This window comes from Mangifera indica, chromosome 11 (genome assembly GCF_011075055.1).
Source record: "Mangifera indica cultivar Alphonso chromosome 11, CATAS_Mindica_2.1, whole genome shotgun sequence".
NCBI lineage: Eukaryota > Viridiplantae > Streptophyta > Magnoliopsida > Sapindales > Anacardiaceae > Mangifera > Mangifera indica.
This window is the reverse complement of record NC_058147.1, coordinates 11,592,658-11,664,647: the sequence shown is the minus strand read 5'-3', so window position 1 is coordinate 11,664,647 and position 71,990 is coordinate 11,592,658. Positions and strand designations below refer to the sequence as shown.

Genomic DNA, 71,990 nt, shown 5'->3' with positions numbered 1-71,990 from the left:
GGCAACAACCCAGCTGAAATGAATCTCGTGTACATCACAAGAAGTTGATCAAAATGTTTTTTCTTAACAAGTGCAGAAAACAAAATACTGAAGGAAGACATAGCAGGAGTTGGGTGCATATGAATCATATAATTGAAGGAATCAAAAGCTTCATCAAGAGAAAAGTTACCTGACCTGCAGTTTACACGAAGGAAATTATAAAGTTGAGAATGGTGCTTAAGAGTGGAGATGTGTTTGGGTGGTGATTTGGTGTGTTGATTTTGGGAAACTGAAGAAAGAATAGATGAAGATGAAAATCTAACATTGAAAGATGATTTTGAAGAAACAAGTGAAGTTTTAAGAAACATTTTCAGAGGACATTTGAAAAAAAAAACCCTAAATTTTTTTTTGAAACAAATCAGGTCGATTCGGGTTTATCAAAGCATGAACTACATCTGTAAGACATTTTACGGTCAAACATTTCTTTTTCAATATATAGTTTCTCTTCAAATTTCCCTTTGAGCAGCTCTACAAATTTGCATATTTAAAAACAGAAGAACTAACTGATTAAAAGTTAAAAATTATAAGGGAAATTATTAAAAATGGCCAAAATACCCTCCCACTAAGCAAAAATGCCCAAAATCACTATTTTCAAGCAAAAATACCCAAAATCACTATTCCTAAGCAAAAATGCCCATGACTTTTTCTAAAATACCAAAATTACCCTTCCTCTCATTTATATAAACCCTCCTCACTCAATATGAGGGGTTAAATGAAATTTTATTACAATTAGGGGGGCATTTTAATATTAGGGGTTAAATATTAGATTTCCAAAGAATTTTTCGATTGTTGTCATTCTAGGGTATTTCAACTTTTAGAATTCGAATTTCAGTTCCGTTTTTTCTAATTTCACCGTTTTATAATATATCGACTCGTATTTTTCAGATTTCCAAAGAATTTTTTGATTGTTGCCATTCTAAGGTATTTCAACTTTTAGAATTCGAATTTTAGTTTCGTTTTTTCTAATTTCACCGTTTTACGATATATCGATTTGTATTTTCTAAATTTTCGAAGAATTTTTCGATTGTTACATTCTAGGGTATTTCAACTTTTAGAATTCGAATTTCAGTTCTGTTTTTTTGAATTTCACCGTTTTACGATATATCGACTCATATTTTTCAGATTTTCGAAGAATTTTTCGATTGTTGCCATTCTAGGGTATTTCAACTTTTAGAATTTGAATTTCAGTTTCGTTTTTTCGAATTTCACGATTTTAGGATATATCGATTCGTATTTTCTGAATTTTTGAAGAATTTTTCGATTGTTACTGGATAGTAACATCACTCAAATCACATATAAAATGAAATCAAATACATATCTATATATAATCATAGATAAAATACATCGTACACATACACACATATAATAAATATATACATACGAACATATGAAGAATGATAAATAAACAATGAGCTAACTAAATATACATCCGTGAGCTACTCGATATAGTGAAAATACAACTACGACACTAAACGACGACGCATAGAGGTAGACGACTCTTGGGGAAAATCGACGCTCCGTGACAATGCCAAACACTCAAAAAAACGTAACATAAACACGCCACAGTCACCGGATCCTAGTCTCTACTGAGGGACATTCGCTCCATATAAAGCGAGGGAATCACGTCGTGGAGTCTGTCCAGAAGCAGTCTAAAAACTCGTCGCCTCTAATAACGCGGGTATGAATGTCAGATACGGTCGTATCCGTTGCTCAAGAGACCCCATATTCCCCGAATATGATACCTCTGAATCGTATACCGTAATCGACCACTCACGAAAATCTATAACTCTGATGACCCAATGTGCGTTCTCGAAGTTTATAGGGATGTAAACCTATAAACAGTGACAAATTTTAGTTAATTATCGTTGTCATAAACCAATTCAATGTAATAGAAATATATATATACTATACCTGATCGACCATCCCCCATGGTTTGTACAACAATCCCGAGGTGTACGCTGCCTTAACCATCCTTGTGAAGAGCTTCGAAAACTCAAACTCCTCAAACGGTGTGGTCTGCCAACTCTTCCAAGCCATCTCAATATGGCCTCCGAAGAATGTGTGGACAGTCATCCAACGGTGTGAAACAATTGCACGGTGGTCGTCCCGGTGCTAACGTAATAAAGCCAAAAAAAAATCCACGTACTAAAATGGTATAAACAAGTTCACATGTGTTAGTTATTAATAAATATATCAAACTTTTTCCCGACTTATATAGTATAGACAACTTACATCGTCGGTCAGCCATTGGCGCAACTCTACCATAAGCCACCAAAAACTGTCCTTTAACTTCGACCCGATGAAGTAGACATCATATGTGTCGGAAGCCGCAGCTGTGGTGTACCACATGAGGAAAGATTCCTCACACTCTGAGGCAAAGGATGGAATGGTCCTAAGTTGCCGTTTCGCCCTCTCTTTGAGTGGATTTGTATATGGGGTGCGAACCAGCGGACCCTTCCGGACGATCCGACCACGTGCTGTACGAATCAGCTGCATGATCCCAAAAAACAATTAAGTCATCATTCCATCTTACATAACAATTAGCATTAATCAATTTATTTTACCTTTTTCATATATGTGGGAGGAGGTTTAGCTGGAGAATCTTGAATCACGGTCAAGTCCACCACGCGTGCTCCCTCGACGGGCTAAAAAATTGTAATTTTGAACTTCTTAGTGACCAATATATATGAATATTTATAGGCCAAACGACTATTTCCCACCCAAGGTTTAGCGTTTTTTCAAATGTCCCCCCTTTAACTATGGAAACACCAAACACCCACCCATGACCGATTAGATTTAACCAAACCCTAACGCCTAAAATTTTTATCTCTTTTTGCCCCCCTAAACTTTAAAAACTAACATTTTTCCTCAGCCTAAGTTTTAAAAAACCGCAGTTTCACCCTAGGGTTTGGTTTTGAAATCTCCGGCGACCTCTCTGGCTCTGTTGCCGACGGCCTCTCCCTCCCGAAGCAACCTCTCCTTTCGGCGATATCTTTCCTCCCATTTGAAGGTCCGATGGGCGCCCGGAGACGCTGTGGGAGACGAAGAACTTCATCGGGAAGACGAAGTTCTTCGTCTTCCCAGACGAAGACGAAGCCGTCGTCTTCATCTGGGAAGACGACTGGGAAGACCGTCGTCTTCCCAGAGGTCTTCTTTTGGGATATCAGCAAGTAACCATAATCGCTCATCCTAAAAAAGAGTCAAAACATCATTAAATAAACAATATAATTGAAAAGACAACTCGATCAATGTCATTTTTTAAAAAAAGTTAACCTCAACTTCCGGAGAAGGTGTTCGGGGAGAACCCTCAATCGATAATATATCAATGTCGGTTCCCTATATGCATGAAAAGGACAAAATGGTAAATTACATTTCATATAAAATATAATATCTATAATAATTATCATACCTCAAGTAGAGGATCTAAAGCAACTAGAGATCCGACCGGATGGCCTTCATGAGGAAGACCCTATACGAATATATATACTCTATATTAATCAATAACTAAACAATCATAAAAATAAAGTTTCATTGATAAGTGACATACCTCATCTCGGATAGGTGATGCAGCAACAAAAGGGCTAACCGGTGCTTCCTCCTAGCGACTACCCTAAGATAATAGTAATAATAACTTAATCAGTGACATTTCATATATAACAAATACTATAATATAATAACGACATTTAACCTTAAATATAAATTTGAAATGTCATACGGATCTCGTGTGACTGATGGGATGGTATTGTGATATCAATGGGGGATATCGGTCGGATATCGTCATCCCTCTCTTGTACGAATGTAATAATAGTTGTCAAAATAATAACACTGCTATCATTTTTTATAAGTAATAAATTAGAAGTGGTTTAACAACCTGAGCGACGGGGGCTGGATATGTACGCGTGACAATGTCTTCTAGACGAGCATACGATCCTATAATCGAGTCATATCATTGCGTAATTGAGTCATCTGGGAAGAGATGTCGTCACGAAAACTCGATATCTCAAGTAAAATCGTAGCACCCCAGTGCGCTAATGTAACATCTAATGTAAAAATACTGGGTGATACGAATAGGGGACACTGCTCGGTGGCATGATGGGTAGATCGGTCTTCTACTCCAGGATGGTCTATCATCCGTGGGCTCTGAACTACAAGGGAACATATAGGCTGCTCCATAACAAGAGGCTGAATGGGCTCCTTATGTGTCTCAAAAGTCTGGACAGGTACATCTGAAGGTCCAGAGTCTGGAAAGCCCCATCTCTGATTGCAAAAGGAACCGAAAAAGATGAGGAGGAATCAGCATCGGGTAAACCGGTGTACTCGCAAACCTCAACGTACCATGGTAAACCTGACTTGATTGATGATAGACGAAGAGGGAATGTGACATCCTCCTAATGATGAAGAAATATAAGTCAAAATAATTGCAACATATAATGAATTAATCGACTTATTAATTAACGAGTACATACCGGATCACCAGTGAAAATACGACCTATATGAGTCTAACTAGGGACATCTCGTGTAAGCCACCTAAACATCTGTGGGGACGTATAGGGATCAACAAGGTCAATCCAATCATATAACGTGTCCATGGTCTCATATATCCAACACTGCAATATAATCATTTACGATTTAAATAATCTAATTCATATTTTTTTCCAATTAATATATATAATCAATAAATTTAAACTAACCTGAAATGCGAAAAGAAATCTGTAGAGGTCGTATCTACGCATCTCAGGCATCTCAGGCATCCGTCCGGAGCACACTCTGTCACTCGCCTGTGACATAGACTTGTATGTCATCTGCCACACGGGGACACCCTAGGGGTAAGAATTAAACCCATCCAGATGATCGACCAACTATAAATAGTCTGAAGACACCTTCTTTCGTCGATCATTCCCTAACAAAACCATGTGGAGAACATACAATAAGGCCATCTTGATGGCATCAATATCGTCATTCCCCCATGGCCTCGACAAGAAAACACGCTCTAGGTCATGATACTGCACCTTTAGACAACCTCGAAAATACGTATCTCTGATCCTATGTCTAGAAGAGCAAGGAATATATGAAGAGATATCAATGCATCGGCTAAACGAAAGACCTATCACCAAAGCAAACTCAAACGGGCTAAAATGAACATCAACGCTACTAATCCGAAACCAAAACTCGAAACATGTCTTCTCAAATAGTCGTAGCTGTTCCGGGGTCAAAGTAGACGTAATCTTAGATAATGCAGTGCGTTGTGCACGACATATCAGATCTATCCGAAAGTGTCTGGACTCATCGAAGATTCGTAGCTCGCTTTCAACACGTCTTCTTTTGCGAGAAATATCCTACGAAAATTTACAAAATTCATTAGTCATTCATAAACAGTTAAAAGGAAAAAAAGGAACTGAAATTTGAATTCTAAAGGTTGAAAAACCCTAGAATGACAACAATCGAAAAATTCTTCAAAAATCTAAAAAATACGAGTCGATATATCATAAAATGATGAAATTCAAAAAAACAGAATTGAAATTCGAATTCTAAAGGTTGAAAAATCGTAGAATGACAACAATCGAAAAATTCTTCGAAAATCTAAAAAATACAAGTCGATATATCATAAAATAATGAAATTCAAAAAAATGGAATTGAAATTCGAATTCTAAAAGTTGAAATACCCTAGAATGGCAAAAATCAAACAATTCTTTGGCAATCTGAAAAATACGAGTCGATATATCGTAAAATGGTGAAATTCGAAAAAATGGAACTGAAATTCGAATTCTAAAAGTTGAAATACCCTAGAATGGTAACAATTAAACAATTCTTCGACAATCTGAAAAATACGAGTCGATATATCATAAAACGGTGAAATTCAAAAAAACAGAACTGAAATTCGAATTCTAAAAGTTGAAATCCCCTAGAATGGGAATAATAAAAAAATTCTCTGGAAATCTGAAAAAAACGAGGTCATTACATCGTAAAATATGTCCGAAAGACACAAAAATCAAAAAACTTAATCTCAAATTCGAAAACTACATATTGAAAAATCTTAAAATAGAAAAAACGGATATAAAATTCGAAAACTACACGTCGAGAAACCCTAGATGTGTGAAATATCAATTTACCCCCTGAGAAAATTTCTATTACAAACAGGTCCAAGTTTATCCCTTGCCCCCTCAGTAACTTTTGAATCTTTACCGCCCCTACAGTTTTAAAATAGTTAATTTTCACCCCAACCCACTGTTATTCGCCAGCAGCCCACTGTTACATGGAAAATTTTAGAAAAACCTACAATGGACTAAACTATTACGACCAGATCCCTAATTTTTTAAAAAATCAGCTTAACCCCCCACTCCCACTATCACAGTGGGAGTGTTCTTCGTCACAGTGGGAAAGCGTTGGAGTGCCGAATGCTTTGGACCGATTTTTCGGCCAAAAATCGGTCATTTCGGCCTCCAATTTCAACATCTATCGAATCTACATAAGCTATAACACAAAACCCCTTGATCAATTCAATGAAAACAACCAAGAATCAAAACATATTAAGCATTGTTCAAAATCAAAACCTTAAAGTTTCAAAATATAAGATAAGATAATTGTTATCAATGGAATGAAGGAAATATTTTCATTATTAATTAACAATATATTAATCAAAATTTAACATGTAAACTACCTCACTGTTAATCAAGAATCAAAATTTTTCTATTACATACATTAATAAGGCACTTCATTTTGCATATTCACAATTAGTAATATATTTAAGGGAAAAAGACTATTTCCCACCCAACTTTTAGTCTAATCTCAAAATCATACCTATGATACATAGAAAACCCAAACACCTACCCATGAATTAATTACCATCCAAATTTTTAGTAAAGGACAGAGGTAAAATTGTTATTTTACCTATAAATCTTAACGCTTTGAAATTGATATCATTTTTCCCCCAGGTTTTAAAAACTAACATTTCAATCTATCCTCAAAGTTTGAAAAGTTTAAATTTCACCTCTAAGGTTTGTTTCCTTCTCCAGCCACCATCATTCTGACTGACGACCGATACTTTTCATCTTTCTTCCAGATCTGACTATAAAGGACGATGAAGTACAATCATCTAGACTCGATGATAAAACATCATCCTTCTTTTTGAGTCTTCCCATTCTGGATGACAAGAGTCATCCTTTGTCAAAGAAAACTTTTGTTTCTTCCTATCATCTACCAGTTCCCTAAGCCACCGAAAGTGAAACCTGGAAAGAGGGAAAAAAGTGAATTTTTCAAAGTTTAATCATAACGAGTGAATGTGAGTTTTCTAAACTAAGGGGTGAAAATGATATAAATTTTTTAAGTTTTAGGGTTTATGGGTAAAATAATGATTTTACCTTTAGTTCTAAGTAAAAATTTGGACGATAGTTAGCCCATGAGTAGATGTTTGAGTTTTTTACCTATCGTGGATATAATTTTGAATTTGGACTGAAACTTGGGTGGAAAATTGTTCTTTTCCCTATATTTAATAAATAAAACAATATGTACAAATAATTTTATTAATTTATTTATATATAATGATGTGATATTATGTGATTAAATGATTAAATTGTTTATTTTTTTTAATTTCGACATTATTCAATCAGGGAAAGGACAATTTTCCACCAAAGTTTTAGTCGAAATTCAAAATCATATTCATGGCAGATATAAAATCCAAATAGCTATTCATAGGCTAATTGTAATCTAAATTTTTAGTTAGAGATAAGGGTAAAATCGTTATTTTATCCATAAATCCTAAAACCTAAAAACTTTATATCATTCCACCTTCAGTTTAAAAAACTCACATTTACCCCCATGATTAAACTTTAAAAAATTCACTTTTCCCCCTTTTGAGGTTTAATCTCTAGTGGCTTAGGAAACCGACTGGAGATCAAGAAGAAGTGTAGGTCTTCTCTGGCTACAAAGGATAATAAAAAACAACCCTTCGTTGTCCAGATCTGAACGACGAAGCGTCGTTTAGATCTGTAAGAAGAGACGAAGGACGATGCTTCGTCGTCCTTCGTCTCATTGTCTAGACATGACGAAAGATGATGCTTTGTCATCCTTCGTCTCTCCTTATAGATCTGGATGATGCTTCATTGTCTAGATTTGGATGATAAAAGGTCTTTTTTCATAAAAATTATATTATTGATTAATTATATTTTAACCCCATAACTCTAATAGAAAATTTTAATAGAAGTTGAATGATGAATGAGCATTTGAATTTTTAAAACATTGTGAGTGAGAGTTTGAGGATGGACTAATTCTTAGGTGGGAATAAGTCTTTTGGCCTTTAATTTATTATGAATAATATTTTACTTTCTCTCGGTTTCTTAAGGGAAACAGAACAAACAAAGTGAGACAACCTTTAATGTAATCATGCAAACTTCTAATAAATTTTCAATGTGTAAATATAAATAATTGAGAAAAAGAAAGTTAAAAAAAAATTATCGATTCTCAAATATTTAATGGTAATTGGTAAGCACACTTGTTAACAAATAATCATACTTTTCTTAAATTTTCTGCCACGTAGATAAGAAAATTAAAGCATTGCATGAATTTCATCTTTGAGGAAATATAATTTTGATTTTTATTCATTATAAAAAACACCTACAATCTACAAGTCATACTTTGTTTTTTTTCCCTCTTAAACACGCTTTAGCACTTTTTCCTTTAATTAAAAGGCACAAACAAATCATACTATTTAAAAAATTAAAATAAAAAAGAAAATAATGCAAAGTATATCAAGTCTATAGAGGCTTAAGTAGTGTAAACACTATGGAGAATGGTGGATGACTTGTGCTCAACTTGCATCTAGAATGGTCAACTCACGATGAAGTGACACCAAAAAAAAAAAAAAGAAAAGAAAAGTCATCAAAGAAGAAAAAGAATCAATACCGAAGAAAGTGTCACTATACTAGTGAGATATCAATCTTGGGTAGAACAACAATCCAAACTCAAACTAGCTCACATCACATCCACCCTAAACTATGAGAGACCATGGTCTCAATACTACCAACGCCAATCTCGAAAGGCACTCCCCATTCCAACCTTTCTTTTGTTGTCTTTAACTCAATTCTAGTAGATTGTTTCCTTCATTCATCCAAGACAAACTTTAGAATCATACTTGACATGTTACTATACTTAGTGAGCACACTCTATAGTCACGTGTAGCTTTCTAAGGTTTAAGACCCAACTTTGCTTCAACTTGGTTCAAAATCATAGGTACACTAGAATAAACGACTCAAAAGACTGAGTTCTAATCTGACATATCTAAACATTGGAATACCTATATTAGGTTGTTGTCAATATGATTTGAAATAAGGTTGGTAACTTGCTTCTTAATATGAAAGGTAAGCTCATGCTCATGAATACTCAAACTAATAGTTTCAAGATGAAAGGCCATGTTGGTTATGTGTTGTTTGTATGTGAAGACGAATGATGATAAAGATAGAATCCATTGACTCGAAAAATATTAAGTTTAGGATATCTGTTGATTTGACCCATATTTGAGTTTCGAAAAAAATGTCGATAAATATTTGAAATCAAAATCTCTAGCCAGAGTATAATATAAGTTATACGAAAGATATTTGTGATGAAGTGTTTTGAACATATCAATTGATGATTTGTGTAGAATTGAAATTAGGACTTTGACGAACCATGAGCCCGAAATTGATCAAGATTAGATGATGGAAAGATCTTATCTACATGAAATGTATGATTGAAGGTATTAGGTTCAATAAAGTGTTTTTTCATCGTAGTTTAGGGGCTATGACACATTACTAAATGTTTATCATAATCGTTGAGTTTTCATATGTATTTCAGATTGTTCAAAAAAAGACTCATGATTATGTCATAGTGAATCTAAAGGGTCACACTAATAAACCAAACTTTTGAGAGTAAGGAGTATATTATCTGAGATTGGCTAGCACCTTTCGAAGGATACTTAACATTAGTATCATATAAAGTGTTACATAGGTACAAAAGTAACATTTTAAAAGTTAAAATGTTTGTGAAGCAGAATTAGGGTAGCTAAGATATATAATTGATATGCATGCATGATTGTAATTTAAATTAAAATTTTAAAGGACCATTTAATAATTTCATTATTGTTTATTAGCCACCAACATAAAAATGGCTCATTAGTTTATCTTAGATGAACTAAGCTCGTTTGAAACAAACTTTCTATCACAAAAACAACATTCATTTCCTTTCTCTCTACCCCTTGGGTTTTGGTGTTTTTGGCTTGGAGGTGCAACTTTTTTGAGATTTTTTAAAGTGAGAGACTCCTTCCATCATCCTACATCTAAAGCAAAGGAGCAGGTAATCTTCTAACCTTCTCATGTATGTTTCTTTTCATGCTTTGATTCTTGCTTTTATGTATATGCATGCCCATTTTGCTTCATTCTTCTTCCCCATTTATTTCAAAAACTATGTCACTGCTGATCAAGAATTAAAATTTTCTCATCACATACATTAACAAACACTTCACTTTGCATATTTAAAAATAACAATATATTTAATGAATAAAGCTACATGTACAAACAAATATTATCAACTTATTTTTATAAACTGATGTGACAATTTGTAGTTGAATAATATGATTGCTTATTTTTTTATCTTATTTTAACATTATCTAATCACATATTGTTATATTAGATTATACAAATAAGTTAATAAAATTTGTTTTTATACATATTATTTTTCATATTTAATTACTAAAACAATAATGTGTATTTTAAATCTTCGTACATTGACCTTGAAATGGTATTGATACTAAACACGGTTAAAATTCAAAAAATTTTAAAAATATATAGAAGAATTAATTGTTGAAAATATTGTTAGTAACACATCCTTAGACAAATTTAAACTACAACTTACAAGAAGAAACAAACCAAAATTATCTAATTTAATTTATTATAAATGTTAAAATATGAATTAATTGTATATTAGAATATTAAAATATCTGAATAAAACATAAGTGTATACCTATCATAAATCTTATATAAAAAAATAAAATTAATATAATTAATATACAATAATGTAAGAAGGGAAAATATATATTTAGAATATTTGCTAACTTAGGAAATAAAATATTTGGATTATATTCTAATATAGAATATAATATATTCGAAATCTATTCAAATATATTATAACTGAAATAATATATTTGAAATATATTCCAACACACCCCACAAACTTAAGTAAGCAAATAAAATAGAAAATAATATATATTTTAGTTAGGCTTGCTCACGCCCTTGCTTTCACATATGAAAAAAGTGGAAAGATGAGTTCATTAGTTTGGGTACATTCACACTTTCACTTATGTAGAAAGTGAAAAAATGAATTTTCAATTCAAATATTGTCACGCTTTCACCTACTTAGAAAGTGAAAAGATGAGTTTATCAGACTCACACCTTCACCTATGTGGAAAGTGAAAAGATGAGTTTGCAAACGTGATGTTTGCTTAATTGAGTTTACAAACTCACCTTTTATGTTTGCAAACTCATCTTTTCACTTTTCACTTAGGTGAAGGCATGACAGAACCTAATAAACTCATCTTCCTACTTTTTACACAAATGACGGCATGAGCGTGCCCAAACTAAAACTCATATTTCCACTTTCTACATAGGTGAAGGCATAAGTGTGTCCAAAGTAATAAACTTATTTTTTCACTTTCCATATATGTGGAGATGAAGACATAAGTGAGCTTAACTAAAATGCCAGAAGGATGCTTGTCTTTGATACCATCTAAAAATATGAATAAATTGTATTTTTTTTGTATATTAAACTATCTGAATAATACATAATTTTTTTTGTATATTAAACTATCTATCATAAATTTTATATAAGGAAATACAAATCAAGATAATTAATATACAATAATATAAAAATGGAAAACATATATTTAGAATATTTGTTAACTTAGGAAATAATATATTTAGAATATATTCTAATATATAAAATAATATATTCTAAATAATAAAATTAAAATATATTTTAACAATAAATAATATTTTCTTTTCTTAGTTCTTTAAGGGAAAAAAAACAAACAATCATCTAATTTAATTTATTGTAATCATGCAAATTTGTAATAAGTTTTCAATGTATAAAATTAAAAAGGAATTGAGAGTAAGAAAATTAAAAAAAAGTTATATTGATTCCGAAATATTTAACGCTAATTGGTAAGCAAACTTGTTAACAAAGAATCATGCTTCGCTCAAAATTTCAGCCACATAGACAAAAAAATTAAAGCATTGCCTAAATTTCAACTTAGAGTAAATATAGTTTTGATTTTTATTCATTATAAAGAACACCTACAATTTTCAAGGGCATATTAATTAAAAGGCCAAAAAGTTTATTCCCACCCAAGGCCAGAATAAATTAGAAGTAGTTTAAAAGTGTTGGAATTATGGGGACAAAAATTAGAAGTAGATATCAGAAAAAATATGACTATGGATGTAGAATTGATCCTTCTTTGTACTAATTTTTAAATGTAGATGTTATTGTTGTGTAACTGTTTTCACAAAGATAATTTTGTGATTATCTGAAACAATAATACTATATGTATACATTTTTTTGTATATAATTTATATGCATAGATAATGTATTACCATATGATTTGATGATTTTGAATTAAAAATAAAATAATATTCAATCACATAATGATATATCATCTATGTATCCAAATTATATATAAAAATTATGTACGTATAATATTGCTCTTCATGAAAGGAATACTATTTAATGCTAATTTACTTGGTTTACCCATTCGTTTTTTTTTATAGGTTTATTTGGATTATGTTACTTTTAGGTGTTATATACATTTTAATAACGATTTGTTATTCTCTTCTTTCTCTTTTATTTTCTATTGCATTTTAGGGTTATTGAGTATCATATGATTTAAGTGGATGGATTCTGATTTAACCTTACTACTTTGCTAGTATACTTTATCGAGATTCTGATGGTGCTCTAGTTAGTGCTCCACCACTTAAGGGATTTGTATGCATCTTAAATTTTATGATTGCCATTAACATAATTAGTGTGAAATGCGGCTTTTTCTATTGGTGGATATATGTATAATTGAAGTCATTTTTATTATTTTGGAAATGTGAACTTTATAATTTCTTTTTTATTTTTCTTTTTGGTGTTTGGTGGGAAAAGTTAGTAACTACTTTATAACATCATGCAAAGTGAGAAACTACTTTATAATTTGTTGCACACTAGTGTTGTTGACACCATAATTAATAGTTCCTCATGTACATTTATAATCTAATTGTTGATGATGCTGAGAAGAGAGACTCTAATTTTGTCACAAGCCTCAAAGACAAGCCCTATTTTCAGTGCATGAATTAAAGCAGAAGGCTAATTTGTGTTGTGTGATAGCAGTAGTCTTCCTCTCGCAATTTGAAACTCCATTCTGCTAGCAAACTTTAAAAGCCCATTTTCGAGATAACTGAACTTAGGTACCAAAAAGAGCAAAGAAATTAAAGGATGCAGAAGAAAATCGCCAAATTAATCAGAAGAATTTGGTTGCCATATAGAATATCCAAAAAGCACCACAACTCTCTTAATCACTAACCAGACTTGAATCTTCGTGTACTTGTTTGGCAGTTACTATTAAGAATAATTATTCCACGTAAACAATAAATCGAGAAGTAAATGTATCGAAACCTCTCAAGGACCCTCTAGTGATGGACCACAAGAGAGATTCCCTTCTACCAGGAAGGCAACACCACCATCGAAGTTCAACTTAGCAACAGCTACCACCAACTTCTTACTAGAGACTTCAACAAGGGGATTCATCTTTCCAAAGAAATAAAGATTCCTACTAACATTGATTGGTAAAAACGAACAAATGTAGAGACTATATTTATGTACGTATATTACAAGTAGCACTAAGAGTAAACAGATGAGACATTCATGTTCATACCATTTCTCAATAGCATCATTTTGATCAGTGGCCTTGGGTGCTAAACCATCTACAACCTTACGAGCATCTTCGTCAGTATTTTCCTTTGAAAACAAAAATAGGCAACTGTCAGAAACAAAGATGTATACTAATACAGCAACTTGGTAGTCAAGCCAAATCAACAGAGATGAAGACAAAATCTATAACTCCAATTATATGACTTCTTCATTAATGGATTCACATAAATACAATCACCACTACAATGTTGGCACACACCTTTACACGGAAACTTTAACGTTTGCCAGGGCTCTCTTGATAACCTATACTCCCCTGGAAAATGCACTTACTCAACAATCAACATCCTGTTGGTTCTTGGGTTGAAAAGGATGGTAGCAAATTCAGGACTTCACGATAATCTTCATGCTTTCCCAGTAAATCTAATATTATTGAACCTATGGATGCATCTGGTTTCACATTTCTCTCTTTCATTTTGTGAAGAAGTTCCACCACTTTTAAAGTCTCATTATTCTGCAAGAAACCAGACATAAGCGTATTGAAAGTGACCAAATCTGGCGCAACACCATTTTGCTCCATATCTGAGAAACATTTACTTGCCATTTCTAACTTTCCTTCCTTACAAAATCCATGCATTATAATGGTATATGTAATAACATCTGGAACAAAGCCATTACTATTTAATCTGTTGAACATTTCCCAAGCAATATTGAGTCTCCCTGTTTTGCACAACCCATTAATGAGACAATTGAAAGTTGTGATGTTAGGTTGAATGTTTCAATTTATTAAAGTATAGAACAGTTCAACAGCCTCCAAAACACAACCATTTTTGCAATAACCATCAATAAGAATACGATACGTAAATAAGTTGGGAGGCAAATTACTAAGTTGCATCTTACCAAATAGCTTTTTTGCATGTCTGACATTACCATTCATAAAAAACCCAGATAGCAAGGTACTGTAAGTAACAACATCTGGCCTAACTCCCTCTGAAGTCATTTCTTCATAAAGATTCAAGGCTTCATCAATTTTTTTATTCTTGCAATACCAATTAATTAGAGTATTATAGCTAACTACATCAGGTGTGCATCCCATACTCAACATTGAGGCTAAAACTTCCTTAGCATCATCAATTTTATTTGTCAAGCATAAACCATAAATCAAAATATTGTAGCTAAAAACAACAGGCTTACACCCCATACTTGCCATGGAATCAAATAGCCTTCTAGCATCATCAATTTGACCTGCCGAGCAAAAACCACTCAAAAGTGTGCTATAAGTTATTGTGTTGGGACAAACACCTCTATTAATCATTAGTTGGAACAACCCATTGGCTTCGTCCATCTTTCCATTGATACAGAGCTTATCAATTACCACGCTAAATGTCACCACATTAGGTTTTACACCTTCCTCCAACATCTCTATAAACAAAGTTTTAGCCTCCTCCCAATTAGATGTATTACACAAACCATAAATTAGAGTGGTGTAAGTAATCACGTTTGGATTAATGCCCTTGGTCTTCATTTCTGAAAACAGTTTCTTTGCCTTGTCTACTAACCCATATTTGCAAAGACCATCAATAATTGTAGTATAACAAACAATATTAGGCTTACAAATGACACCAAATTCACCATTCCCGTTATTCATTTCTTCAAACAACTGAAGGGCAACAGTGACATTACCAGTTCTACACAACCCAGTAATCAAAGTCCCAACTGTAACCACATCCTGTCCACAACCAACCGAAACCATTTTCCTAAAAAATTCAATGGCCTTAATCTTGCCCGCCATACAAAGACCATTAATCAGATTGCTAAAAGTCAAAGCGTTTGGGTAAAAACCCCTCCTAAAAATACTCCCAAGAACTACAAAACCATCAGAATCGCGTGCCATTTTGCTTAAGCAATCAATTAAAATATTCAAAATAAAGAAATCCGGCAACAACCCAGCTGAAATGAATCTCGTGTACATCACAAGAAGTTGATCAAAATGTTTTTTCTTAACAAGTGCAGAAAACAAAATACTGAAGGAAGACATAGCAGGAGTTGGGTGCATATGAATCATATAATTGAAGGAATCAAAAGCTTCATCAAGAGAAAAGCTACCTGACCTGCAGTTTACATGAAGGAAATTATAAAGTTGAGAATGGTGCTTAAGAGTGGAGAAGTGTTTGGGTGGTGATTTTGTGTGTTGATTTTGGGAAAGTGAAGAAAGAATAGATGAAGATGAAAATCTAACATTGAAAGATGATTTTGACGAAACAAGTGAAGTTTTAAGAAACATTTTCAGAGGACATTTGAAAAAAAACCCTTTTTTTTGAAACAAATCAGGTCGATTCGGGTTTATCAAAGCATGAACAACATCTATAAGACATTTTACTGTCAAACACTTCTTTTTCAATATATAGTTTCCCTTCAAAGTTCGCTTTGAGCAGCTCTACTAATTTGCATATTTAAAAACAGAAGAACTAACTGATTTAAAGTTAAAAATTATAAATACATACACCAACACTATTTGTTCTTGTTCGACTTTAATTTCCTGGTACAAATTTTTGTTGCTAGCTTAACTTATTTCATAAATCACATGGAGTGTAAAGCGACTTTGGCGCAAAGTGAGCTTGCCGTGAGTTGTTTGAAGTATGTGTTCTGATATTTATGGGATGAATCGACCATCATTTATTGATATTAATTAATTATCTCTTTGTCTTTTCTCTCGGCAGATAATTAGATATTTAATAATGTTACTAATTATAATTGATTAGTAATACGTACTAAGATTTTTTGAATTATTAGGAGTTCTTGTTTTGTTTGACCAATATCCAACATTTATTACATTTATGAGATCCAATCCAACCCCTTTCAACCAAACATTGTTTTGTCATTTAATCTTAGGGAGAAGGACTATTTCCCACCCAACTTTTGATGCGTTCTTAATTGCCATCCACAGCAGATGAAAATCCACTTTTCCCATGAGCCGTTAATATGAATGATATATGTTTGCATAAGGGTAAAATGTCCATTTTACCCTTGTTAGATGAAATAACAAAAATATCCCTCAACTTAATTGCAAAATTCATCCCAAAATTGATGTGAGGGTTTTACCTTCACCCCCCTTAGCTTTTAGAAACTAACATTTCACTTTACCTAAAGTTTTTAAACTTTGAAAACTAACATTTTCAACCCCAAACCTAGGCTTTCCATATTTTTCAAAAAACAGCTGCCCCCCATAACTTTCAAAACTAGCAGTTTTACCCCATTCTTCAACTTCAGCTCTCGGCATCGTCTCTGACATCTTCACCGACCTTCTCCTTCTCCTGGTGCGACGAAGAGATCTTCATCTCCTCGTCGCACTGTGCAACGAAGAGACGGAGATCTCTTCGTCGCACGATGCGACGGAGATCTCTTCGTCGCACGATGCGACGAAGAGACAGAGATCTCTTCGTTCCACCACTGTGCGACGAAAGGGTCTCTCTTCGTCGCTCCACCCAGAGGATGAAGGACAATGCTTTGCCGTCCTTTGTCGCTCGTTGGATGGTCCAGACGCGATGACGAAGGACGATGAAGCGTCGTCCTTCGTTTGTTCTTCCCGATCTGGACAACGCTTCATCGTCCAGATCTGGACGACAAAGGGTCGTCCTTCATCGTCCTTTGTAGTCGTAGATGGGAGATCGGTCGAATGCGTCGGCCGTCGGTGGTTGCCGGAGAAGGAAGCGAACCCTAGGGGTGAAATTAAACTTTTCAAACTTTGAGGATGGGTTAGTTATTAGTTTTTAAAACCTGGACGGGGGAAACGGTAAAATTTTAAAGTTTTAAGGTTTTAAATAGTAAGTGACGATTTTGCCCCTGTCCGTAACTGAAAAATTGGATGGTAGTTTGGTCATGGGTGGGAAAAATGGATTTCCATCTGCCGTGGGTGGCAATTTAAAAACACATCAAAAGTTGGGTGGGAAATAGTCCTTCTCCCTCTAATCTTATCTATTTTCACATTCTGACTAAATCACGAGGAGTTCAGTTTGACATGCTCTTAATGGCAAAATTAAATGTCTTCATCATCTCTTAGTAATTACCAATTTAAAGGTATTTTCCTCTTAGTAACTAGGATTAATTGTAATAATAACCTCATTTGTTTTAATTGATGTGTTATGCATTTATTCAGCTGTGGAGCTGGGGCTTCCCTTGATCCCTGCATACTCTGAAGCTTCTGGAGATCAAGTTCTTCATGGAGTCAACTATGCTTCTGCCGCCGCCGGCATCCTTGACATCACCGGAAGAAACTTCGTAAGAAAACTTCATTTATCAGGAAGAATTCGTATGCAGATAATAGAGGAGTTAAATTTTTATAAAGAGTTTCTCTGTATAATGTTTGATCAGGTTGGTCGTATACCGTTTAGTCAACAAATAAGGAACTTCCAAAATACTCTGGATCAAATTACTGGTAATCTTGGGGCAACTGATTTGTCCAGGGCCATCGCAAGATCTATATTCTTTGTAGGGATGGGGAGCAATGACTACTTGAACAACTATCTCATGCCAAATTACAATACCAAGAATGAATATAATGCTCAACAATATGCTGATCTTTTGGTTGAACAATACACCCAGCAACTCACTGTAAGATCTCTTAACCTTGTTTACACACCATAAATCTTTACTTTTAAAACTTTTACCAATCTATATCATGTCTTTTTGATTGATTTTGATTCAACTATATATAGTACCCAACTGAGCTTAACTTACTAGTAAAACTGACGAATTTTTTAATCTAATTATGTGCATGACAAATACAGAGCCTGTACAATCTGAGCGCTCGAAAATTTTTACTGGCTGGATTAGGAAGAATGGGCTGCATACCAAGCATCTTAGCTCAAAACCAGCTTGGTGCCTGCTTAGAAGAAGTTAACCAGCTTGTTTTACCTTTCAATACAAATGTGAAGACGATGATCAACAATCTTAATGCCAATCTTCCCGGTTCAAAATTCATTTACATCGATATCGCTAGAATGTTTGAAGATCTGTTAGTCAACTATAGATCCTATGGTATACATACACTACTTCTATACTTAATATTTTATCATTCAATAAAATTATGTATACCCATTTTAAATTTACAAAATTACTTTTTCTCGTTTTCTTTATATTATCTTCAGGTATTTAAAATAGTGATGCAAATTTACGTCTTCCTCACTACTTTGAACTGTTTTATGTACACAGGGTTTAGTGTTGTAGATCGAGGATGTTGTGGGATCGGGCGAAACAGAGGACAAATTACGTGTCTTCCATTCCAAACACCATGTCCAAACAGAGATCAGTATGTGTTTTGGGATGCATTTCATCCAACAGAAGCTGTCAACATTTTATTTGGAAAGAAGGCCTACTCGGGCGACTTAAGCATCGTTTATCCCATGAACATACACAACTTGCCAATCTTGACATTGGACCCAATTAATAAGAATTTAGAATGAGAGCCCTGCCCATGCATGTAGTTGTTTCAGTTTTTAGGGCTTGTTGTAATCAGAGGAAAGTTGGGATTGTGGTTTTTTCTTTCATAATGCAGCAACTTTAATTTGGTTACCCTTTGATGGATTTGTTTCCTTTGTCTTTTAGTATAAACGAATGTTTGGCTCTTAGATTGGACATATCCTTATTTATTTCTGCTGTAGTAGTTTAATATTTTAGGGAATTATGATGTTATGGCTACCAGCCTTTCATAATTCTATGTATAAAGCTCCACCAAATCTTCACTATTCATAGCGGCGTACCTGTACCTGTTGAGTGATGGGTTCCACGTCAAGTTAAAAAGGCCAAATGACCATGTTCCACCCAAGGTGTAATGAACGTTGTTTCTGATACTTGAAAAATAAATTAAAACATAAAAAAGCAACATAGTCTAAAAACCAACTATAACCTCAGTGTCTGGCTCTTTCTCTCAAAAACACAACTCAAATTAGGTGTCGTTGTTACTGTTAAGCCTCAACATTTCTCCAATGGGTTGCTATTGCTTTTCTTTATGTAACTAATTTTCATAGCTATATGTGTCCATTGTTATAGTTAAATAACCAAATTTTAATTTTAATCAACCCTGATTGCATAATTTAATAAATGAATTATTTCAAAATAAAAAAATAAATCGGTAAAAAATTTCATTCCACCCGAGACTTCTCACATATTTGTGTGTTTTGACATGTATATGAAAACTATAATTACACACACCCCCCCCCCCCCCCCCCCCCCCCCCCCAACATAAAAAATATCCATACCTCCATGCAGTACAAAATGTAAAATATCTATAGGCCCCCACACATAACACATTATATACCCTATATTCATTTCACATGGTAAAATTTCAATGAGGTTCCCTGCATGGAAATTATAAAAAACCACATAATTTAGAAAAGAACTCCTAAAATTGCACCAGCTTCTTTAACAATACCACTTCCATATTTTCAATTAGGGTTAGATTCGAAGCGAGTTTACAAGCTTTATTAATAAAACTTAATGATTAAATGGTTGTGCTGCTGAAATAAATCGAGTTGTGAATGTAATGGTATAAACTTAATAATTAAATGGTTGTGCTCTTGAAATAAATCGAAGAAGAAAAGTATTGAAATAAATGGTTGTTAATGTAATGTGGTATGCATTGTCAAACTTCACTTAACTGAGGAAGAAAAACCAAAAAACAAAAATGGTGGATGTCTTATAGTTCACTGACAATGGAAACTAAGAGTTCTGGTTTAGTTCATTAGAGTTAACATAATACAGACGCAACTTTTCTATTTGAGAAAAGTATAGCCAAGAAACAAAAAAACATACGCTACTAGTGATGTTAGAAGCTCCATAGTCCAACTTGGATGAATTAGAAGTAGTTTAGAACTATTGGAATCATAGGGACAAAGATTAATTTAATTGGATTATGTTTTTTTCTGGTTTTTTGATAGGTTTATTTGGATAATGTTACTTTTAGGTGTTATATACATTTTAATAGCGTTCTGTTGTTCTCTTCTTTCGCTTTATTTTCTATTGCATTTCAGGGTTATGGAGTATTATGTTATTCAAGTGGATGGATTCTGATTTAGCCTTACTACTTTGCTAGTATACTTTGTCGAGATTCTGATGATGCTCCAGTTAGTGCTCCACCACTTAAGGGATTTGTATGCATCTTAAATTTTATGATTGCCTTTAACATAATTAGTGTGAAATGCAGCTTTTTCTATTGGTGGATATATGAATAATTGAAGGCACTATTATCATTCTGTAAATGTGAACTTTATAATTTCTTTTTTTTTAATTTTTGGTGATTGGTGGGAAAAGTTAGTAGCTACTTTATAACATCTTGCAAAGTGAGAAACTACTGTATAATTTGTTGCACACTAGTGTTGTTGACACCATAATTAATAGTTCCTCATGTACATTTATAATCTAATTGTTGATGATGCTGAGAAGAGACTCTAATTTTGACACAAGCCTCAAAGACAAGCCCGAGCCGAGCCATATGAACCTGAGCAAAGTTTGGTCAGTACACACAAACCTAAGATAAGTACGAACTGATCACGAACTTTAAAATTAAGAAGCGAGTCGAACTTGAACTCGTGTTACACCAAGCTTGGCAAGCCCAAGACTCAGTCTTCTAAAAACACGCTAGGCCTTGCTCAAACTCGACTCTGCTAGTACCCAACCCTATTTTCAGTGCATGAATTAAAGCAGAAGGCTAATTTGTGTTGTGTGATAACAGTAGTCTTCCACTCGCAATTTGAAACTCCGTTCTGCTAGCAAACTTTAAAAGCCCATTTTTGAGATAACTGAACTTAGGTACCAAAAAGAGCAAAGAAATCAAAGGATGCAGAAGAAAATCGCCAAATTAATCAGAAGAATTTGGTTGCCATATAGAATATCCAAAAAGCACCACAACTCTCTTAATCACTAACCAGACTTGAATCTTCGTGTACTTGTTTGGCAGTTACTATTAAGAATAATTATTCCACATAAAAAATAAATCGAGAAGTAAATGTATCGAAACCTCTCAAGGACCCTCTAGTGATGGATCACAAGAGATATTCCCTTCTACCAGGAAGGCAGCACCATCATCGAAGTTCAACTTAGCATCAGCTACCACCAACTTCTTACTAGAGACTTCATCAAGGGGATTCATCTCTCCAAAGAAATAAAGATTCCTACTAACATTGATTGGTAAAAACGAACAAATAATGTAGAGACTATATTTATGTATGTATATTACAAGTAGCACTAAGAGTACTCAGATGAGACATTCATGTCCATACCATTTCTCAATAGAATCATTTTGATCAGTGGCCTTAGGTGCTAAACCATCTACAACCTTATGAGCACCTTTGTCAGTATTTTCCTTTGAAAACAAAAATAGGCAACTGTCAGAAACAAAGATGTATACTAATATAGCAACTTGGTAGTCAAGCCAAATCAACAGAGACGAAGACAAAATCTATAACTTCAATTATATGACTTCTTCATTAATGGATTCACATAAATACAATCACCACTACAATGTTGACACACACCATTACATGGAAACTTTAACGTTTGCCAGGGCTCTCTTGATAACCTATACTCCCCTGGAAAATGCACTTACTCAACAATCAACATCCTGTTGGTTCTTGGGTTGAAAAGGATGGTAGCAAATTCAGGACTTCACGATAATCTTCATGCTTTCCCAGTAAATCTAATATTATGGAACCTGTGGATGCATCTGGTTTCACATTTCTCTCTTTCATTTTGTGAAGAAGTTCCACCACTTTTAAAGTCTCATTATTCTGCAAGAAACCAGACAGAAGCGTATTGAAAGTGACCAAATCTGGCGCAACACCATTTTGCTCCATATCTGAGAAAAATTTACTTGCCATTTCTAACTTTCCTTCCGTACAAAATCCATGCATTATAATGTTATATGTAATAACATCTGGAACAAAGCCATTACTATGTAATCTGTTGAACATTTCCCAAGCAATATTGAGTCTCCCTGTTTTGCACAACCCATTAATGAGACAATTGAAAGTTGTGATGTCAGGTTGAATGTTTCGATTTATTAAAGTATGGAACAGTTCAACAGCCTCCAAAACACAACCATTTTTGCAATAACCATCAATAAGAATACTATACGTATATAAGTCGGGAGGCAAATTACTAAGTTGCATCTTACCAAATAGCATTTTTGCATGTCTGACATTACCATTCCTAAAAAGCCCAGATAGCAAGGTATTATAAGCAACAACATTTGGCCTAACTCCCTCTGAAGTCATTTCCTCATAAAGATTCAAAGCTTCATCAATTTTTCGATTCTTGCAATACCATTTGATCAGAGTATTGTAGCTAACTACATCAGGTGTGCATCCCATACTCAACATTGAGGCTAAAAGTTCCTTGGCATCATCAATTTTATTTGTCAAGCATAAACCCTCCATCAAAATATTGTAGCTAAAAACATCAGGCTTACACCCCACACTTGCCATGGAATCAAATAGCCTTCTAGCATCATCAATTTGACCTGCCAAGCAAAAACCACTCAAAAATCTGTTATAAGTTATTGTGTCGGGACAAACACCTCTATTAATCATTAGTTGGAACAACCCATTGGCTTCGTCCATCTTTCCATTGATACAAAACTTATCAATTACCACGTTAAATGTCACCACATTAGGTTTCACACCTTCCTCCAACATCCCTATAAACAAAGTTTTAGCCTCCTCCCAATTAGATGTATTACACAAACCATAAATTAGAGTGGTGTAAGTAATCACGTCTGGATTAATGCCCTTGGTCTTCATTTCTGAAAACAGTTTCTTTGCCTTGCCTACTAACCCATATTTGCAGAGACCATCAATAATTGTAGTATAGCAAACAGTATTAGGCTTACAAATGACACCAAATTCACCATTCCCGTTATTCATTTCTTCAAACAACTGAAGGGCAACAGTGACATTACCAGTTCTACACAACCCAGTAATCAAAGTCCCAACTGTAACCACATCCGGTCTACAACCAACCGAAACCATTTTCCTAAAAAATTCAATGGCCTTCTTAATCTTGCCCGCCATACAAAGACCATTAATCAGATTGCTAAAAGTCAAAGCGTCTGGGTAAAAACCCCTCCTAAAAATACTCCCAAGAACTACAAAACCATCAGAATCGCGTGCCATTTTGCTTAAGCAATCAATTAAAATATTCAAAATAAAGAAATCCGGCAACAACCCAGCTGAAATGAATCTCGTGTACATCACAAGAAGTTGATCAAAATGTTTTTTCTTAACAAGTGCAGAAAACAAAATACTGAAGGAAGACATAGCAGGAGTTGGGTGCATATGAATCATATAATTGAAGGAATCAAAAGCTTCATCAAGAGAAAAGTTACCTGACCTGCAGTTTACACGAAGGAAATTATAAAGTTGAGAATGGTGCTTAAGAGTGGAGATGTGTTTGGGTGGTGATTTGGTGTGTTGATTTTGGGAAAGTGAAGAAAGAATAGATGAAGATGAAAATCTAACATTGAAAGATGATTTTGAAGAAACAAGTGAAGTTTTAAGAAACATTTTCAGAGGACATTTGAAAAAAAAAACCCTAAATTTTTTTTTTGAAACAAATTTAATGGTAATCATGCAAACAAAGTGAGACAACCTTTAACGTAATCATGCAAACTTCTAATAAATTTTCAATGTGTAAATATAAATAATTGAGAAAAAGAAAGTTAAAAAAAAAACTATCGATTCTCAAATATTTAATGGTAATTGGTAAGCACACTTGTTAACAAATAATCATACTTTTCTTAACTTTTCTGCCACGTAGATAAGAAAATTAAAGCATTGCATGAATTTCATCTTTGAGGAAATATAATTTTGATTTTTATTCATTATAAAAAACACCTACAATTTACAAGTCATACTTTGTTTTTTTCCCTCTTAAACACGCTGTAGCACTTTTTCCTTTAATTAAAAGACACAAACAAAACATACTACTTAAAAAATTAAAATAAAAAAGAAAATAATGCAAAGTATATCAAGTCTATGGAGGCTTAAGCAATGTAAACACTATGGAGAAGGGTGGATGACTTGTGCTCAACTTGCATCTAGAATGGTCAACTCATGATCAAGTGACACCAAAAAAAAAAAGAAAGAAAGAAAAGAAAAGTCATCAAAGAAGAAAAAGAATCAATACCGAAGAAGAATATAAAAAGCCATTGAAGAAGAAGAATCATCCACATTGTGAGATAAAGTGTCACTATACTAGTGAGATATCAATCTTGGGTAGAACAACAATCCAAACTCAAACTAGCTCGCATCACATCCACCCTAAACTATGAGAGACCATGGTCTCAATACTACCAACGCCAATCTCGAAAGGCACTCCCCATTCCAACCTTTCTTTTGTTATCTTTAACTCAATTCTAGTAGATTGTTTCCTTCATTCATCCAAGACAAACTTTAGAATCATACTTGACATGTTACTATACTTAGTGACCACACTCTATAGTCACGTGTAGCTTTCTAAGGTTTAAGACCCAACTTTACTTCAACTTGGTTCAAAATCATAGGTACATTAGAATATGCAACTCAAAAGACCGAGTTCCAATCTGACATATCTAAACATTGGAATACCTATATTAGGTTGTTGTCAATATGATTTGACATAAGGTTGGTAACTTGCTTCTTAATATGAAAGGTAAGCTCATTTTCATGAATACTCAAACTAATAGTTTCAAGACGAAAGGCCATGTTGGTTATGTGTTGTTTGTATGTGAAGACAAATGATGATAAAGATAGAATCCATTGACTCGAAAAATATTAAGTTTAGGATATCTGTTGATTTGACCCATATTTGAGTTCCGAAAAAAATGTTGATAAATATTTGAAATCAAAATCTCTAGCCAGAGTATAATATAAGTTATACGAAAGATATTTGTGATGAAGTGTTTTGAACATATCAATTGATGATTTGTATAGAATTGAAATTAGGACTTTGACGAACCATGAGCTCGAAATTGATCAAGATTAGATGATGGAAAGATCTTATCTACATGAAATGTACGATTGAAGGTATTAGGTTCAATAAAGTGTTTTTTCATCATAGTTTAAGGACTATGACACATTGCTAAATGTTTATTATAATAGTTGAGTTTTCATATGTATTTCAGATTGTTCAAAAAAAGACTCATGATTATGTCATAGTGAACCTAAAGGTTCAAACTAATAAACCAAGCTTTTGACAGTAAGGAGTATATTGTCTGAGATTGGCTAGCACCTTTTGAAGGATACTTAACATTAGTATCATATAAAATGTTACATAGGTACAAAAGTAATATTTTAAAAGTTAAAATGTTTGTGAAGCAGAATTAGGGTAGCTAAGACATATAATTGATATGCATGCATGATTGTAGTTTAAATTAAAAATTTTAAGGACCGATTAATAATTTCATTACTGTTAATTAGCCACCAACATAAAAATGGCTTATTAGTTTATCTTAGATGAACTAAGCTCGTTTGAAACAAACTTTCTATCACAAAAACAACATTCCTTTCCCTTCTCTCTACCCCTCGGGTTTGGGTGTTTCTGGCTTGGAGGTGCAACTTTTTTTAGATTTTTTAAAGTGAGAGACTCCTTCCATCATCCTACATCTAAAGCAAAGTTGTAGGTAATCTTCTAACCTTCTCATGTATGTTTCTTTTCATGCTTTGATTCTTGCTTTTATGTATATGCATGCCCATTTTGCTTCATTCTTCTTCCCCATTTATTTCAAAAACTATGTCACTGCTGATCAAGAATTAAAATTTTCTCATCACATACATTAACAAACACTTCACTTTGCATATTTACAAATAACAATATATTTAATGAATAAAGCTATATGTACAAACAAATATTATCAACTTATTTTTATAAACTGATGTGATAATTTGTAATTGAATAATATGATTGCTTATTTTTTTATCTTATTTTAACATTATCTAATCATATATTGTTATATTAGATTATACAAATAAGTTAGTAAAATTTGTTTTTATACATATTATTTTTCATGTTTAATTACTAAAACAATAATGTTTATTTTAAATCTTCGTACATTGACCTTGAAATGGTATTGATACTAAACACGGTTAAAATTCAAAAAATTTTAAAAATATATAGAAGAATTAATTGTTGAAAATATTGTTAGTAACACATCTTTAAACAAATTTAAACTGCAATTTACAAGAAGAAACAAGCCAAAATTATCTAATTTAATTTATTATAAATGTTAAAATATAAATTAATTGTATATTAGAATATTAAAATATCTGAATAATACATAAGTGTATACCTATCATAAATCTTATATAAAGAAATAAAATTAATATAATTAATACACAATAATGTAAAAAGGGAAAATATATATTTAGAATATTTGCTAACTTAGGAAATAAAATATTTGGATTATATTCTAATATAGAAAATAATATATTCGAAACCTATTCTTATATATTATAACTGAAATAATATATTTGAAATATATTCCAACACACCCCTCAAACTTAAGTAAGCAAATAAAATAGAAAATAATATATATTTTGGTTAGGCTTGCTCACGCCCTTGCTTTCACATATGAAAAAAGTGAAAATATGAGTTCATTAGTTTGGGTACATTCACACTTTCACTTATGTAGAAAGTGAAAAGATGAGTTTTCAGTTCAAATATTGTCACGCTTTCACCTGCATAAAAAGTAAAATGATGAGTTTATCAGACTCACACCTTCACCTATGTAGAAAGTGAAAAGATAAGTTTGCAAACGTGATATTTGCAAACTGTGTACATCCAAAGGTGTTATACTTTCGTCTTACTAACGTTGGCGTCCATCCAAGGCTATGATTGCTTTGCTGCTATCATTTCAATAGTACAAACTTTAAGAGTTTCGGCCCACACTCCTTAACCCATACCCACTCTCTTGTTCATAGGACCCTAATCTCGCTTTTAGTCAGATCCCATAGGGATAAAATTAGATATGTATAAACATTTCGCTTAATATATTGACAAGGAGGATATTGCGTTTAACTAGCCATTTTTTCTTGGTTCTTGGTTATATTATATTAATAGTTTATGATGCTAATAGAACAACATATTAAAAAAAATTATATGATTCTAGACGATAATTAAGGATTGAATTTATTTTACATATAATAACTAGTAAAAGCAAAGGATCAACTGCAAATGGATACATTTAGCGTTTGACTAAATAAGTAACATGATCTAATCTATGATAAGATAGTCGAGATGTCGTAGAGAGTCTGCAAATAAAACAAAGGAAGCAGCTAGCAAAATCTAATGAAGCTGGCAATAGGATTGTTTTGAAGGGATGGTTAGAGGTTGAAAACCATGTCGAAGACTTGCTTCCCAAACTTTGTCAATGTTGGTGTTATATACATTTTAATAACGATTTGTTATTCTCTTCTTTCTCTTTTATTTTCTATTGCATTTTAGGGTTATTGAGTATCATGTGATTTAAGTGAATGGATTCTGATTTAGCCTTGCTACTTTGCTAGTATACTTTGTCGAGATTTTGATGGTTCTCCAGTTAGTGCTCCACCACACTTAAGGGATTTGTATGATTGCCATTAACATAATTAGTGTGAAATGCAACTTTTTCTATTGGTCGATATATGAATAATTGAAGGCACTTTTATCATTTTGTAAATGTGAACTTTATAATTTCTTTTTTATTTTTCTTTTTGGTGTTTGGTGGGAAAAGTTAGTAACTACTTTATAACATCATGCAAAGTGAGAAACTACTTTATAATTTGTTGCACACTAGTGTTGTTGACACCATAATTAATAGTTCCTCATATACATTTATAATCTAATTGTTAATGATGCTGAGAAGAGAGAACTCTAGTTTTGACATGAGTCCAAAAGATGAGCTCGAAGCTGAGTCATGTGAACCCGAGCAAAGTTCGGTTAGTACACATGAACCCAAGTTAAGTACGAGTCAATCACAAACTTAAAATCAAGAAGTCAGCCAAACCTTAACTCATGTTCCACCGTGCTTGGCAAGCCCGAGCCGAGCTTGAGGCTCAATCTTCTGAAAAGGAGTTGGGCTCTGGTCAAGAGAAGTAAATGTATCGAAACCTCTCAAGGACCCTCTAGTGATGGATCACAAGAGAGATTCCCTTCTACCAGGAAGGCAGCATCATCATACTAGAGACTTCATCAAGGGGATTCATCTCTCCAAAGAAATAAAGATTCCTACTAACATTGATTGGTAAAAACGAACAAATGAAGAGACTATATTTATGTATGTATATTACAAGTAGCACTAAGAGTACTCAGATGAGACATTCATGCTCATACCATTTCTCAATGGCATCATTTTGATCAGTGGCCTTAGGTGCTAAACCATCTACAACCTTACGAGCATCTTTGTCAGTATTTTCATTTGAAAACAAAAATAGGCAACTGTCAGAAACAAAGATGTATACTAATATAGCAACTTGGTAGTGAAGCCAAATCAACAGAGACGAAGACAAAATCTATAACTTCAATTATATGACTTCTTCATTAATGGATTCACATAAATACAATCACCACTACAATGTTGGCACACACCCTTACATGGAAACTTTAACGTTTGCCAGGGCTCTCTTGATAACCTATACTCCCCTGGAAAATGCACTTACTCAACAATCAACATCCTGTTGGTTCTTGGGTTGAAAAGGATGGTAGCAAATTCAGGACTTCACGATAATCTTCATGCTTTCCCAGTAAATCTAATATTATTGAATATATGGATGCATCTGGTTTCACATTTCTCTCTTTCATTTTGTGAAGAAGTTCCACCACTTTTAAAGTCTCATTATTCTGCAAGAAACCAGACATAAGCGTATTGAAAGTGACCAAATCTGGCGCAACACCATTTTGCTCCATATCTGAGAACCATTTACTTGCCATTTCTAACTTTCCTTCCTTACAAAATCCATGCATCATAATGTTATATGTAATAACATCTGGAACAAAGCCATTACTATGTAATCTGTTGAACATTTCCCAAGCAATATTGAGTCTCCCTGTTTTGCACAACCCATTAATGAGACAATTGAAAGTTGTGATGTTAGGTTGAATGTTTCGATTTATTAAAGTATGGAACAGTTCAACAGCCTCCAAAACACAACCATTTTTGCAATACCCATCAATAAGAATATTATACGTAAATAAATCGGGAGGCAAATTACTAAGTTGCATCTTACCAAATAGCTTTTTTGCATGTCTGACATTACCATTCATAAAAAGCCCAGATAGCAAGGTATTATAAGTAACAACACCTGGCCTAACTCCCTCTGAAGTCATTTCCTCATAAAGATTCAAGGCTTCATCAATTTTTTGATTCTTGCAATACCAATTGATCAGAGTATTATAGCTAACTACATCAGTTGTGCATCCCATACTAAACATTGAGGCCAAAATTTCCTTGGCATCATCAATTTTATTTGTCAAGCATAAACCTCCATCAAAATACTGTAGCTAAAAACATCAGGCTTACACCCCATTCTTGCCATGGAATCAAATAGCCTTCTAGCATCATCAATTTGACCTGCCAAGCAAAAACCACTCAAAAGTGTGTTATAAGTTATTGTGTTGGGACAAACACCCCTATTAATCATTAGTTGGAACAAGCCATTGGCTTCGTCCATCTTTCCATTGATACAGAGCTTATCAATTACCACGCTAAATGTCACCACATCAGGTTTTACACCTTCCTCCAACATCTCTATAAACAAAGTTTTAGCCTCCTCCCAATTAGATGTATTACACAAACCATAAATTAGAGTGGTGTAAGTAATCACGTTTGGATTAATGCCCTTGGTCTTCATTTCTGAAAACAGTTTCTTTGCCTTGTCTACTAACCCATATTTGCAAAGACCATCAATAATTGTAGTAAAGCAAACAATATTAGGCTTACAAATGACACCAAATTCACCATTCCCGTTATTCATTTCTTCAAACAACTGAAGGGCAACAGTGACATTACCAGTTCTACACAACCCAGTAATCAAAGTCCCAACTGTAACCACATTCGGTCTACAACCAACCGAAACCATTTTCCAAAAAAATTCAATGGCCTTCTTAATCTTGCCCGCCATACAAAGACCATTAATCAGATTGGTAAAAGTCAAAGCGTTTGGGTAAAAACCCCTCCTAAAAATACTCCCAAAAACAACAAAACCATCAGAATCGCGTGCCATTTTGCTTAAGCAATCAATTAAAATATTCAAAATAAAGAAATCCGGCAGCAACCCAGCTGAAATGAATCTCGTGTACATCACAAGAAGTTGATCAAAATGTTTTTTCTTAACAAGTGCAGAAAAGAAAATACTGAAGGAAGACATAGGAGGAGTTGGGTGCATATGAATCATATAATTGAAGGAATCAAAAGCTTCATCAAGAGAAAAGTTACCTGACCTGCAGTTTACATGAAGGAAATTATAAAGTTGAGAATGGTGCTTAAGAGTGGAGATGTGTTTGGGTGGTGATTTGGTGTGTTGATTTTGGGAAACTGAAGAAAGAATAGATGAAGATGAAAATCTAACATTGAAAGATGATTTTGAAGAAACAAGTGAAGTTTTAAGTAACATTTTCAGAGGACATTTGAAAAAAAAAACCCTAAATTTTTTTTTTGAAACAAATCAGGTCGATTCGGATTTATCAAAGCATGAACTACATCTATAAGACATTTTACTGTCAAACATTTCTTTTTCAATATATAGTTTCTCTTCAAATTTCCCGTTGAGCAGCGCTACAAATTTTCATTATTAATTAACAATATATTAATCAAAATTTAACATGTAAACTACCTCACTGTTAATCAAGAATCAAAATTTTTCTATCACATACATTAATAAGGCACTTCATTTTGCATATTCACAATTAGTAATATATTTAAGGGAAAAGGACTATTTCCCACCCAACTTTTAGTCTAATCTCAAAATCATACCTATGACACATAGAAAACCCAAACACTCACCTATGAACTAACTACTATCTAAATTTTCAGTTAAAATTAGGGGTAAAATTGTTATTTTATCTATAAATCTTAAAACTTTGAAATTGATATCATTTTTCCTCTAGGTTTTAAAAACTAACATTTCAATCCATTCTCAAAGTTTGAAAAGTTTAAACTTCATCTCTAAGGTTTGTTTCCTTCTCCAACCACCATCATTTTGATTGACGACCGATGTTTTTCATTAATCTTCCAGATCTGACTATGAAGTATGATGAAGTACAACCATCCAGACTCAGTGATAAAACATCATCCTTCTTTTTGAGTGTTCCCATTTTGGATGACAAGAGTCATCCTTTGTCAAAGAAAACTTTCGTTTCTTCCCATCATCTACCAGTTCCCTAAGCCACCGAAATTGAAACGTGGAAAGAGGAAAAAAGTGAATTTTTCAAAGTTTAATCTAGACGAGTGAATGTGAGTTTTCTGAACTAAGGGGTGAAAATGATATAAATTTTTTAGGTTTTAGGGTTTATGGGTAAAATAATAATTTTACCCTTACTTCTAAGTAAAAATTTGGACGATAGTTAACCCATGAGTGGATGTTTGAGCTTTTCATCTGTCATGGATATAATTTTGAATTTGGACTGAAACTTGGGTGGAAAATTGTCCTTTTCCCTATATTTAATAAATAAAACTATATGTACAAATAATTTTATTAATTTATTTATATATAATGATGTGATATTATGTGATTAAATAATTAAATTGTTTATTTTTTATTTTATTTCAACATTATTCAATCGAGAAAAGGACAATTTTCTACCAAAGTTTTAGCCAAAATTCAAAATCATATTCATGTCAGATGAAAAACCCAAATAGTTGTCCATAGGCTAACTATAATCTAAATTTTCAGTTAGAGACAAAGGTAAAATCATTATTTTATCCATAAACCCTAAAACCTAAAAACTTTATGTCATTCCACCCTTAGTTTAAAAAACTCACATTTACCCCCATGATTAACTTCAAAAAATTCACTTTTCCCCCTTTTGAGGTTTCTTGTCTGATGGGTTAAGAAACCGACTGGAGATCAAGAAGAAGTACAGGTATTCTCTGGCTACGAAGGATAACGAAGAAAGACCCTTCGTTGTCCAAATCTGAATGACGAAGCGTCGTCCAAATTTGTAAGAAGAGACAGAGGATGATGTTTTATCGTCCTTCATCTCATCGTCTAGACGTGACAAAAGATGACGCTTGGTCATCCTTCGTCTCTTCTTATAGATCTAGACGATGCTTTATTGTCCAGATTTGCATAATAAAGGGTCGTCCTTCATTGTCCTTCATAACCAGAGATGGAAGATAGGTGGAAAACCTCGACCGTTGGTCGGAATGATAGTGGTCAAAGAAGGAAGCAGACCCTAAGGGTGAAATCTAAACTTTTCAAACTTTAAAAATAGGTTGAAGTGTTAGTTTTGAAAACCTGGGGAGAAAATGATAAAATTTTCAAAGTTTTAAGGTTTATAGATAAATTAACGATTTTACCCTTACCCTAACTAAAAATTTGGATGATAGTTAGTCCTTAGGTGGATGTTTGGAGTTTTTAACTATTGTGAGTATAATTTTGAGATTAGACTAAAATTTGTATGAGAAATAATCTTTTTCCCTACTCAATCCTATAGATTAAATTGAACAAATAAATTAATAATATATATAAAATATTATTTATGTTTAATTATGTAGACAGCAACATGTAAGGATAATAAAAACAATAAAACTATGTATACCCATCTTTGGTACACAATTTGTGTATACAGATGAGGTGTTATCATGTGATTGAATGTTTTTTTATTATATGATGACACATGTTTTAAAATCACCTAATTACATTATGACATATCACTGTGTACATGAATTGTGTACCAAAAATAGGTACACATAACATTGCTCTAATAAAAATTCAAGAAAATTTAAAGATACACACAAGAATAAGTTCTTGAAAATGAACGGGCAACACTGACACATTCCTTCAAACAAGTTTAAACTATAACTTAAAAGAAGAAACAAGCGTCATCTGATTTAATTTACGCCAAAAGACTATTCCCACCCCAAGTTTAGTCTATTCTGAAACATTCATCCACCATATTTTAAAAATTCAAACATCTACTTATTATTCAAATTCTGTTAAAATGTTTTATTAGAGTTAAAGGTAAAAATATCATTTAGCTAGTAATATTAAAAAATATAAAAGTTTATATTATTTCCCTCCCTTGGTTTAGAAAACTAATAATTTCTCCCTAGATTAAATTTTAAAAAGTTATATTTTCCCCTAGGGTTTCAAAATTTTCCTTTTATTCTTCGACAACCGACTTTGGTCAAGCCATCTTCTTTCTCCACCATCAACGATGGACAATAACACCTCTTTTTCTCCTTTCGACGATGAAGGCTTCATCTAGATGACAAAGGATTTGCATCTAGGCAAAGTCGAATTCTCTTCGCCTAAATGATTTGTCATTGTCTAGAAGAAGATAAAGGTGATTCATCTTCATCTTTGTTTGAATGAAGGATCACTAGACTTTCCTTCTCCATTTGACGACAATGATAACCTAGAGATGATGAAGACCACGAAGGGAAGATAGTCGAAGATGGATTGCTCAATCACGAAAAGAGAAGGTAGCTAGAAATTATTAACCCTATGGGGCAGAATATAACGTTTCAAAACTCAATCTTAGGAGGAAATTATTAGTTTTACAAACTAATGATAAAAATTATATAAAATTTTATATTATTTAATATTATTGATTAAATTACGTTTTAACCTATAATTCTAATAGAAAATTTCACTAAAAGTTAAATTATGAGTGAGCATTTTAATTTTTAAAACATTGCGGTGAGAGTTTGAGAATGGACTAAATCTTAGGTGGGAATAAGTCTTTTGGCCTTTAATTTATTATGAATAATATTTTATTTTCTCTCGGTTTCTTAAGGGAAACATAACAAACAAAGTGAGACAACCCTTAATGTAATCATGCAAACTTCTAATAAAATTTTCAATGTGTAAATATAAATAATTGAGAAAAAGAAAATTTCAAAAAAATTATCGATTCTCAAATATTTAATGGTAATCGGTGAGCACACTTGTTAACAAATAATCATACTTTACTTAAATTTTCTGCCACATAGATAAGAAAATTAAAGCATTGCATGAATTTCATCTTTGAGCAAATATAATTTTGATTTTTATTTATTATAAAAGACACCTACAATTTACAAGTCATACTTCGTTTTTTTCCCTCTTTAACATGCTTTAGCACTTTTTCCTTTAATTAAAAGACACAAACAAATCATACTATTTTAAAAATTAAAATAAAAAAGAAAATAATGCAAAGTATATCAAGTCTATGGAGGCTTAAGCAATGTAAACACTATGGAGAAGGGTGGATGACTTGTGCTCAACTTGCATCTAGAATGGTCAACTCATGTTCAAGTGACGCCAAAAAAAAAAAAAGAAAAGAAAAGTCATCAAAGAAGAAAAAGAATCAATACCGAAGAAAAACATAAAAAGCCATTGAAGAAGAAGAACCATCCACATGGTGAGATAAAGTGTCACTATACTAGTGAGATATCAATCTTGGGTAGAACAATAATCCAAACTCAAACTAGCTCACATCACATCCACCCTAAACTATGAGAGACCATGGTCTCAATACTACCAACGCCAATGTCAAAAGGTACAAAAGTAATATTTTAAAAGTTAAAATGCTTTTGAAGCGGAATTAGGGTAGCTAAGATATATAATTGAAATGCATGCATGATTGTAGTTTAAATTAAAAATTTAAAGGACTGATTAATAATTTCATTATTGTTAATTAGCTACCAACATAAAAATGACTCATTAGTTTATCTTAGATGAACTAAGCTCGTTTGAAACAAACTTTCTATCACAAAAACAACATTCCTTTCCCTTCTCTTTACCCCTCGGGTTTGGGTGTTTTTGGCTTGGAGGTGCAACTTTTTTGAGATTTTTTAAAGTGAGAGACTCCTTCCATCATCCTACATCTAAAGCAAAGGAGTAGGTAATCTTCTAACCTTCTCATGTATGTTTCTTTTCATGCTTTGATTCTTGCTTTTATGTATATGCATGCCCATTTTGCTTCATTCTTCTTCCGCATTTATTTCAAAAACTATGTCACTGCTGATCAATAATTAAAATTTTCTCATCACATACATTAACAAACACTTCACTTTGCATATTTACAAATAACAATATATTTAATGAATAAAGATACATGTACAAACAAATATTATCAACTTATTTTTATAAACTGATGTGACAATTTGTAATTGAATAATATGATTGCTTATTTTTTTATCTTATTTTAACAATATCTAATCACATATTGTTATATTAGATTATACAAATAAGTTAATAAAATTTGTTTTTATACATATTATTTTTCATGTTTAATTACTAAAACAATAATGTTTATTTTAAATCTTCGTACATTGACCTTGAAATGGTATTGATACTAAACATGGTTAAAATTCAAAAAATTTTAAAAATATATAGAAGAATTAATTGTTGAAAATATTGTTAGTAACACATCTTTAAACAAATTTAAACTGCAACTTACAAGAAGAAACAAGCCAAAATTATCTAATTTAATTTATTATAAATGTTAAAATATGAATTAATTGTATATTAGAATATTAAAATATCTAAATAACACATAAGTGTATATCTATCATAAATCTTATATAAAGAAATAAAATTAATATAATTAATATACAATAATGTAAAAAGGGAAAATACATATTTAGAATATTTGCTAACTTAGGACATGAGCGTGTCCAAACTAAAACAATAATACTATATGTATACATTTTTTTGTATATAATTTATATGCATAGATAATGTATTACTATATGATTTGATGATTTTGAATTAAAAATGAAATCATATCTAATCACATAATGATATATCATCTATGTATCCAAATTATATATAAAAATTATGTACGTATAATATTGCTCTTCATGAAAGGAATACTATTTAATGCTAATTTACTTGGTTTACCCTTTTTTTTTTTTTTTGATAGGTTTATTTCGATTTGATAGGAATTGAGAGTAAGAAAATAATTTGTTGCACACTAGTGCTGTTGACACCATAATTAATAGTTCCTCATGTGCATTTATAATCTAATTGTTGATGATGCTGAGAAGAGAGACTCTAATTTTGACACAAGCCTCAAAGACAAGCCCTATTTTCAGTGCATGAATTAAAGCAGAAGGCTAATTTGTGTTGTGTGATAGCAGTAGTCTTCCACTCGCAATTTGAAACTCCATTCTGCTAGCAAACTTTAAAAGCCCATTTTTGAGATAACTGAACTTAGGTACCAAAAAGAGCAAAGAAATCAAAGGATGCAGAAGAAAATCGCCTAATTAATCAGAAGAATTTGGTTGCCATATAGAATATCCAAAAAGCACCACAACTCTCTTAATCACTAACCAGACTTGAATCTTCGTGTACTTGTTTGGCAGTTACTATTAAGAATAATTATTCCACGTAAACAATAAACCGAGAAGTAAATGTATCGAAACCTCTCAAGGACCCTCTAGTGATGGATCACAAGAGAGATTCCCTTCTACCAGGAAGGCAGCACCACCATCGAAGTTCAACTTAGCATCAGCTACCACCAACTTCTTACTAGAGACTTCCACAAGGGGATTCATCTTTCCAAACAAATAAAGATTCCTACTAACATTGATTGGTAAAAACGAACAAATAATGTAGAGATTATATTTATGTATGTATATTACAAGTAGCACTAAGAGTACACAGATGAGACATACAAGTTCATACAATTTCTCAATAGCATCATTTTGATCAGTGGCCTTAGGTGCTAAACCATCTACAACCTTACGAGCATCTTCGTCAGCATTTTCCTTTGGAAACAAAAATAGGCAACTGTCAGAAACAAAGATGTAGACTAATACAGCAACTTGGTAGTCAAGCCAAATCAACAGAGATGAAGACAAAATCTATAACTTCAATTATATGACTTCTTCGTTAATGGATTCACATAAATACAATCACCACTACAATGTTGGCACACACCTTTACATGGAAACTTTAACGTTTTCCAGGGCTCTCTTGATAAGCTACACTCCCCTGGAAAATGCACTTACTCAACAATCAACATCCTGTTGGTTCTTGGGTTGAAAAGGATGGTAGCAAATTCAGGACTTCACGATAATCTTCATGCTTTCCCAGTAAATCTAATATTATTGAACCCATGGATGCATCTGGTTTCACATTTCTCTCTTTCATTTTGTGAAGAAGTTCCACCACTTTTAAAGTCTCATTATTCTGCAAGAAACCAGACATAAGCGTATTGAAAGTGACCAAATCTGGCGCAACACCATTTTGCTCCATATCTGAGAAACATTTACTTGCCATTTCTAACTTTCCTTCCGTACAAAATCCATGCATTATAATGTTATATGTAATAACATCTGGAACGAAGCCATTACTGTGTAATCTGTTGAACATTTCCCAAGCAATATTGAGTCTCCCTGTTTTGCACAAACCATTAATGAGACAATTGAAAGTTGTGATGTCAGGTTGAATGTTTCGATTTATTAAAGTATGGAACAGTTCAACAGCCTCCAAAACACAACCATTTTTGCAATACCCATCAATAAGAATATTATACATAAATAAATCGGGAGGCAAATTACTAAGTTGCATCTTACCAAATAGCTTTTTTGCATGTCTGACATTACCGTTCATAAAAAACCCAGATAGCAAGTTACTATAAGTAACAACATCTGGCCTAACTCCCTCTGAAGTCATTTCCTCATAAAGATTCAAGGCTTCATCAATTTTTCGATTCTTGCAATACCCATTGATCAGAGTATTGTAGCTAACTACATCAGGTGTGCATCCCATACTCAACATTGAGGCTAAAAGTTCCTTGGCATCATCAATTTTATTTGTCAAGCATAAACCCTCCATCAAAATATTGTAGCTAAAAACATCAGGCTTACACCCCACACTTGCCATGGAATCAAATAGCCTTCTAGCGTCATCAATTTGACCTGCCAAGCAAAAACCACTCAAAAGTGTGTTATAAGTTACTGTGTCAGGATAAACACCTCTATTAATCATTAGTTGGAACAACCCATTGGCTTCGTCCATCTTTCCATTGATACAGAGCTTATCAATAACCACGCTAAATGTCACCACATTAGGTTTTACACCTTCCTCCAACATCTCTATAAACAAAGTTTTAGCCTCCTCCCAATTAGATTTATTACACAAACCATAAATTAGAGTGGTGTAAGTAATCACGTCTGGATTAATGCCCTTGGTCTTCATTTCTGAAAACAGTTTCTTTGCCTTGCCTACTAACCCATATTTGCAAAGACCATCAATAATTGTATTATAGCAAACAATATTAGGCTTACAAATGACACCAAATTCACCATTCCCGTTATTCATTTCTTCAAACAACTGAAGGGCAACAGTGACATTACCAGTTCTACACAACCCAGTAATCAAAGTCCCAACTGTAACCACATCCGGTCTACAACCAACCGAAACCATTTTCCTAAAAAATTCAATGGCCTTCTTAATCTTGCCCGCCATACAAAGACCATTAATCAGACTGTTAAAAGTCGAAGCGTTTGGGTAAAAACCCCTCCTAAAAATACTCCCAAGAACTACAAAACCATCAGAATCGCGTGCCATTTTGCTTAAGCAATCAATTAAAATGTTCAAAATAATGAGATCCGGCAACAACCCAGCTGAAATGAATCTCGTGTACATCACAAGAAGTTGATCAAAATGTTTTTTCTTAATTAGTGCCGAAAACAAAACACTGAAGGAAGTCATAGCAGGAGTTGGGTGCATATGAATCATGTAATTGAAGGAATCAAAAGCTTCATCAAGAGAAAAGTTACCTGACCTGCAGTTTACATGAAGGAAATTATAAGGTTGAGAATGGTGCTTAAGAGTGGAGAAGTGTTTGGGTGGTGATTTTGTGTGTTGATTTTGGGAAACTACAGAAAGAATAGATGAAGATGAAATTCTATAAGACATTTTACTTCAGATTTTACTGTCAAACATTTCTTGAATAATTGAATAATTTATTTTATTTTAAAATTATTTAATCATATAAATTAAATTGTACAAATGAATTAATAAAATTTATTTAGGTGTATAATATTATTTATGTTTAATTATGTTGACAGCAATATGTGCATAAGAATAAATTCTTGAAAATGAACGGCTAACACTGACGCATCCCATCAAACAAATCTAAACTGCAACTTAAAAGAAGAAACAAGCCTCATCTAATTTAACTTAGGCCAAAAGACATCCCACTGCTCTCAAACTTTCATCCATAATATTTTAAAAACTCAAATACCTACCTGTTATTCAATTTTTGTTAAATTTTCTATTAGAATTAAGGATAAAAATATCATTTAGCTAGTAATATAAAAAAATATAAAATTTTTTATCATTTCTTCCTTTGGTTTGGAAAACTAACAATTTCTCTTAATATTAAGTTTTGAAAAGTTATATTTTTCTCCTAGGGTTTCAAAATCTTCCTGTTATTCTTCAACAATTGACTTTGGTTGAGCCATCTTTTTTTTCTACTATCAATGGTGGATGATAACACCTTTCTTTCTCCCTTCGGCGACAAAGGCTCTCTCTCTGATGAAGGCTTCGTCCAATGACAAAGGATTTGTCATATAGACAAAGATGAATCCCTTTCGCCTGGATGATTTGTTGTTATTTAGAAGAAGACAAAGATGATTCATTTTTAACTTTGTCTAGATGAAGGATGGCTAGACTTTCCTTCTCCATTTGGTGACAATGATGACCCAGAGATGACGAAGACAATAAAGAGAAGATAGTCGAAGATGGATTGGTCAATCACGAAAAGAGAAGGTAGCCAGACAGAGATAGAAGGTTGCCAAAAATTATTAACCCTAGAGGGCAGAATATAACGTTTTAAAACTTAATCTTAAGGAGAAATTATTAGTTTTACAAACTAATAAGAAAAATGATATAAACTTATGTATTATTGATTAAATTACATACTCTATTAGAGAATCTTAATAGAAGTTGAATGATGAGTGAGTTTTTGAGTTTTTAAAACATTGCAAGTGGGAGTTTGAAGATGGACTAAACCCTAGATAAGAATAAGTTTTTTGGCCTTTAATTTATTATGAATAATATTTTATTTTCTCTCGATTCTTAAGGGAAACAGAACGAACAAAGTGAAACAACCCTTAATGTAATCATGCAAACTTCTAATAAATTTTCAATGTATAAATATAAATAATAGAGAGAAAGACAATTAAAAAAAAAATTATCGATTCTCAAATATTTAATGGTAATTGGTAAGCACAAGTGTTAACAAATAATCATACTTTTCTTAAATTTTCTGCCACATAGATAAGAAAATTAAACCATTGCAAGAATTTCATCTTTGAGCAAATATAATTTTGATTTTTATTCATTATAAAAAACACCTACAATTTACAAGTCATACTTTTTTCTTTTCCCTCTTAAACACGCTTTAGCACTTTTTCCTTTAATTAAAAGGACACAAACAAATCATACTATTTAAAAAATTAAAATAAAGGCCAAAGGACTTTTTCCCACCAAAGTATACTGATTTCTCAAGTGTCCCCTCGTTAATTTTGAAAATCCTATTTACCCACTTATGGATGGTTAAATTTAAGGGTTTCAAAGGTAAAATCGTCACTTTATCTGAAATATAAAAAAATAAACTTAAATTTTATTTTATTTTCTCCCCAAACCTAAAAACTAACATTGTCCTCCAATCCAAGTCTTCAAAAACAACATTTCCCCCGATAGGATTTCCAAACTTTTAGATCTAATTTTTTCGATGACAACCAAACATCTACTCTTTCTCTCTGACGCCTTCTCCTTCTGGCCGTGCATCTTTTGACACTATGTGGCACCGTCGTCGTTAACGAAGACAATGCCACACGACGTCGGAAGATGCACGACCAGAAGGAAGAGGTACCGAAAACTTGGGTTGGGGGACAATGTTAGTTTTTAAGGTTTGTGGGGGGGGGGGGGGGGGATTAAATATGACTAACAAACTCAGTTAATTTTAATCACCTATAAGTGGGTAAATGAGATTTTCAAAGTTAACAGAGAAAAACTTGGGAAATCAATATACTTTGGGCGAGGGTTGGGGTGAATAAGTCCTTTGGCCTAAAATAAAAAAGAAAATAATGCAAAGTATATCAAGTATATGGAGGCTCAAGCAATGTAAACACTATGGAGAAGGGTGGATGACTTGTGCTCAACTTGCATCTATAGTGGTCAACTCATGATCGAGTGATGTCAAAAAGAAAAAAACGAAAAGAGAAATCGTCAAAGAAGAAAAAAGAATCAATACTAAAGAAGAAGAATATAAAAAACCATTGAAGAAGAAGAAGCAACGACATGGTGAGATTAAGTGTTACTACACTAGTCAGATATCAATCTTGGGTAGAACAACAATCTAAACTCAAACTAGCTCATATCGCATCCACCTTAAACTATGAGAGACCATTTTCTCAATTTTGCCAACACCAATCTCGAAAAGCATTCCTCATTCCAACCTTTCTTTTGTTGTCTTTAACTCAATTCTAGTAAATTCTTTCCTTGATTCATCCAAGACAAACTTTAGAATGATACTTGACATGTTACTATACTTAGTGAACACACTCTATAGTCACATGTAGCTTTCTAAGGTTTAAGACCCAACTTCACTTCAACTTGGTTCAAAATCGTAGGCCCACTAAAATATGCAACTCAAAAGACTGAGTTCTAATTTGACATATCTAAACATTGGAATACCTATATTAGGTTGTTGTCAATATGATTCAAAAAAAGGTTGGTAACTTGATTTCTAATATGAAAGGTAAGCTCATGCTCATGAATACTCTAACTAATAGTTTCAAGAAAAATGACCATGTTGGTCATATATTGTTTGTATGTGGAGATGAATGATGATTAAGACATAATCTGTTGACTAAGAAAATGTTAAGTTTAGGATATCCACTGATTCGATCTAGATTTGAGTTCCGAAACAAATGTCAATAAATATTTGAAATTAAATCTCTGGCCAAAGTATAATGTAAGTTATATGAAGGATGTTCATGATCAAGTGTTTTGAATATATCAATTGACAATCTGTATAAAATTAAAATGAGGGTTTTGATTAACCATGAGCCTAAAATCGATCAAGATTAGATGATAGAAAAATCTTATCTACACAAAATGTTCGATTGGAGATATTAAGTTCAATGGAGTGTTTCTTTATCTTGGTTTAGGGGCTACGACACATTGCTAGATGTTTACCATAATCGTTGAGTTTTCAAATACACATTTGGATTGTTTGAAAAAAGACTTAGGACTATGTCATGGTGAACTTAAAATGTCGCACTAATAAACCAAACTTTTGAGAGTAAGGAGTAAATTATCTAGGGTTGGCTAACACATTCTAAAGAACAATTAAAATTAGTATTAGATAAAATGTTATATGGGCACAAAAGTAACATTTTAAAAGTTAAAATATTTGTGAAGTGGAATTAGGGTAACTAAGATATATAATTGATATGCATATATGATTGTAGTTTAAATTAAAAATTTAAAGAAACCAATTAATAATTTCATAATTGTTAATTAGCCACCAACATAAAAATGGCTCATTAGTTTATCTTAAATGAACTAAGCTCATTTGAAACAAACTTTCTGTCACAAAAACAACATTCCTTTCTCTTCTCTCTACCCCACGGGTTTGGGTGTTTTTTGGCTTGAAAGTGAAACTTTTTTGAGATTCTTTAAAGTGAGAGACTCCTTCCATCATCCTACATCAAGATTAAAGCAAAGGAGTAGGTAATCTTCTAACCTTCTCATATATGTTTCTTTTCATGCTTTGATTCTTGCTTTTATGTACATGCATGTCCACTTTGCTTTATTCTTCTTCCCCATTTATTTCAAACACTATGTCACTGCTAATCAAGAATTAAAATTTTCTCATCACATACATTAACAAAACACTTCACTTTGCATATTTACAAATAGCAGTATATTTAATAAATAAAGTTGCGTGTATAAACAAATATTATCAACTTATTTTTACAAAGTGATATAATAATTTGAAATTGAATAATGTGATTATTTATTTTTATCTTATTTTAAAATTATCCAATTACATATTGTTATATTCGATTATACGAATAAGTTAGTAAAATTTTTTTGTATATATATTATTACTCATGTTTAATTACTAAAACTATAATGTGTATTTTAAATCTTCATACATTGAACTTGAAATAGTATTGATACTAAACATAGTTAAAATTCAAAAAATTTTAAAAATATATAGAAGAATAAATTGTTGAAAATGTTATTAGGAATACATCCTTAAACAAATTTAAACTGCAACCTACAAGAAGAAACAAGCCAAAATTATCTAATTTAATTTATTATAAATGTTAAAATATGAATAAATTATATATTTAGTATATTAAAATGTTTAAATAATAGATAAGTTTATACCTATAATAAATCTTATATAAGATAATAAAAATTAATATAAGCAATATACAATAATATAAAAAAAGAAATCATACATTTAGAATATTTGTTAACTTAGGAAATAAATTATTTAGAATATATTTGAAATCTATTCAAATATATTATAACCGAAATAATATATTTGAAATATATTCTAACACCCTCTTCAAACTTAAATAAGCAAATAATATAAAAAATAATACATATTTTAGTTAGGCTCGCTCACGCCCTCGCTTTCATATATGAGAAAAGTGGAAAGATGAGTTTATTAGTTTGAATACGCTTATGTCTTCACTTATGTAGAAAGTGAAAAGATGAGTTTTTAGCTCGAACATGGTCATGCCTTCATCTGTGTAGAAAGTAGAAGGATAAGTTTAACAAGTTCATGCATTCACCTATGTGGAAAGTGGAAATATGTGTTTGCAAACTTAATGTTCGTTTAATTGAGTTTGTAAACTCATCTTTCCATTTTCCACTTATGTGAAGGCATGAGTGAACCTGATAAACTCATCTTTCTACTTGCTACACAGATGAAGGCATAAACGCACCCAAATCTTTCCACTTTCTATATAAGTGAAGACATAAGTGTGTCCAAAGTAATAAATTCATTTTTTCACTTTCTACAAACATGAAGACGAAGACATAAGTGAGCCTAACTAAAATGACAGGAGGATACTCATCTCTAATACCATGTAAAAATATGAATAAATTGTATTTTTTGTATATTAAACTATCTGAATAATACATAAATTTATACCTATCATAAATTCAATATAAAGAAATACAAATCAATATAATTAATATACAATAATATAAAAATGGAAAACATATATTTAGAATTTCTATTAACCTAGGAAATAATAATATATTTAGGATATATTCTAATATATAAAATAATATATTCGAAATCTATTCAAATATATTCTAACCAAAATAATATATTTAAAATATATTCTAACAATAAATAATATTTTCTTTTCTAGGTTTTCTAAGGGAAATAAAACAAACAATCATCTAATTTAATTTAATTTAATGTAATCACGCAAACTTCTAGTAAATTTTCAATGTATAAAATTAAAAAATAATTGAGAGGAAGAAAATTAAAAAACAATTATATTGATTCCGAAATATTTAACGCTAATTGGTAAGCAAGCTTGTTAACAAAGAATCATACTTTGCTCAAAATTTCAACCACATAGATAAGATAATTAAAGCATTGCCTAAATTTCAACTTAGGGTAAATATAGTTTTGATTTTTATTCATTATAAAGAACACCTACAATTTTCAAGGGGATATTAATTAAAAGGTCAAAAGACATATTCCCACCCAAGGTATAGTGAAATCCCAAAGTTATACCCTCAAACTTTCAAAAACCCAAATACCCACCAATGAAATAATTTCTATTAAAAATCTCAGTTAAAGTTAGGGGTAAAATTGTCATTTACTAATAACTTTAAAAAAATTAAAGTTTTATCACATTTTACTCCCTCAAGTTTTAAAAACTTGCAATTTCCCTCTACCCAAAGTTTGAAAAATGACAGTTTTTCTCTAAGGCTTTTTTCTCTTTTCCCTAACGAGGATCTGCCGTCTTCGACTGTCGATCGTCTTCCCTCTTGGCCTTTCTCCAACCACCAATTGAAGAAAATTGTTTAGAAATCTAGACGAAATTCGTCTAAAAATCCAAACGATTTTTGTTGTTCAGTGGTTAGAGAGGGGTTGAAAGGGAGGATGGTCAATAGTTGAAGATGGTGGATTGTCACCAAAGAAAAGAGGCCACTTTCCAAACTTTGAAGGAAATTTTAGGGGGGAATTGTGATAAAAGTTTAGTTTTTTAAATTTTTTATTAAATAACAATTTTATCTTGAACTCTAACTAAAATTTTTAATAAAAATTACTTCATAGGTGGGTATGTGGGTTTTTGAAAGTTGGGGGGTATGATTTTGGGATTTTACAATACTTTAGATGGGAATAAGTCTTTTGGCCTAACTAAAATAGACACAAAAATTTATGCCTAAACCTTTTCAGGCAAACTTTTAATGAATTTACTCTTTTAAGAAAACTCAATTTTTATTCCAATAATACCCTTATCTGGTAATTATCTTTTTCTTCAGTCGTGTTTTTTCTCTGGCAACATTTTCTTCTATAGCATACTCCAACATCATTACATTGATTGTAAGTTTGGTAACTTATGAATTGAAACATTCATAAACTTATTCAGAAACAAGACAATTTTTGGTTTGATTATTGATTTGTCTAGATTAGAACGAAAAATAGAATAGATCTGAGTGTGGAGAGTGTGAGATTTCAGTATTTTAAAATTGTTTGAATTTTGAATTAAAAAATTGAATGGAAACAATTGCTTGTCATTAATGTTTGGATAGGGTAGATATGGAGGCGGATGAAATTATTTACTGTAGTTTGGTTTGACCCCTTGATTTATAAACAAACCAACACTTGTTTGTTTCAAGAAGTTAATTGATTTAAACAAACCTGTGCACTTGTTAGTTTGAAAAAATTAATTAATTGATTAGAAAAATGGTAGGAGTGATATACATGTTTGGATTTGGTGGGCAATGACTTGATAAAAGTGATAATATTTTTAAATACATTGGTAGAGTTTAGACATTAGTTTCAATTCATAGGAAAATCAATTATGATGGATATGTAAAAGTAGTGTCTTCTTATTTGAGCATTGATTGAAGTTATAATAAGGTAAAAATTTATCCATTTTTTGGTATAAAGCCTCGTAAGGATGTAGAAAATGAGAGAATTGAAATTCACACAGCTGCATCCCAAGATGGAAGATTCAAAGTGAAAGATCAATTTGCTTGTAAACAAATTTTAATAGATATATTACCTAGGGATGCATTAAAAAAAGATTGGATATAAAATGTGTGTATTAATAATACAAATGGAAAGAAAGAGGGGTGAAGTTAAGTAACAGTGACATTTTTGTGTTATGAAAGCTAGGAATACATACTTGTCTATGGGATGTCATAAGAACTTATCACAGAAAAGCAGACAAAAGGGCACTTGGAAAAATATTGCAAACATTGTTTACTACAGGTGATCTTGTGTATAGGTCAAAAAACATCATAACAAATATGATGGGTAGGTATCAAATCGATATCTCTCATGCACAAGTTTGGCATGCCCAAAATTGGGCTTTGAATGAGATAAAAGGTTCACCGAATGAGTCATTTAGACTATTACTGACATATTGTTACAATCTTGAGCAACGAAACCTTGACACTATAACACAAATAAATACTGATGTGGATAATCAGTTCCATTTTGTCCTTATGGCTTTAGGATGCTCTATTAGAGTATTTCATGATTATTGTCATCTTGTCATTTGTATTGATGAGACATTCTTGAAAGGTCGATATTAGGATACACTTTTTATTGCTATGGGCATGGATGGAAATAATCAAATTTATCCATTAGCATTTGGTGTTAGAGAAAAGGAAGAAATGATAACTTAGATCCCATTCCTTCGAGTGTTACATAGGTATCACTCATTGTGTGAGAGAAGTGTTCTTGAATATGCACCATAGTTGGTGCAACCATTATATAAAGAGGAATATATGTAATCAGTACAAACAAACAAAACATATAAAAAGATTATTTTGGAAAGCCATAAAAACATATCAAATAAAAGATTTTGAGGAGGCTGTGTAGATGGTTAAAGCTGGAAATCCCATTGCAGTAGCTTATTTGGAAAGTATTGACTATCGATGGTAGGCTTGTGCCCATTTCCCAACATCTGATATAATATCATAACCACAAATATGTTTAATGCATTCGCACAACACACACACAAGTTGCTAGTGATGATGCTCCTTGAATTTCTATGTTCCACCTTATAGAAATGGTTTTATATTCATCACAATATGATAGCTTTGATCAATTTTGTGTTTCTTTGGTTGTCCAAAGAGTTAACATGACAAAACTACATGTAAGTGAATATGATGTGATACGTATAAGTGCACTCTTTTGATACCTATATACAGGTGTACTTCAGTATTATGACCGAGGAGATTGGATTTCTATGAGAGATTTTATAAGGCTATAATCATTATCTTATTCTTCATTACCGCCAACATAATCCACAACATCTTTATACCATGAATATTCCCTCTCGACCATAGACAAAATCGAAATAAGAGTCATGACATTCTGTTACATGTGACAAATTTTTAGCTAAAAATTTGTAAAAATAGTTGTTTTCACGTATAATGTTATAACTGTAATAACATACAAGAGAAGTCTTAAAGATGCAATCAACATTCTCCCACCCTAAACCTTTCAAACTTTTCCATCTTAACATTTAGAGGATACTGTCTCTGGACTTGCAAACCACAAAACCCTCTAGATTACTCAAAGTTTTATATATCCACAACTACAATATTAAAAATGCGTTATTAGTTTTACATAATCATTCATGAAATGTAAGAGCAAAATAGTCATTATCTTAATACTTAAGTTACCTAAAATGTCACTGCATATCTCAACATCCCATAAGAGATATCCTCTTTCTATGGTGGATATACTTTTGAAACTTCATCATGCTTCTCCTCTATCGCTTAATTCATACAACCCTGTCATCATCGTCCAAAAAATTTTCTCCTATGGATATCTATTAAACGCATCCTCATCATCAACTAGACCAAGGATACTTTTCGATTTGACTTTCCTATTATTTGATCTCATCAATCCATAATGAAGCAAATATAAGGCAACTACTTTCACCACATCTTTATCATTATTCCCTTTTGCCTTTTCTTTAAAAAGTTTGTGCAGATCATCGTAGGACACATGTTTGGCACCTGGAAAGTACCTTTCTCTCAATTGTGCTTCCCCTATCATAACGTAATCACTTGTATCCATCTTTTTACTAAATTTCAACCTCGTTATCATAACAAGCTCAATAGGGTCAAATCAACAGTCCACCCCATTTAGTTTAAACCAAAATACCTCTTCTAACACTCATTTATTAACTTGTCAAAAGAGCACACAATGTATCAAAGTTGAGTTTGCTTATGAATTTCAAGATCCAAAATTTTTTCGAAACAACTTTCCCAGAACATTTCTTTCTAGTGACAATTAAGATTACTCTTTATATGCTTAATTGTTTCTATGTGACTTTGAACTTTAAAAGTAGCCATGAAGCTATGAGCATCATTATATCGTCTTTCCCCAAGCTGATGATTAACAAGAATTCCTTGAAAAAAACATTTGCAATATTAATCCATTTAAACAAAATAAATCCATCCCATGAAAAGTGTAGGTGCCAGTGCAAAGAGTGTGGGTACGATGCGAAGAGTGTGAGTGCGAGTGTTGCCAGAATCCAGTTTTCTTCTCCATTAACGACAACACAATCAAATCTGGCCAAAATATACCGTATACAACTATTTGCAAAGTAAATCATCACAACCTACAAACCATAAGCCAAACATAACACTCAAATCAAAACCGAGGCAAAAAAACACCCATTTCAAACTTAACAACCCTAAACTGAGGGGGAAAAAGAAACTCATTTCAAACTTAACAAGGCAAAGAATCAAACTTACCTCAAATGACATTGTCGAATGCTATTGTGTTTGTTGATCTTCAAAATGCAAGAAATGGAGTCGTCATTACTTTTTATGTGTTTTGAATGCAACAAGATGAAGCTACTACTTAGAAAGGAAATGTTTTATTAGATTTTAGATATAAGGATGAATGGGTAAAATGGTTCTCTCATGCTCTTCACACTCACACTCGCATCTATCCTGTTTTTTGTTCTGATTTGGATATATCAACAATCAAACAAAAAATTGACTTGTTTTTGAATAAGTTTATAAATGTTCTCATTCATAAGTGACCAAACTTATAATCAATGTGATGATGTTGGAGTATGCTATGGAAGAAAATACTGCTAAAGAAAGAGGTTATTACCAGATGTGGATATTATTGGAATAAAAACTAAGTTTGCTTAAAAAAGTAATTTCATTAAAAGTTTCCCTAAAAAGGTGTAAGCACAAATTTTTGTGTCTATTTAAATTCATATCTCATTTTCAAGTCATACTTTGTTTTGTCTCAAACACATTTTAGCAGTTTGTCCTTTAAGTAAAAGACAAACAAATAATACTATTTAAAAATGAAAAAAAAAACAAAAAGAATGCAAATATATTAAGTCTATGAAGGCTTAAGCAATGCAAGCACTATGGATATAAGTAGATGGCTTGATCTCAACTTGCAACCATAATGGTCAACTTAAGATCGAGTTCAATTTGTTTAAGTTTTTCATTTTGTGATACCACAAAAAAGGAAAAGAAAAGTCATTGTCAAAGAAGAAGAATCATCACTAAAAAAAAAAAAAAACAAATAGTAACTAAATAAAATGAATCATCTATAAGGTGAAATTCAATGTCATGATAATAATGAGATATTAATTTTGGGTCAAACAATTATTTGAGCTCAAAATAGCTTGGATCACATTCACCATAAACTGTGAAAGATCATGATCTTAATAGTAAGCCAACACCAATCTCGAAATGCACCTCCCATTCCAAGCCTTCTTTTGTTGTGTTTAACCTAATTCTAGTTGATTTTTTCCCTGATTAATCCAAACAAACTGTAGAATCATACTTGATAGATTATTATACTTAGTAAGCATACTTGTAGTCACATGTAGCTCTTTTAGGTTTAAAACCCAACTTCTCCTTAACTTGGTTCAAAATTGTAAGCCTACTAGGAGGTGCAACCCAAGATATCAAGTTCCATTCTAACATATGTAAATGTTGGAATACCTCAGTTAGTTTTTTCTCCATATGAATTGAAATAAGGTTGATAACTTGCTTTCTAATAAGAATGGTAAGTTCATGCTCATGAATACTCTTACAAATAGCTTCAAGGCAATTAAACACTAATGTTAGGGTTTACAAATAGCTTCAAGGTTATTATGCACTAATGTTGGGGTCATAGAGACTAACTCAAAATTGAGTTTTTCCACATTAAGAATTGGATTTGCTTTGCACTATCTGCAAACAAAGAATAGGTCAAAGAATATTGACATCAATTTCATTAGGGTAATGAAAGTCATCTATAGTTATTTCAAGGCAAACAATGAGGATAGATGTATCTTTAGTGTTTTCAACCAAATCTTTAGAGTCATAAAGGATAGTGCCACCTTTATTACAACCTTGTTGATACAACATAACTCATTTCATAGATAGGTCAAGACAAGTTAAGTTGAATAATTTTTTGGTAGTCATACATTCCTACATGTGATGATCCATAGTGCTATATCAGACAGAATGAGTGATTTTTTTGTTTAGGTTGACCATATTTTGCAATGGCCTTGTTGTAGTTTTCTTCCTTAACTACCATATCTTGCTTAGTATCCAATTAAGGTGTCTTTTGATAGTATTGGAATATTCAAAGAGGCCTATTAGGTTGAGATGTTTCTTTGAATTAGTCCTAATTTGGTGGACTGAATTTGGACATTAAGAATCAATAGGTGTGAAAATCCATTTCTAATAACACCCAAGTAAAGGGCTTTTTAAATTCCAAAAATCATGTTAGTAATACTAACTTTAACTAATTTCATTAGCAAAATTACAATTTTAACCCTTAGAGAAAAAAATCCAAAATCACTAAAGCACCCCTAGGCACTTTTGGTTCTTTTAAAATGTGTTTTATTAGGTTTCTTATTATTCACATGTATTAGAACACATGTACAGTTATGTTCTACCCAGTTTTCATTTTAAATATTTCTTAAGCATAACAGGGTCTCCAAAACTAGCAAATGAAAAAAAAAACTTTGAAAGGTTTTTTTTTTTTTTTTGCATTTAAATACTCGATTCTTTAATTTTACATAAAAATTTTAAGGGTGTAAGTTTTTTCCTTTTTGTAACGAGAAACTTGTAATACTCACAAATAATTTATACGGATATTTGTAATACCCTCAGGTACGTTTTAGGGGTATTTATGTCTTTTGACTTAGCTTTAAGATATTTACAGTTTTAAATATATATATGTTCAAACGTATATGTGGATATATATATATATATATATACACACACACACACACACACATAAAACAATTACAAAAAGACAAATATATATAAATATTTAAAAGTATGTACATATATAAAGACAAAAAAGACATAAAAGGAGAATTTATGCCTTTATCCATCATCTTCTCCCATCTCTTCCATAAGAAAGCAGCCTTCTTCATGCTTTTTCTTTGTTTTTGGAAGGAAAGTGGATGATTTGTAGGGCTTTAAAAGAAAAGTAAGGAAAGAAAAAAAGAGGAAGTACTTTAGGTGTCTTGGTAACCAAAAGATCTCTTTCTTTTCCCTTTACCTATGTTTATATATATTGAATGCATATTATATGAAGATGTTAGTGTGTTTTGGTGTTGATTTAAGGTAGTTTTGGTGATCAAAGAAGGAAGACAAAAATGAGGGAGCTAACTTAACAAAGATTCACTTGAAACAAGGTAAGTGAAATCATTTTTTATATGTTTCATGTTTTATACTTTTGGTTCCTTTGCTCTATGTTATAAATGATGATTTTGAAGTTGAGAAATGTTGTTTTACCGTTTGGGGTATCTATTTGTATAATTTTGTCCATGACAGAGAGTTAAAAAATATTTACAGTTTTATCACTGATTTCGTCCCATATTTGGATTGCCTTATCTGATGAATCATGAGTGCTATTATATCTTATTGGAAAGCTTTTTGAATCCTCATTTCAATAACTTGTATGAATTAGAGATCGTTTAGACTGTTAAATTGTATAAACAAAAAGACTGCCCTACCAAATGAACAATAAATTACAGTTTTTGGAATAAAAGAAAGAAAGAAGAGGAGAAAAAGAAAATGGAGAAAAGAAAGAAAGGAAAGGAAAGAAAGAAGAGAAAAAGAAAAGAAATAAAAGCAAGAAAAGGAATTTAGGGCTCAAGATTGAAGGGTCGTCCCAAGAGTAGGGTATATGGATAGTTTTAGATGGAAACAAGATTAGTAAGAGATAACGCATGTATGCATGCTACGAACTATAAGGGGACACTTTACGTTACACCATCCGTAGTAGGGTATGTCTGCAGTAAGACATGTCCGTAATAGGATATAGACTCACAGTAGAGTTTACTCATAGTAGAGCATGCTTGTAGTATAGAACAATTCAGATTCATAAATGGTATAGTGAGAGAAAAGAAGAGAGCTCGAGTTTGGAAATGTGTCAAGTCCCTGTAGTCAATTTCCAGAATGTATCAAATGAAAACTAGATGGGACAAAATGTGACTTAATAGTAAAGGATGAACTAGATTATCCCCTCGTTTCCTTGAAAAGGTTATGATGTGAGATTGAGTCCCGAGGGTGATTTAGAACAAGAAAAGAGATAGTTTACTTAAGAAGATTATTGAGTGTTCTTATCTCTCACTTCCATAGGTACAGGTGATTGAGGTAGCTGTAAGGTAGGATCAGGTTAATGAAGATAGATTCAGGCTGAGACAGGTTATATATGGTTTTTGGTTACATGCATACGATATTGTTGACTTTTAGCTCTATTCAAATAGTTGTATAGTTGTATATAGGGGCATGTATATGATTACTTTATGATCTCAGATATTTTCAGATGAGTTTTTATATGAGATATAAACATCTTTTGTTGCTTTCAAATTTGTAGTTTTTTCAAAATAATTTCAGAATGTTTTTAACGACGAGTTTATTTTAAAATTTGTTTTAAAATAAACACTCCAGATATGAATTCGTAACATTTTTCCTTCGAATGACAACACTTCTAAAGAGGGATGTTACAATATTAGTACCCATTTCGAAAATTTCGCTTTTGATCTGAATCTAATTTAGACCAAAATTGGGTCGAAATTGAGAAGTTTATTTTAATAGTTGGCCCATATTAGGGAAGTTCAATTATGAATTTTATGTAATTAGTTTAAAATAAATTAATTAAATAATTAAATAAGTTGCCTATATAAGACTTCTTGTTATATTAGGGTTCCACATAAGACAAATTCCACCCAAAGTTGGGATTTTTTAGGGGTATTAAAAGTTTTATCACAAAATAGGCCTGCCTATATAAATTTACCATATTTTTCACATACTAAACATTTATACCACAAGATTGGTTAAACACCTAAACTACCTTGTCTTTAATCTTATAAACACAAGGGAAAGCCAACTTTTTCACACCAAAAAAAGAATATATCTTTCAAAGATCTTGCAGGAAAATTATCCAAGCCTAGGTCAATGTTGATCCATACCCTTTATGTTATATCTTTTCTTGTTTAACAATTGAAAATCAAAGAATGTGTGCTAGACAATGTATGTGATTTATGTGAAATATAATTTAAGCTATTTGTTTAATGTTGTGATTTCATATTTTAATAATATAGTTAGAGTATTGATAGTGAAATTGGGAATGAGTTAACAAAGATCCAGACAAATTGTGGATAAAAAATAGCATGTAGAATTGGTTGGCGAGGTTGCCAACCATAGGTGATCTCGCCAACCATTGGTGAGGTTGCCATGAACCATGAATTTCTAATTAGTTATCCAAGGTTATTGCTTTATGTTTCAAGTTTAATTTAAGAAAAGATGGAAAAAGCTACATTTAAGGTTCGCTATGGACAACAATGGGATTCAGGTGATGATGATGTGATAAGATATGTTGGTGGGAATGAGAGACCAATCTGTATTGACACAAATATTGATTTAAAAGGATTTTGCAAAGGCTTAAAGACCGCACCGACCTGTTCTTACTTGATTTTTATTCCTAAACCCTAAATCTAACAAAATAATGCATTTATTTGTAATAATCATGCCATCAACCGGAAAGAATAACTCACTTGCTCTCAATAATCCATGTTTGGGTTTTGTATGATTGCATTTGTAAACTTTTGGTTGTAAAAATTGGTTCACAAATGAATAGTCAACAAAGTTAGAGAGTCACGTATCCAATAGTAATACAGGGTTATTTTTTAGACTTAATAGTTATTGTGGTATAAATGTTTAAACATTCAAATGTGTTGTATTTTCGTATAAACACTCACTTTTTATGGCAGAAATTTTAATATTCCATAATAAAATAACAAAAATTAAAGAAAGATTGAGGAAAATAAGGAGAGCTCACCACTACAAAGAAGGAAGAAGGAAACAAGCCATCGTCGCCACCCCCTTGCCTTCTTCGTGTCCTAGATGTAAGGAAACAAAAAGGAAACTAGGGGAGAGGAAAAAAAAAAGCTGCCACCAACAACCAAGGAGAGGACCGCTGGTAGTAGCTTGAAAGAGGGGAAAAAGAAGTGACTGTAGCGACAATCTCGATGGAAATTTTCCGCGCATGTAGGTTGCATCCTCTTCCCTTCAATGTGTATAAATCTTTGTTTGATTTGTGCATATTCAAAGTTAACCTTTCTGGTTTACTACACTGGGTTCTTGGTGAAGAAATTTGTAAGGAAATACCTTTGAAAATATAATACTTATGTGTTAAACCTAGGTGTATGTTTATGTGTTGTGTGTGATGGTTTGCTACTTACTTACCAAGAGATTTTGGCCAACTGTGATGGATGTTTTTGTTGGCTGTGTTGTGGGATTTTGGTACATATTTATGAAAGGAATTGTGGCCAAAATCTTGATGCTTTGATACAGCTAATGCATGCAAAATTGTGGGATGATTATTCATGGCTGAATGTGCTAGTGTGTAGGTTCTTTTTACCGTGTAAGTGATGTTTATTAAATATGTTATAGAGTTGTTCCATGAGTGGGATGTATGGGCTCATTATGTGGCATGAATTATTGAAGTCGTAACATTGGTAAAGTTTATGTATTTTGGGATTATTCATAAGGAAAATTGCAAGTAGATGAAAGTGGCCATGCCGTGAAAATCATAGACATTTTATGTGTTGCATGCTTAAAAATTTTGAGAAATTTTCAAGTGTAACCCAAGAATTAATTAAGTAATGGGTATTTCGCTCTTGAATAGAAAATCCACCCAAGCATTAGCCCAATTTAGGTCGTGAAGTTTTGTCTCCCAAGGACACCAACAAGTTTTGAAAGGTACTCCGTGTGATGACTTCATATGTTTTAAATGTAAGACATTCGTTCTAAGGTTGTAGGGTGATTGAACATTTGGTATAAGACGAGCATCTGCTTATGGTAGCTATTAGAGACCGAGCGAAGAAGACATCTAGCATCATTCAAAGTAGACAAAAATTACCATTTTACCCCTAAGTTAAGTGAATGATAGGGATTTAAACAAGAATAGCCTAGGAAAGTATAGGAAAGAGAAAAAGGGTTATTTGGCCAATTAAAGGTGTTAAACTATGTGAAAGACAACATCAAACCTTATGGAGTCAAATCCAAATCAAAAATAGCAAAAGTTTAGAAAAGCATATACAGTTAGATAACTACTAGTTGTGTGCATAAGTGACAAGCTATGTAAAAGCAACAAGGTTATATGAGAGGTAGATATTCATGAGATGTATTATGCACTTGATGTCAATGCGTATGTGATAAGGGAGGGAATATGATAAAGGGGTGGCTTTAAAGTTAGTTTTTCATGTGGTTAATGGGATGTATCACATATGTGTTTGTGGTTAGGTCACTCGAGGGTGATTTTTAATTAGTGGTCTTGTAATTATGCGTATGTGACAAGGGAGGGAATATGATTAGCCTCGCGTGTGATAAAGATAAAGTTATAGCTAGTTGGTCTGATAGTTCGATCGATATATGCGTAAAACACAATAATTAATGGACACTCGAGATGTCAAATGCTTTCACAAGATGTCAGATAAGTGAAGTTTAGGTTAGGTCTTATTAGACTATGTGAAATGACCTATTTTTAAGCTATGAGGGTGTCGAGTTATGAGCACATAGATTTTCTAGCATTGAATGCCAATTTCAGTTACGTTTTGCTAGATGCCAAGAGACCACCTACTAACTGAGTGTTCTTTTACTTACATATTTCTTTTCTATGGTTTTACAAGTAGAGGTGAATAATGGTGCATGTAAAGGAGCCATTAGTTCAACTCAGTTGGTTACATGAGACAGATGGGCAAGATTGCCATTTTCATAATTTATGAATCAGACATGTTATTTTAGTATTGCAATTTATGGTGGATTTATATTGAAGAAGCTATACTATGACTACTTTATAAGTCGAACTTTTTTATTTGTGCATATTCAAAGTTAACCTCTCTGGTTTACTACACTGGGTTCTTGGTGAAGAAATTTGTAAGGAAATACCTTTGAAAATATAATACTTATGTGTTAAACCTAGGTGTATGTTTATGTGTTGTGTGCGATGATTTGCTGCTTGCTTTCCTAGAGATTTTGGCCAGCTGTGATGGATGTTTTTGTTGACTGTGTTGCGGGATTTTGGCACATATTTATGGAAGGAATTGTGGCCAAAATCTTGATGCTTTGCCACAGCTAATGCATGCAAAATTGTGGGATGATTTTTCATGGCTGAATGTGCTAGTGTGTAAGTTCCTTTTACTGTGTAAGTGATGATTATTAAATATGTTATAGAGTTGTTCCATGAGTGGGATGCATGGGCTCATTATGTGGCATGAATTATTGAAGTTGTAGCATTGGAAAAATTTATGTATTTTGGGATTATTCATGAGGAAAATTGCAAATAGATGAAAGTGGCCATGCCGTGAAAATCATAGACATTTTGTGTGTTGCATGCTTAAAAATTTTGAGAAATTTTCAAGTGTAACCCAAGAATTAATTAAGTAATGGGTATTTGGCTCTTGAATAGAAAATCCACCCAAGCATCGGCCTAGTTTAGGTCGTGAAGTTTTGTCTCCCGAGGACACCAACAAGCTTTTGAAAGGTACTCCGTGGGATGACTTCATATGTTTTAAATATAAGTTATTCGTTCTAAAGTTGTAAGGTAAGTGAACATTCAGTATAAGACGAGCATCTACTTGTGGTAACTATTAGAGACCGAGGGAAGAAGACATCTAACATCATTCAAAGTAGACAAAAATTACCATTTTACCCCTAAGTTAAGTGAATGATAGAGATTTAAACTAGAATAGCCTAGGAAAGTATAGGAAAGGGAAAAAGGGTTATTTGGCCAATTAAAGGTGTTAAACTATGTGAAAGACAACATCAAACCTTATCGAGTCAGATCCAAATAAAAAATAGCAAAAGTTTAGAAAAGCATATATAGTTAGATAACCACTAGTTGTGTGCATAAGTGACAAGCTATGTAAAAGCAACAAGGTTATATGAGAGATAGATATTCATGAGATGTATTATGCACTTGATGTTAAGGTGCATGTGATAAGGGAGGGAATATGATAAGGGGGTGGCTTTAAAGTTAGTTTTTCACGTGGTTATTGAGATGTATCACATATGTGTTCGTGGTTAGGGTCACTCGAGGGTGATTTTTAATTAGCGGTCTTGTAATTATGCGTATGTGACAAGGGAGGGAATATGATTAGCTCCGCGTGTGATAAAGGTAAAGTTATAGCTAGTTGGTCTGATAGTTCGATCGACATATGCGTAAAACACAATAATTAATGGACACTTGAGGTGTCAAATGCTTTCACAAGATGTCAGATAAGTCAAGTTTAGGTTAGGTCTTATTAGACTATGTGAAATGACCTATCTTTAAGGCATGAGGCTGTCGAGTTATGAGCACATAGATTTTCTAACATTGAATGCCAATTTCAGTTATGTTTTGCTAGATGTCAAGAGACCACCTACTAATTGAGTGTTCTTTTACTTACATATTTCTTTTCTATGGTTTTACAAGTAGAGGTGAATAATGGTGCATGTAAAGGAGCCACTAGTTCAACTCAGTTGGTTACATGAGACAGATGGGTAAGATTGCCATTTTCATAATTTACAAATCAGACATGTTATTTTAGTATTGCAATTTGTGGTGGATTTATATTGATGAAGCTATACTATGACTACTTTATAAGTCGAACTTTTTTATTTGTTACACCTTTTGCATGCACATGATTAATTAAGTGTTTTAATACATGCTCATATACTATTGTCATGTTAAGAAGTTGAGTTGTGAACGTCTTTTCAATCATATTCCATGTAAATATATATATCCAATATATATTTGAAGAAGAGTGTTATAGAATTCCACGCAAACCAAACCATCCCTAAGGGTGCAATTTCCTTTGCACTTTATTATTAAATGTTTTGATTTCTTTACTTTATTTTTCATCCAGAGATGAATTATTTCGAGATTTATCTACCCTATGTCAACCAAATTACTAAAATCCTGAATTTATTTTAAATTATTTTTATATTGAACATTTATCTATGATAAATGGGTTTATTATGCATTTATCTCCTTTACATTAAAATAATTAGCTACCAATAATTTTTTAAACTCATCAACATGAATACAAGAAAATAAAAAGTGATATAGAAGTGTTACATGTATCATCTAGTTGGACTCCTTTGAAAAAATTGGAAAAACAAAACAATAGAGAAACTTGGTCCTTTACCAAAATCAAATAAACATGTAAAAGATCACACATGAAAGTATTTTTTTTGTAATTAAAATAAAATTATATAAATTAAATAAATAAATTACGTAGAATTATTTAGAAATAAATTATGTAAAACCCATATATTATCTTCAAAGAACCACAATCATGTTAAACAATGTAGCAAACATATGAAAGAAAATATTAAAAGATGTAAAAAGCTTAAAATTAAAGGCAAAGAAATGTCTCTTATTGTAGATATTGAATAGGTAATTGGTATTCGTATCAAAATATAGAAATCACCATACTGTAAAATTGTCCTTATTCTCTAGTATTTCCTTTTTGGTTTTTATTGTAATTTAAAGGTTCACAAATCCTTTTGTTTTCAATTTGTTCATTTTCTTTATTTTCAGGAATAAATTTAAACTAATCATAATTTCGAGCCACAATCAGTATACTGAAAAGCATTGTCTTAAAAAAATTCTCATTAAACTCTAACATGACTAATTAATAAAGTCTTAAAAAAGGCTGAAAACACAAACTAAAGTAACATACAAATTTTTTATTGAATTCATTTTCTTGAATTTTATAAGGAAACAAACAGATCTAAACACATTAAGCTGTCAATAATCATAAAAAAGAATACAAAATATGTAAAATCAGCCCCAAAATTGAGATTTATATGCATGAATAACGCGAGAAGTGAAACTAATTGTTAGGAGAGCAAAGTAAAAACTCCTTACTAATTTGTTTACAGGAATCCGTGGGAAAGTACAAGAAAATCATACAAAAAAGAAGAACAAACTGGAGGGGACGTTTAGCATCAATATCTTGTGGACTTGAAGTCTTTGCACGAATAGATTCCTTCAATGAAAGAGTTTCTGAAATTATATTTTTTTGAAGAAAATTAATTAAGCTAATCAAAGACTTTACTGATTCTTTCACTATAACCAATAAGGACAATAACTGAAAATTATTTAGTTCGTATTCTTCATAAATTTTACATTGTCACGTAAAATTAGTGATAAAAAATAATAAAACCAAACATACCATAAACCCTAAAAATTCACACACATCTAAACCCAAAAATCAATTGCAATGAAAAAACACAAAGTATAAAGAATAAATTGAATCCTCCCTCATATATTTAAATTATAAATCAAACTATCTACTTTAACCTAAATTCAATAATGAATAAACAATTAAGATTTCAAATTAGTGTGTGGGGAGACAAAAAACAACTTTATAACATTAAAGAATATGACATGTGAGTCACATTGCTAGAGTCGTAGTTGCAAGTTAAGGGAGATCAATCCTATTTATGAAGGAATACAAACAAAGTGAGATAGTATTATGAAAAATGAATTGATCTGAAATTTTTTTCATCTTATATGTTAATCAAAGGGCAATTTTGTTTGAAATAAAAATTTCACAAGTTAAAAAAATTGATTTCATTCAACCTTTGATTCAATGAACTGTGCTTAGCCCCCCCGCTCATGAAACAACTCTACTGCAATGGATGGCAGAGGGTCCGTAGTACCCAAAGCACTAGAATGATCCAATAGTTGGGAAAGGGCCCAGAAGTGCCTACTACTACACTTGGCTCTACACATTTACTAAGCTAACCCCTGTCCAGTGCCTGGCAGAGCTAGGGGGGCTTCAATCCTTATTCCTTATCCCCATCTTTGCCCAGGCTAACGGGGCTTGACTTTTTTTCAAGGGGGAGAGCCTCAAGAAGCACTAGCATTGTTGAGAGGAAGATCCTTGGCCTTTCTTCATTCTCTATAGGGTTAGCGTTCCAAACCTTTCTTCAACATAGGTGACAACAAGTGGGTCAGAGATGGAAGAGATCGAACACGGGAATAAGAAGCAAGCTTGCCTTCCTTTTTGATCATTTTGATTGAAGGGGACGAAGAAAATATACAAAGCATACTCACATTTCCCAGTCGAAAAGATGGGTTCCTTTTTCTTCTCGCATTTCTCATCGAACAAATACAGGAAAAGAATCATATTAAAAACATTCTTAACCCCCTTCATAGAGTTGTGCATTGTAAGTGATCCGTACCTACCCGGAGCGAGCCTCTCATAGAGGCAAGTCAAGTTAGTGAACCGTATGATGGGTAACTATCTTCTGTGGTTCGGAGAGGACTCAGTTGTTAGTTAGTACCCTCTTGGTTTTAGGGTGGACCCTTTCACTAATGTTTTTGATACACCTAGGACATGGATTCTATATGAACCAATGGATCGTAACAAGTTGTTACTATTAGCAATGACTTCCTTTTTCATTACTTCATTCTTTATATAACCCTCTCCCTTGTTCTCAGTTACTCATCAAATGGAACTCAATTCATATCTTTAAGTTCGATCATTGACAGGGTTCAAAGAAAAGGTGGGCAATTAATAAAGAATCGATTCAAAACCACAATGCTAGCTTCAGGCGGGGTAGGAAATACTTCTGAAAAGATGCCTTCAGGTATATCTTCCCTTTCATACATTCCAGAGAAGCTTTTGCCTTATCTTTAATAGCATTGCTATTGCTAATCTCATAATCTTCAAGCAACTCGGGGTAGTTAGTGTGCATTCTTCTCTCGACTCTGGAACAGGAATCAAGGAAGTTAGCCTTTCTTCTTTCTTTGCCAAAGTAGGGCCCACCATTATCATGTTGCATGATGAAACCTACTGGTCTTCATCTAAAGAGCGATTTTTTTGCGTTCTTGGATTTCGGGTGGTTCACAAGGGTGACCAAAACCCTTAATTCTTGCTTTGGGGGTAACCACTTTCGTCCTCCTCTCTTTTAAAGTTTTAAAAAGGGAAATTATTAAAAATGGCCAAAATACCCTTCCACAAAGCAAAAATGCCCAAAACCATTATTTTCAAGCAAAAATGCCCAAATTTACTATTCCTAAGCAAAAATACCCATGACTTTTTCTAAAATACCAAAATTACCCTTCCCTTCATTTATATAAACCTCCTCACTCACTAGAAGGGGTTAAATAAAATTTTATTAAAATTATGGAGTTATTTTGATATTAAACATTATAAAAGTATTATAAATTTCGCAATGAAATTTTAGGAATAGATAATTGAGGGGTCAAATGAAATGTTAATAAAATTTGTGAGGTATTATGATATATCGACTTGTATTTTTCAGATTTTCGAAGAATTTTTTGATTATTGCCACTCTACGGTTTTTCAACTTTTAAAATTCGAATTTCAATTCTGTTTTTTCAAATTTCACCATTTTATGATATATTGACTCGTATTTTTCAGATTTCTGAAGAATTTTTTGATTGTTGTCATTCTAGGGTTTTTCAACTTTTAGAATTCGAATTTCAGTTCCATTTTTTCGAATTTCACCGTTTTACGATATATCGACTAGTATTTTTCAGATTTCTGAAGAATTTTTCAATTGTTGCCATTCTAGGGTATTTCAACTTTTAGAATTCGAATTTCAGTTCTGTTTTTTTGAATTTCACCGTTGTTACCATTCTAGGGTATTTCAACTTTTAGAATTCGAATTTTAGTTTTGTTTTTTTGAATTTTACCGTTTTACGATATATCGACTCGTATTTTTCAGATTTTCGAAGAATTTTTCGATTGTTGCTATTCTAGGGTTTTTCAACTTTTAGAATTTGAATTTCAGTTTTATTTTTTTGAATTTCACCGTTTTACGATATATCGACTCGTATTTTTTAGATTTCTGAAGGATTTTTTGATTGTTACCACTCAAGGGTATTTCAACTTTTAGAATTCGAATTTCAGTTCCGTTTTTTTTTAATTTCACCTTTTTACGATATATCGACTCGTATTTTTCAGATTTTCGAAGAATTTTTTGATTATTGCCATTCTAGGGTTTTTCAACTTTTAGAATTCAAATTTCAGTTTCGTTTTTTTAAATTTCACCGTTTTATGATATATCAACTCGTATTTTTCAGATTTTCAAAGAATTTTTTGATTGTTGCCATTTTAGGGTTTTTCAACTTTTAGAATTCGAATTTCAGTTCTATTTTTTCGAATTTCATCATTTTAGGATATATCAACTCATGCTTAATAGTAACATCACTCAAATCACATATCCATATATAACCACAGATAAAGTATATCATACACATATGCACATACAATAAATACATACATCTAAACATAGGAAGAACGATAAATAAACAATGAGTCAACTAAATATACATCCGTGAGCTACTCGATACAGTAAAAATACAACTGCGCCGCTAAACGTTGACGCATAGAGGTAGACGACTCTCGGGGAAAATCGTAGCTCCGTGACAACACCAAACACTCAAAAAATCATAACATAAACACGCCACAGTCATCGAAGCCCAATCCCTGCTGAGGGACATTCGTCGCTTGATGAAAAGTGAGGGAATCACGTCGTGGAGTCCTCTCAAAAGCTATTCAAAAACTCATCGCCTCTAATAATGCGGGAATGAATGTCATATACGATCGCATGCGCTGCTCAAGAGTCTCCATATTCCCCGAATATGATACCTCCGAATCGTATACCGTAATCAACCACTCACAAAAATCTATAACTCTGACGACCTAATGTTCATTGTTAAAGTTTATAGGGATGTAAACCTATAAACAGTGGCAAATTTTAGTTAATTATCGTTGTCGTCAACCAATTCAATGTAATAGAAATATATATATACTATACCTGATCGTCCATCCCCTATGGTTTGTACAACAATCCTGGGGTGTACGATGCGTCAACCATCCTCTTGAAGAGCCCTAAAAACTCAAACTCATCAATCGGTGTGGTCTGTTAACTTTTCCAAGCCATCTCAATATGGCCTCCGAAAAATGTGTGGGCAGTTGTCCAATGCTGGGAAACAGTGGCACGGTGCTCGTCCTGCTGCCAACGTAATAAAGCTAAAAAAGAATCTACATGCTAAAATGGTATAAACAAGTTCACATGTGTTAGTTATTGGTAAATATATCAAACTTTTTCTCGAATTATATAGTATAGACAACTTACATCGTCAGTCAGCCACTGGCGCAACTCTACCACAAGCCGCCAAAAATTGTCCTTTGACTTTGACCTGATGAAATAGACATCATGTGTGTCGGAAGCCGCAACTCTGGTGTACCACGTGAGGAAAGATTCCTCACGCTTTGAGGTAGCGGATAGAATGGTCCTAAGTTGTCGTTTTGCCTTCCCTTTGAGTGGATTCGTATACGGGGTGCAAACCAGCGGACCCTTCCAGACGATCCGATCACATGCTATATGAATCATTTGTATGATCCCAAAAAACAATTAATTCATCATGTGAACTACGTAAAAATTAGCATTAATCGATTTATTTTACCTTCTTCATGTATGCGGGAGAAGGTTTAGCTGGAGAATCCTGAATCACGATCAAGTCCACCACGCGTGCTCCCTCGGCAGACTAGAAAATTGTAATTTTGAACATCTCAGTGACCAATATATACGAATATTTATATACTAAGTATGATTGATATACCTCAATATGGATGGCCTCAAAATCATCCTCTTGGAAGTCCTCCTCCTGTGAACCAATATCCACTATCTTTTTGGTCGAGCTCGGGATATCAACAAGTAACCATAATCGCTCGTCCTGAAAAAGAGTCAAAACATCATTACAATTTACAATATAATTGAAAGGACAAATCAATCAATGACATTTTCGAAAAAAAGTTAACCTCAACTTCCGGGGAAGGTATTCGGGGAGAACCCTCGATCGATAATATATCAATACCGGTTCCCTATATGCATGAAAATGACAAAATGGTAAATGATATTTCATATAAAATATAATATCACATCTAAAAGTCGATATAATATATAATAATTATCATACCTCATGTGGAGGATCTAAAGAACCTATATGAGATCCGACCGGATGGCCTTCATGAGGAAGACCCTATACGAATATATATACCCTATATTAATCGATAACCAAACAATCATAAAAATAAAGTTCCGTTGATAAGTGGCATACCTCAGCTCGGACAGGTGATACAACAGAAGGGCTAACCGGTGTGTCCTCCTAACAACTATCCTAAGATAATAGTAATAATAACTTAATTAGTGACATTTCATAGATAACAATACTATAATATAATAATGATATTTAACAATAAATATAAATTTGAAATGTTATACAGACCTCACGTGGGGGATGAGATAGTATTGCGGTATCAATGGGGGATATCGGTCGGATATCGTCATCCCTCTCCTGTACGAATGTAATAATAGTTGTCAAAATAATAACACTATAGACATTTTTTTATAACTAATAAATTAGAAGTGGTTTTACAACTTGAGTGACGGGGGCTGGATATGAACGCGTGACGATGTCCTCCAAACAAGTCATACAGTCCTCTAATCGAGTCATCTGGGAAGAGATATCGTCGTGAAAACTTGATATCTCATGTAAAATCATAGCACCCCAGTGTGCTAATGTAGCATCTAATATAGAAATACTGAGTGCTACGAATGGGGGACACTGCTCGATAGCATGATGGGTAATGCGGTCCTCCACTCTAAGATGGTCCTCTACTCTATGATGGTCCTCCACTCCAAGATGGTCTGTCATCCGTGGGCTCTGAACTATAGGGGAACATATAGGCTACTCCATAACAGGAGGCTGAATAGGCTCCTCATGTGTCTCAGAAATCTCAATAGGTACAACTGAAGGTCTTGAGACTGGAGAAGCCCCGTCTCTAGTCACAGTCAAAACTGAAGTAGATAAGGAGGAATCAGTATCGGGTAAACCAGTGTACTCACGAATCTCAGTGTACTATGGTAAACCCTCTTTGATCGATGATGGACGAAAAGGGAATGTGACATCTTCCTAATGATGAAGATATATAAGTCAAAATAATTGTAACATATAATAAATTAATCGACTTATTAATCAACTAATACATACCAAATCACCAGTGAAAATACGAACTATATGAGTCCAACTAGGACGTCTCGCATATGCCACCTAAATATCCATGGGGACGAATAGGGATCAACAAGGTCAATCCAATCGTGTAACGTGTCCAGAGTCTCATATATCAAATACTGCAATATAATCATTTACGATTTAAATAAATTAATTCATATTTTTTCAAATTAATATATATAATCAATAAATTAAAACTAACCTGAAATGCAAAAGAAAATCCATAGAGGTCATATCTACGCATCTCAGGCATCCGTCCGAAGCATACTCTGTCACTCACTTGTGACATAGACTAGTATGTCATCTGCCACACGGGAACACCCCAAGGGTAGGAATTAAACTCGTCCAGATGATCAACCAACTGTAAATATTTTGAAGACACCTTCTTTAGTCGATCATTCCCCAACAACACCATGTGAAGAACATATAATAAGGCCATCTTGACAGCGTCAATATCGTCATCCCCCTCATGGCCTCGATAAGAAGACACACTCTAGGTCATGATACTGCACCTTCGGACAACCTCAAAAGTACGTATCTCTGATCCTATGTCTAGAGGAGCGAGGAATATATGAAGAGATATCAATGCATCGACTAAACGAAAGACCCGTCACTAAAGCAAACTCAAAAGGGCTAAAACGAACATCAACCCCGCTAATCCAAAACCAAAACTTGTCTCTGGCAAAGAATCGATGTAACTGTCATAGTAGGAATGAATGAACTAATATACCAGAGAATTTGGTCTCGGGTAAACGAAGAAGATACACGAAACATGTCCTCTCAAATAGTCATAGCTGCTCTGGGGTCAGTGTAGACGTAATCCTAGATAATGCTATACACTGTGCACGACATATCAGATCTGTCCGAAAGTGTCTGGACTCATCAGAGATTCACAACTCGCTTTCAACACGTCTTCTTTTGCGAGAAATATCTTGGAAAAATTTACAAAATTTGTTAGTCATTCATAAATAGCAAATATGTAAACAAATGTTTTCATGGAAAAATCATAAAACGATAAAAAAATACAAAACAATAAAAAAAGTGATCGCAAAATTTTAAAAATAAGATTTCAGGATTGTAAAACAGTTAAAGAAAAAAACAAAACTAAAATTAGAATTTTATACGTTAAAATACCATAGAATGTTAACAATCAAAAAAACGAAACTGAAATTCGAATTCTAAAAGTTGAAATACCCTAGAATGGCAACAATCAAAAAATTCTTCAGAAATCTGAAAAATACAAGTTGATATATCGTAAAACGGTGAAATTCAAAAAAATAGAATTGAAATTCAAATTCTAAAAGTTGAAATACCCTAGAATGGCAACAATCAAAAAATTCTTTAGAAATATGAAAAATACGAATCGATATATCGTAAAACGGTGAAATTCAAAAAAACAGAACTGAAATTCAAATTTCAAAAGTTGAAATACCCTATAATGGCAACAATCAAAAAATTCTTCAAAAATCTGAAAAAAACGAGTCGATATATCGTAAAACAATGAAATTCGAAAAAACGAAACTGAAATTCGAATTCTAAAAGTTTAAATACCCTAGAATGGCAACAATGGAAAAATTCTTTGAAAATCTGAAAAAACGAGTTGATATATCGTAAAGCGGTGAAATTCGAAAAAACGGAACTGAAATTCGAATTCTAAAAGTTGAAATACCCTAGAATAGTAACAATTGAAAAATTCTTCGGAAATCTAAAAAATACGAATCGATATATCGTAAAATGGTAAAATTCGAAAAAATGGAACTGAAATTCGAATTCTAAAAGTTGAAATACCTTAAAATGACAACAATCGAAAAATTCTTCAGAAATCTGAAAAATACGAGGTCATTATATCGTAAAATGTGTCCAAAAGGCACAAAAAACGAAAAGCTTAATCTCAAATTTGAAAACTATATATTGAAAAATCTTAAAATAGAAAAAACGGATATAAAATTCGAAAACTACACGTCGAGAAACCCTAGATGTGAAAATTATCAATTTAACCCCTAAAAAAATTTCTATCATAAACAGGTCCAATATTTACCCTTGCCCCCTCAGTAATTTTCGAATCTATTGCCGCCTCTGCAGTTTCAAAAGAGTAAATTTTCACCCCAATCCACTATCACACATGGCAAATTTCAGAAATGCCCACAGTGGACTAATAATACCACCATATCCCTAATGTTTTTAAAAAGCCATCAGCAGTGTGACAGTGGGAAACAATGTTCCCACTGTCACACTGTCGATGGCTTCAGAGGCTTTTTTCGGCCAAAAATTGGTCATTTCGGCCTCCAATTTCAACATAAATCGAATCCATATAAGCTATAACACAAAACCCCTCAACAAATTCAACGAAAACACCCAAGAATCAAAACATATTAAGCATTGTACAAAATCGAAACCCTAATGTTTCAAACAGCAAAATCTCACTCAAATCTCAATAATATTAACAATAACTTGATTCAAACAAGATTACGGAAGATATATTAACCTTCTTAACCATTTTCGCTCGTCGAAAAAGATGAAAATCGGCTTCACAGTGGGATGACACTGGGCGACGGTTTACAATGGGAAAAAAGTCTATTTTTCTTTGGATTTGCTCAGTAAAAATGGACGTTTCACAGTGGGAAATAAGAAATTTTGCCTTGTTTATATATAGAGGTAGTTTAGACATTTTATAAATGTTGGGCATTTTTGCTTTAATTTGAATTTTTTGGATAATTTCGCTTAAACCCCTTTACTTTTGCCCATTTTTAATAATTTCCCTTTTAAAAAAGGTGCGCTTTCAGTCTTTTATCCTTTTTAGGCTTAGGAAGGAAGCCAAAAAAAGATTTTTAGATGTGTACCAAAGGTCAATGAACATCAACCCACTCTATTAAAATACAAGCAAACATATCAATCAAAACGAAAAACTCTCACTCTCCCCGCTGAGACAAGATAAAGGTTCCTTCCATCCATTCCTTCCTTTTTTTTTAAGAAAGAGAAAAAGATCACTCATAAAAGCAGCCTTAATCTTATAAGGTCGTGTCTCCTTGGTAGTCTAGTCTTGGAAAAAGCGGTAGAGAGCCTCGTTCCTATAGGCCGAGAATAAGGAATCAATAACTCCTGCCTAAAGCAGACAGTGAGCTGGGCAGGAAAGCCTATTGGACGAAGCTACGACTATTTAGAAAAAAGAGTGGAATGCGAGTAGACTGCATGCTACATAGGGCCCTAGCTGAGGAAGCATTGGTTCTCCTTGATAGAAGGAGTGTGTACAGAAGTGATCATCCGCCCCCATAAGAAGGAGGGTAGTGGCATTCCAAACACGAGTTGAAATGTGATCCAAAACAAGGAAAGTGAACAACGACCATAAGAACTGACCAACGGAAGGGGGTGAAGAGTGGCAAGATAGGAGCTCTGGAGCAGGGGGAGCTTAACGGCGTTAAAATACGGTACAATGATAAGTGCCTCAATTGTGGAAGAAGAAAGAGGCCATTATGTGCGGGTTGTTGATTCAGTCGAAGGAAATACGACAACCTCCAAGAACTTTGACCTTTCAATCTCTTCATCAGCATTCTGTCTATACATCCATTCGACACCCAGAGAGCACTTCTATACGATTCTGTCTGAAACTGTAATAATCCGATTCATTAGTGTCGTGAACTTCTCTACGAAAATGTGGAAACCGCTCACTATGCTTGTTTTCACCTTACGAAGTTGTGGGCTCAACCTATTTTTGGATGCAAGGTCGTATAGATCACTTACTCCAAGTGATTTTTGCTACAAATGAGAGAGAGCCCCTGCTGAATAAATGGAAATTAGTCCATTGCTATTGTGCATTTGTCCACGCTTACCAACAGATAGCAAACTTGACGAAACGCATTGCCAACATGTTTACCAAAGATATGGATTAATCCATACGGGCAATTTAAGAGGGTTAAAGAAAGGGTTGACTAAAAAGGGTGTTAAAGACCTTCCTATTCTACTAAAGACCATCCCAACTCATGACATTCTCCTGTGTTCAATCAATTCATGACTGAGTAGGAACTTATCCGCCCCATAACATTGTATTGGGGATCATGTAGAAAGGAATTCTTTCTCTTTTTTAGGGTCAGAACATTTCAATAGGTTAATAAGGATAAGAAGGTCACATTCCATTCAAAGGAAAAAGTTTTCTTTATTTTAATTGATAGATTTTTTCTACTTTATTCATCAATAATATAATGGGTTTTTGATGGAAGGGAAGTTTCTTTTGAAAGGGTCCTCATAGATCAAATGCAAAAGAGGGGAAATCGGCCTTGAGAGAACTAAATGCCAACTCGCTCTTTTCATAGCCGATTGATTTTGTTTTCTTCAGTCTGTTTTGAAATGAAAAATTGTCTTTGTTTAAAGATCTTCTATCCGCTTATTCGTTAGCCTAACATTGATATGATTGTTGCTAGTGGCTTTTGTCTCATATTGATGGATTTTCCTATGTTAATTGGATTGGAACTGCCAATGAAAAATCAACATGAAACCGCTTTCATCACGTAAGAAGGCTTTCACCCCAATATCCTTTAGTCAATAATGGGCCTTTCGGTTCTGAGAATGCTGGTACTACCTATCAAAGAGTTGTGACAACCATCTTGAACGATATGATGGTTTTTAATAGCAATACTTTCTTTTTTCTTGTTTCTCACATCATAAGTTTAGAGAGGAATTTGACATGACACCTTTTAGACCCCTTTCATGATATTCTCAGGTTGTTTCAGTAAAAACTAATGGTAGGTATTAAACAACTTTACTACTAAAAGAAATCCTGGCCGACTGCTTGGCTTAGGGGAACAAGACTGAAGATTTGAATCTATCACTTTACTCTCCTTCCCATCACTCTTCAACTGTTATCATGACCTCTCGATTCTCCCCACATTGAAGGATCACCTTAGACCTGCCTAACATGCTGTCGACTTGGAGATGAATTCTCCAGCCATACCTTCTATAGTTGTCATGCTTAGTCGATCATGTTGGGACCAAAGAAAAGTATAAGCTTCTACCGTGTAGAAGGCAGTATAACT

The 71,990-nt window shown here is 32.8% G+C and overlaps 5 protein-coding genes and 2 pseudogenes across 9 annotated transcripts in view; 2 read left to right on the top strand and 5 right to left on the bottom strand.

The window, feature by feature from the left end:
- LOC123229283 (pentatricopeptide repeat-containing protein At1g12300, mitochondrial-like) overlaps positions 1-493 on the bottom strand; it is a 2,596-nt gene extending 2,103 nt beyond the window's left edge. For 2 of the 4 annotated variants that reach the window (XM_044654980.1, XM_044654981.1), the window contains exon 1: positions 1-493. This exon is cut by the window's left edge and continues 1,040 nt beyond it. In XM_044654980.1, coding sequence (XP_044510915.1) covers positions 1-347 — 347 coding nt within the window. In that variant the 5' untranslated portion in view covers positions 348-493. The other 2 variants (XM_044654979.1, XM_044654982.1) reach the window with 2 other exon arrangements.
- Positions 494-13,223: 12,730 nt separating this feature from the next.
- Positions 13,224-16,061, bottom strand: LOC123229296 (pentatricopeptide repeat-containing protein At1g12300, mitochondrial-like). Of its 2 annotated transcripts, XR_006504849.1 has the most exons (3): positions 15,169-16,061; positions 14,228-14,479; positions 13,224-14,055 (listed from the first exon to the last, which is right to left on the bottom strand). XR_006504849.1 is itself a non-coding variant. In XM_044655005.1 (2 exons), the coding sequence occupies exons 1-2, from the start codon at positions 16,028-16,030 to the stop codon at positions 14,475-14,477; spliced, it is 867 nt and encodes a 288-aa protein (XP_044510940.1). In that variant the 5' UTR covers positions 16,031-16,061; the 3' UTR covers positions 14,161-14,474. The 2 variants fall into 2 exon arrangements, 1 of the variants encoding a protein (XP_044510940.1); XM_044655005.1 differs by lacking the exon at positions 13,224-14,055 and having other exon boundaries at positions 14,161-14,479.
- A 1,449-nt stretch (positions 16,062-17,510) lies between these two features.
- On the top strand, positions 17,511-19,536 carry LOC123228717 (annotated as a pseudogene).
- A 2,446-nt stretch (positions 19,537-21,982) lies between these two features.
- Positions 21,983-33,207, bottom strand: LOC123228716 (pentatricopeptide repeat-containing protein At4g31850, chloroplastic-like). Its single transcript, XM_044654187.1, has 9 exons — positions 32,984-33,207; positions 30,447-31,410; positions 29,689-30,336; positions 29,566-29,603; positions 29,305-29,409; positions 23,135-24,606; positions 22,626-22,954; positions 22,242-22,324; positions 21,983-22,133 (listed from the first exon to the last, which is right to left on the bottom strand). Exons 1-9 carry the CDS (start codon positions 33,205-33,207, stop codon positions 21,983-21,985), a joined length of 4,014 nt encoding a protein of 1,337 aa, XP_044510122.1.
- LOC123229297 (pentatricopeptide repeat-containing protein At1g62930, chloroplastic-like) lies at positions 29,487-30,415 on the bottom strand. The gene is made up of 2 exons (XM_044655006.1): positions 29,988-30,415; positions 29,487-29,930 (listed from the first exon to the last, which is right to left on the bottom strand). Exons 1-2 carry the CDS (start codon positions 30,400-30,402, stop codon positions 29,638-29,640), a joined length of 708 nt encoding a protein of 235 aa, XP_044510941.1. The 5' UTR covers positions 30,403-30,415; the 3' UTR covers positions 29,487-29,637.
- A 4,778-nt stretch (positions 33,208-37,985) lies between the features above and the next one.
- LOC123229285 (pentatricopeptide repeat-containing protein At1g12300, mitochondrial-like) lies at positions 37,986-40,014 on the bottom strand. Its single transcript, XM_044654988.1, has 2 exons — positions 38,699-40,014; positions 37,986-38,518 (listed from the first exon to the last, which is right to left on the bottom strand). The coding sequence occupies exons 1-2, from the start codon at positions 39,864-39,866 to the stop codon at positions 38,139-38,141; spliced, it is 1,548 nt and encodes a 515-aa protein (XP_044510923.1). The 5' UTR covers positions 39,867-40,014; the 3' UTR covers positions 37,986-38,138.
- A 30,379-nt stretch (positions 40,015-70,393) lies between these two features.
- LOC123228715 overlaps positions 70,394-71,990 on the top strand; it is a 2,691-nt pseudogene continuing 1,094 nt past the window's right edge.

What these genes read in the sequence shown, in the direction of transcription:
- LOC123229296 (XM_044655005.1), bottom strand. Translation starts at nt 16,030, where the DNA reads ATGATTCATATGCACCCAACTCCTGCTATGTCTTCCTTCAGTATTTTG.
- LOC123228716 (XM_044654187.1), bottom strand. Translation starts at nt 33,207, where the DNA reads ATGACCAAGCGTCATCTTTTGTCACGTCTAGACGATGAGATGAAGGAC. An exon ending in AAACCTCAAAAGGGGGAAAA is followed by an intron (nt 31,411 to 32,983) that starts GTGAATTTTTTG and finishes TGTAAACTGCAG; the next exon opens with GTCAGGTAACTTTTCTCTTG. An exon ending in GCAAACGTTAAAGTTTCCAT is followed by an intron (nt 29,410 to 29,565) that starts GTAAGGGTGTGT and finishes TGTTTCTGACAG; the next exon opens with TTGCCTATTTTTGTTTTCAA.
- LOC123229297 (XM_044655006.1), bottom strand. Translation starts at nt 30,402, where the DNA reads ATGTTTAGTATGGGATGCACAACTGATGTAGTTAGCTATAATACTCTG. An exon ending in TATTGCTTGGGAAATGTTCA is followed by an intron (nt 29,931 to 29,987) that starts ACAGATTACATA and finishes ACATTATGATGC; the next exon opens with ATGGATTTTGTAAGGAAGGA.
- LOC123229285 (XM_044654988.1), bottom strand. Translation starts at nt 39,866, where the DNA reads ATGATTCATATGCACCCAACTCCTGCTATGACTTCCTTCAGTGTTTTG. An exon ending in ACATGCAAAAAAGCTATTTG is followed by an intron (nt 38,519 to 38,698) that starts GTAAGATGCAAC and finishes TGTGCAAAACAG; the next exon opens with GGAGACTCAATATTGCTTGG.